Source organism: Lissotriton helveticus, chromosome 3_1 (assembly GCF_964261635.1).
Source record: "Lissotriton helveticus chromosome 3_1, aLisHel1.1, whole genome shotgun sequence".
NCBI lineage: Eukaryota > Metazoa > Chordata > Amphibia > Caudata > Salamandridae > Lissotriton > Lissotriton helveticus.
This window is the reverse complement of record NC_136061.1, coordinates 110714089-110786177: the sequence shown is the minus strand read 5'-3', so window position 1 is coordinate 110786177 and position 72089 is coordinate 110714089.

Genomic DNA, 72089 nt, shown 5'->3' with positions numbered 1-72089 from the left:
GGACAGCATAGGAACATCACCTTCCTTGTCCAAGCCTCCCCTCCAACTTCCGCCCTCCAGAACCCTCAACCCCCCCGTTCTAACACACATCATAGTGATGCCCTGAACATTCTAATGCTGGAGCGCAGCTACACCACAGGCTACAGAGACTACCTGCAGCGCGTTGTAACCACTGCTGTGAACGGCATTAGGCTATACACAGTGGGGCTTTTTTTGTCCACACACTTTTATTTAATGAGAAAACTTATTTTGGTTGTAGTTAGTACTGCTTCTCTTGTGATAAAGGTGCTGTGATGTTATTTTACCAGAATCTATTGAGCGCACATACACCAAGCGGATTCATGGCACTGCTGCTCAGAGGCACTAATCATACATCTTATCGGAATAACCAAGTTTTAAGAGATTGTCTAAATTTGATGTAACTTGAGGCTGTTCGAATTTAAAGGGGAAAGAAGTTCCAGGTATGGGGGTGAGGGGGGGGGGGAGGCAATGACTGAGAATCTGGGTCGTTCATTCGCTTTTGTTTTTAATTCAGGTGCCGACAAGAAATGTTGACACGATTCTCTTGGAGCTCTCTATCATAGGAATATCAGGGCCATGGAGAAGGTTTATGTCATTATAGCAATAGGGCTGTTAATCCCTCTGCGTGCATTATGAAAATAATGCTTACTTACTATTTTGATTATGCCAGTAGGGTTCAAGATGTGTAATATTTTCTGGTATAAGGTGACCGGCACTGATATTTGGGTCCTTCTTTTTACAAGACGGCACTCAATGACATATAATGATAATGACATGTATGTGGTAAATTTCTGAGGGAAATAATGGCTATTGTTTGGCATATATTGGCTACCCTGTCCAGTGATAGGCACCTCTGGCAATGGTAGGCATCCCTGGAATGAGATATCTCTGGTATTGGGTGGTCACAACTGACATATTTCTGGCATACCTGGAAGAACGGTGGTATTAGCCATCATATGTAGACTGTTCCTAGTGATTCGTAGCGCCACCTGAATGATGTGGCCATAAGTGCCAAAATGCGTCCATAAATGGAATTTAGTAAGTTCTCTGGAGACATTCCTGGCGTAAAGTACCTATCTCTGGTATGTGACTGCCTCCATTAAATGTATGCGCATATATCACAGGTGAGGATCATCTCTACAAGCATGAGGGTGAATCTGAGCACGCCTTTCTGGAACAGCAGTAAGTGAATAGTTAAGGAAAATATCAAGCTGATATTTGTGAACTATGTAAATGGATTCCGCCTATATAAGATGCCTAGATTTGTTTGCTTTTTGATCACTAGTTTTCGGAGTTTTTACTGTGGGTGAGTCTCACTATTTTTGTCTCACGACTCTAACCACATGGCAAGTGGACAGCACATGTTTACCACCAGTGCCTGCCTTTTAAGATAAGGCAGCTGCAAAGTAGCTAGTGTAAGAGGCACTTGGCTGGTAACACGTGAACAGGTGTGCACACATATGAGGCTACATATGTGAGACTATCATTGTGCGCACAGGTAGACTTGTGCTAGAGTGGACTCTGCAAGGTTAGATGTTGACCTGGGCTAGACCTTATAACATTGTATGGTATTTAGGTATGATTAGTAGGGTTGACAGGTTTATCGTTTAGTGGATGAAAATCTGCCCTAAAGTGCAGTGTTGTTTCTCGTGTGGTTATAAAGTTCAGTAAGGTATCACACTGGTGTGAAACATATGCACCAAGTTTGAAATAGTAGGTTCAAAGAACCAACATGTACATCTTATTGGTTGTCCAGAATGATCATATTTCTCTTGCTCAGATCAGGGTTAGATTCCAGGCTTATTGTCACTGTGCCGGACAAAGTTAATTACTCTGCTGTCCAGCAGAGGGAACAAAGGCCTCGCCAAATAAAAGAAATAATTAACAGTAATTATGCATCTCCTGAGGATGAAGAGGTGGGGAAGAAAATCTGCATCTGTTAGTCAGCTGTGACAATGTACCAGGGATGGGCCAGTCCAAGCCCACTGAACACAGGAGGGTGCCTAGACATCTGGAGGCAACACAGACAATTATGTCCCTTTCACGTTTGGTGGGACAGACAATGACAGTGCTGTCAGAAACCTATTGCCCATTTTGGATTGTCCTAGCACGATGTGCAGGAGAGTTGGGAAAGGGGTGGAGGGGTGATGTCATATCCCAGGACTGGCCAGGAGTACTTGGCATCTAGAAAGTTCCAACCCCCCTTTAAAAACTCTTGCACAGGGAGGAGAGAAAGAGATTTCAACACTGGAATTGGAGAGCAGCAGTCCATGGATAGCTGGAATGACAAGCCCACTGATGCCTAATGGACTGAAGACTAAGTACTCTGCTCACTGGCGACCCCTGGACCAGTGGGGTCCTCCAAGGGCCAGTACTGCTGGCCCCCGTAACACCACCGTTAGGACCAGTTGAGAAAGTCTTGGACTCTACTGTGCCCCCAGAAGCCCTACAAGATAGCCAGGAGGCCATGGGATCTATGGAGGGCACAGCAGAGGAGAAGGCTGATGCAGGGCACCACTGAAACCAGCTTCCCGCAGAGTGTGTCCCTTTAGAGCCAGGAGGTCTTGTCTGTTTAAAAAAAAGTTTGTATTAGGCTTTGACCACAAAAATCACATTTTCCATGTTGTTTTATATTCTTAAATTTTTTTTCACAGTGGCAGAGTTTGCAGAGTTAATGTCACACCCCAGTTGAGGGAAGGGGTGGAGAGGTGTGGCGTAGCAGCCAGAGTGGCTGACTCCAGAGCACAGTCTCACTTTTCAAGCCCCAGCACCAGCAACAGCTCAGCTCAGCTCAGCATCATATGACTATAGGCAACAGCTCACTTAAGCAGCGGATTCAGCTATTCCGCTATTCAGCTAATCCACATAAGTCTCCAAAACACCTTTAAATCGTTCATCCAAATAGAAGGGAGCCGCATCACCAGAGATACATCTTGTGCCCTCACCACGCATTGCTAATTACCTCACATATTACATCATTCAAGACTTCTTTCATCACACCATTGATAATATCACTGCAACATTTGCAGTGAAATTATTGTTTAGAAAACTGTGCATAGTGGGGTTGTGAGTTTAGTTACTTTGGGGCACGAGTCCACGCTATTAGCCATGCAGCATAGCCTGACCTCCGTTGATGGCAAGATAGACAGCTTAAATCTTAGCATGGATTACTTGATGACTAAATTGGAGAAACATAAAACTCACTTAAATGAGGCTGTACACCACATCTCCACCACAGAAGACGAGGTGCGCCCAATCGCCACTAGATGTCTCCAATGGAAAACTTGCTTGCTGTCATTCAAGCAAAGAACAAGGACCTGGAAGCATGCTCAGGGAGGAATAATATGTGCATTGTGGGGGTCCCTGAACCAACAAATAGAGGTAATATGGAATTGTATGTAGAGAAAATGATAAAAGAAATATTTGGAGTGGACACTGTTTTGTCTCTACTAGTGGTTGAATGGGCATACAGGGTACTAATGGCAAGGCCCCTCAGCCTTGACCATTTATTGTAAAGCTGCTCAATTACCATGATCGGGATGTGGTACTGCAAATGGCAAGGTACCATAGAGCATTAGCTATGAAGAAAATGCAATAGCTTTTCACCCGGAATTCACATGACGGCGCAAGCAACTCACAGGTAGTTCTTTTCAGCAAAGAAACAGCTTCAGCAGGCAGAGATTCCATATTCAATGCTCTACCCTGCCAGCCTCTGGATAAAACACAGTCGTGCGGCTAAGATCTTCACGAACCCCAAGGAGGTTAGGAACCATATTGAAAGACTCACACCTCGTAAGAGACTGCATGAGGGAGAAGAAGACACCGCCAGCAGCAATTAACCTTCGGAGATAATCAGCACCCCTTGGCAAGCTGTAAAAGACTGTTATGGCCACTCCATAACTTCTTGATAATCAGCCTGCAAGATGATGTGCTGAAGTAATGTGATGTGCTGGGAAACGCCGCAGACAGCTGTCTCCCTCCATCTCGGACAAAAAGGAACACCCACTGTCCCCCAGCCCCCTGGTTTAACGAGCTCCTAAAAGCCGAAAAATCAAAGTGCAAAGCCCTCGAAAAGACAGTGGCGGAAAGACTATGCACACGAATTTTTTTTTACATATCATAAAGCCAGAAATGAATACCACTCTGCATGCATTAAAGCTCGAGCCCTTTATGTAGCGAATACCATCAATACAGCACCTAATAGGGCAAGAACACTCTTTAACACGGTAAAAGAACTTGCAGGTGCGCAAACGACCTCAACTGCCTGCCCACTAAACAAAAAACAATGCCAAGATCTCGCCTCTTTCTTCACTGGAAAAACTGACAAAATCATCCACGATATTAATTCAAACACCACTGCAAACGGCCCACAAGAGGTTACGCCCCCCTGGTCAGCCGAAATAAACACCTTAGAACAATGGCCTCCTATAACCTTGGAAACACTTAGGTCCACCCTCAAGACCATCAAATCAGGCTCCCCCCGTGATCCATTACCCATTAGTGTCTTGAAACAAATTGACGCCCCATCCCTGACCATTATCGCCGATACTCTAAACTCTTCCCTTCGGCTCTCCACAGTCCCTACACTCTGGAAACACGCTATGGTCAGTCCACTTCAGAAAAAACCCATAGCCAACCCAGAAATACTAGCCAACTACCGACCCATATCTCTTCTCCAAGCCTTTTCAAAACTTCTGGAAAGACACCTTCACTCCGCCCTCACACTTTTCACTGAAGAAAATTCCCTCCTTCACCCGTCACAGTCCGGTTTTAGAGCTGGCTTCTCCACCGAAACCGCTCTACTGGGAGTAACCGAAACCATCAGGAAACTCCAAGATGAGGGTCAAACAGTCGCACTCATTCTGTTAGACCTGAGTGCGGCTTTTGACACCATCTCACACAACAAACTCCTGGCTACACTTGGTAGAAATGGTATCCGGGGTGCCGCACTACAATAGATCAAGTCTTTTCTGACACACAGGACGTTTCAGATCACATCCTCCATCCCCTGTTCTGATACGTTCAGTGCCCCACATGGAGTACCACAGGGTCCATCCTGAGCCCACTGTTCTTTAACCTCTACCTCAGACCCCTGGCTGATTTAGTAGACAGGTCAGGACTCACCCTCATGACCTATGCAGATGACTCTCAGATCATCTTCTCACTGTCAGAGTCCAACCCCTCAGCTCCATCCCTTCTCAGACAGGGGCTCCAAAATATCTTCAGCTGGATGTCCACCAACCAGCTGAAGTTAAATGGGACCAAAACTGAGATCCTTCTTCTGGGGAAAAATAAAGACCTGTGGAACTCCTCCCACCGGCCCTCCGAGTTAGGTAACCTCCCTACACCTGCCACCCATGTAAGAAACCTAGGGGTTACCATCGACAACGCCCTATCCATGAAACAACAGGCCAACAAAGTGGTAGGCCTCTGTTTCACCATTATGAAGTGGCTAATAAAAATCCTATGGATGCTGCCCCCTGCAACCCAAAATACCGTAGTCAATGCACTCATAACATCTTGTCTTGACTACGGCAACATTCTTTACCTGGGCTCAAATCAGGCTGTCATTAAACGGCTGCAACTTGTCCAAAATTCAGCTGCAAGACTCTTATGCAAAATCACGAAAACTGCCAGTGTGTCGAAGCACTTGAAGGACCTGCATTGGCTCAGGGTGGAAAACCGTATTAGGTTCAAAGCCCTGAGCTATATGTTCAGGATAAAAACCGGTATAGCACCGAAGTACCTGCAAGCACTAGCTACTCCCTACATCCCGGGAAGGAAGCTGTGCTCCCAAACCGCAGCAAACTTTGTGGCTCCCAGGTTCAGACTGGCGAGAATGGGAGGGAGATCCTTCTCTGTCCTAGGGCCCACTCTCTGGAATACACTCCCCCCTCACATTCGTAAAGAAGAAAACTATGCCAGGTTTAGGAAGAACATAAAGACCTGGCTTTTCCAGAAATAACCCTACTGACCAAGCTCATCCCATACCCCTGTTCAATGACATGTCGTCGGCGCCGGGAAACCCTTTTTGTGTAGCTGCGTGCCATATAAGTGTAAAAATAAATAAATAAAATAAGTGAAAGGCATGCATCTTTGTCATTACCAATTACCGTTCTAGAGACATCTGTGATGTCTCATTGAAATAGGAGCCCCATGATATGAACAGGGACTGTAAACTCCTGCAGGTAATATGTACTGTTCCTGGTGCTCTTTGCATATAGGGTATTTCACTGCCCAATTCGATGTGGACTAGTATGGCAGCAATTGCCTGATTTATCATATGATTCTTCTTTTAGGCAGAGGACAAACAATACTAGCCACCTCTGTTCTTTTGGAGGTTCACTGGGACTCTAGGCACCCCACTATGGGGAGTACCCCAATAGGTTCTTTAAATGTTATCTCACATTGAAATGTGCCTTGTTTTGTTGTTTACTTTGTGGATTTATGCAAGAATGGGATATCCTCAGCATGACTAGTATGTTGAAGTTGGCGGGGGTATAATTTTGAGGGTCATTTTAACTAATGTTATAGCAAAAGTCAACACTGCAGTCCTCTTGATGCACATTGTTCTGTATTTTATGGAACATTAATTTTGGCAGGACATGACACAGACGCATAGACATTTGTCCCTCATCACATGGAATGTCAGGAGCCTTAACAATCCCCGGAAAATTCATCAGGTCATAGCCTATCTGGACATAATAACAAGGTAGATCTGTTGCTGGAGACACATTACATTCAGCACACGGAACACAGTATTAGAAAACAGGTGGGAATCCTACGAGATAATCAGCAAGAATTACTGAAGCTAGAGCTGGAAATAAGGGAACTAAAACGGGATCACGAGCAGACCCTAGATCCAGTGCTTCTTGCGTCTATCTGGGGGAAAGTGACAGAGCGCAAGGTTAAATATCTCTTGCGCCTCTATGTGGTGCGAAGGCAAGGTGAAGGTGGCTAGCCTGGCCATGTACTTTCCAATAAGTTGAAAACACCATGGGAGCTCACTCAAGTTGTGACGATCATGGACGCCCATGGAAGGGAATTTTATGACACACCAGCTATATTACACACATTTGCTGAATATTATTCAGAACTCTATTCCATGTGAGCGACAGTCTCCAATAGCGAGATAGAGGAATACTTAAGGGACGCAGCTGTTAACGCGGGATTTCTGGTCTATAGTTATAGATCTAGATCCCAACTCAGGTCGACTGAACCGTTGGTACCTGTCATTGAGTAAAAGGCAATCTACCACTAGGTTAATCAGTTAACGACTTACTCCACTCTAAAGAACCACTGAAGCTTAAAAGTTTTAAAAGTTTATTACAAAGCCAAACTTAACTGGAGATACAAACATCTCAAAATAAGATTCAAAAGATATACGGGCATCACTACAAACATGAATTTTCTAAATGCTCTTAGTCGGCAGAAGAATATCACCAAAAGAAATTCTAGAATTATCAAAGTTACGAGGATAAACACAAGCTGTAGCTTATGAGTCATTTACAGAAAGGAAAGAAATCAGATTAGACTGTCCCTACACTAGACTAAGTGACATCCCTACTTAGCAAGATCTTAACCTAAAAAGGTGTCAGCAGTGGTGACTTCCAAAGAAGATCACACACTTCCCTTAGTCTTTGTTTCAAAGTCGATGTCTCGCAGTTCCCTATCTGCCTACCCATCCGCTCTCTTAGGTTCCTCAGATCATCTGCCTTGCCTCCACCCAGGGGTGCTGTCCCTAATACAAAATCACATTTACATTAGAAACGCCCCCAGAGACGCCCCTCACGTGGTGTTGGTTCTGGCGGCAACTTCCATGCTGGTACTCCTTCTAGGCCCATCGTTAGCGTTGACCTTGCATCCCAGGCTCCTCTCCGGCAAGACGGTACCCCCAGGAAATTCCTGAAGACTCCTCCAGGCCTGTGCCAGGCTCTCTTGAACAAAAGTCTATTCATCACTTTCCTGATTAAACCCCCTCGCACCTGCAAAAGACACTTTTTCTGTGGGCCCCAAATTCCGGCCTCCACCATATCTTTAAGTCGTAAACCATGTAACAGGCTCTGCGTCCTGCGCCTAACACGACCTTTCTCTAACGAGCACATGCAGATCAAAAGAAATGACTTTATCTATTCAGGCCTGTTAGGATTCCATGAAACGGGCCTATGCACTTCTGCAAAACATGTAACTTCTTTAGTTTAAACGATATTCTAACTTATTACACACAATGATTATATAAACGTCTAAAACATATATATCAGTCTTAGGTTCAGTAATACGTGAATCATAATAACATTAAAATCCAGATTATGTGGAAATACATCAGCTTCTTGTACTCTTTGTGAACTGCCATGTGGCCTACACATTTCTTCGTTTAGCAGAATTACATTTTCCCTTACAACAGCCACATAACATGAGATTTCAACATCATTCTAACATCTCTAAAAACATCTACATTTAGCATTTCACACTCTATATAAGTATTCTATTCTAATTGAACACTAATATGTACTTTCACTCGATAATTTTGACACTCTTATATAATGTTTACTAAACTAATACAACGTGCTTGTAAATATGGTGCACTTCTACAGTTTTTCTTAACTTGCGCTCTCTCAATCCCCCCTTTGATGACTTTCAGTAGTCATCACCCTCAAAACACCATCCCTGAGGTATGGACTGAGTCAAACTGAAGTCGTTTCAGTTCCCCCTTGTTTCATCGTCTCTAGAGCCTTTAGACTCCGGTACTGATTATCCTGCATTGCAGTCAATCTCCTCTCTTGCCTTCTCATGGTTCGTTGCAACTTGTTTGATCTATACCATTGATACAGCCGCACCAATCGCCACAAAGTGATTATACAAATCACTATTATGATAATAGGTTTCAGTATGTACCAAATGATATTCTTTCCTAGGTTGGCAAACCAACCTCCAATTTTACCCATTCCTTGACCTACTTTTTCCCACACTGTTACCTTCGTCAAATCCTCTATTTCATGGTGTATTTCAGTAATGTTTCGAATGTACTTCTCTAACGGTTTTGAATTGTCTGGAATGTAAGTGCAACATTCCTGGACCTTCAAAGCCTTACAGACTCCTCCCTCTTTAGCTAACAGAACATCTAGAGCAAGTCGGTTCTGAAGAACCATTGCCCTTATCGATTGCATTTCTCCTTCCACCAGCATTAATGATCTAGCAGTACTGGCGGACAACCTATCTACAACTGTTGCCAGCCTTCTTATCTTAACATCATTTAGTGCTATCCCTAAAATAGGAAACATAGCACCAAATACGTCTCCAACTACCTCCTCAGTGCTTACATCCCTTCTTCCTCTAGCTGGTGTTTCTCCCTCTATAATTTTCAAATCCTCAGCATGGTATATTTTGGGAAAGACAATTGCCAAATAGCATGATCCATACCAATTATCTGGTAGTTTCACGTATGCATTTCTCCCACAGACAAAATACACATTTGGGATCACCTGCATTTCCTTCAAGAAATCTTTAGAATAGTACTCTAATTGGAAAGCATGTTCACAACTTACTTTTCCCACAAACACATTCTCGTAATAAGTTTCACTTCTGTGTATGCACAGTTTCCCCCTTTTCTCTCTATCTAGAGCTATTGGACCATTGCTACCCTTTCTTTGATGTGCCCTTTCTTCCTCGGTCCAATCTGTTTTCCATTGACCTGAAGATTTTAAAATCTTTTGTCTCCTGTATCGATCATCCACCTGCCCTACAAACTTTTTCTCAATTTCTGACACTTTACAAGTCAAATTATTTCTTCGGGCATGTGAAGTATCTAATGTTTTCCAGGGAAGGAAACATTTCTGTAATCTGTCTTCACTCTTATAATAATCCCATTTATTTAAATGTTTGTAGTTTGGCACTTCTGGTAACACTGAATCAAAGTTCGAAAAATAGTATTCGAACCCATCCCGTTCATAAAATATGCTCAGCAACAAACTACATGTGATTCCATAAGTCAATGGAAGATGATGGTATCTGATACCTTCGTCTACAGAGGCTAGCAGTTTCATGCAGACATAACAATTTTTAGCCTCCATAACATCAACATATTCGTATAGCAATTTAGCATATGCATTCGATTTAAAGTTCCCCTGTGATTCATCTACATGTAACCTACGAGTCTCAGCTGCTAGTAAAGCTTTGTCTTTCTCTGTATTGTCCCCCTTTTTACCAGCAATTATAGGTTTCTGTGTCGATGTAATCTTTCCTTTTGTTGTTGCTTTCTCTTCGTTTTCATGTCCCACTACATATGATATTGTAACCACTAAAGCTATAAGAAAAATCACTCCCACTAAAAGTGTGCCTATTATACATTTGGCCCTGCGGTTCGGGTTGCCAACCTCCATGACCTCAAACAGTGTAGTTCCAAGTTTCTTTCACAGCACAATGTCTTTTGTCGAACCACACCTGGAAGCTGACAATCTTCTCCGCAAGATCAGTCTTTGTGTTCTATAGCAACAGACAACCCTAGCCCTTCTCCCTCCACTAATTGGAAGTCCCTAGTTTCTTCTTCCACTCGGCGCTAGGTTATCTCTTCATTAATTTATTTACAAAAGTCTTTAGCAATCTGGAATTATGCGTGTTCCCACGACTCTCATCACACCTTCTAATATTTCTAAACGAAGAAGGAGCTCCTCGAGTATTGGACTCCTTGAACAACAAACCGGAAATTCTACTGTATTTAAGACCAAGTCTCTTATTCCACTCAGGAGAGGAGGATAGACAATATTGAGAGTAAGCAATCCTTCGACCTCCAATCCTGGTATCAGCAACTCTATTTCCACTGTTATGATGGGGTCAACTCTGGTCAGGGTCACTTGCCTCACCCTCCCAGTTCTGCGTGCTTCTGACATCTGCAGCGAGGTAGGTCCACTCAGGAGTAGAGTATCTTCTGCAAGGCACTCGCACCCTCCTTGATCTCCTTGGACCCTCCTGTTCCTGCTCTTGTACACCTTCGTCCAGATCCGAGTCTTCGGATATAGGAGCAAGAGTTTCCTCTCGAGCTGGCTTCTAGCTTGACCTCTTTTTTCTTTCAGGCCAAGTAGCTGCTCCACGCCTTGTCCTCCTATTTCTTGTCCTTTCACTCTGTTCTGGATCACTCTGGACTTGATCTGTGTCTGAGTTGTTTTCACAGCAGCTTTCTCCTTCAGTGGCAACTTCAGTTTCACTGCCGTTCTGTCTTTCTTCTTCTGGATCTGTAGCACTCCCAACTTCTTCAGACACCCCCACAGCTTGACTAATCCCCTCTAGTGGCTCACCGTCCACAACTGAATCTTCATCCGCGAGAGGAGCTGTTTCTTCTAGGGGTGCTGGAACTCTTCGAGTATGGGAAGCATGGATCCAATTTGGCAACCCTCCACACTTCACAGCGGTATTCGTGGTAAGAATAACCTGGTAGGGCCCCTTCCAGCGCACGTCTAGGCAGTTCTTCCGGACATGTTTTTTCAGTAAAACCCAATCCCCTGGGCACAGATCATGACACAAGTCTCTGGAAGATGGAACCTCAGCAGCCTGCACCTGGAAGGACACAGAATGAATGGCGTCAGACAGTCCCTTGCAGTAATCCAGGATTAGGTCATATGTAATGTTCAACAAAGCAGTGGTTGGGACAGTTGGAAGTCTCATTGCCCTCCCCATTAGGATCTCATGCGGAGAGAGACCTGTCCTCCTGTCTGGTGTGCTACGCATACTCATGAGTACCAAAGGCAGAGCATCAGGACAACTCAAGGAAGTCGATGAACATACTTTGGCTATTCGGGACTTCAGCGTGCCGTTGATCTGCTCCACGATACCTGAAGCCTCTGGTCGATAGCTACAGTGCAACTTCTGATCAATGTTCAATGCAGAGCAAAGCATTTTCACAACTTCACTGTTAAAATGAGTTCCTCGATCTGATTCCAGGGAGTTTGGCACCCCGTAGCGCGGGATCAACTCTCTAAGCAACAACTTTGCTACTGTGAGTGTATCGCACCTGCGTGTAGGGTATGCTTCGACCCATCTGGAAAATATGCACACAACCACCAGAACATACCTGAGGTGGTTGCTTTTTGGCATCTCAATGAAATCTAATTGCATTCTGTTGAAAGGCCCCCCAGACCTCCCAAAGTGGCTCATGGTAACTGGTGTTCTTTTCCCTACGTTCAGTTGCTGACATGTGACACATCTCCTACACACTGCTTCTGCTGCAATCCTAAACTTAGGGCAATACCAAGTCTGCCTGAATACCCTCAGCATGGCATCCCGTCCTAAGTGTAGTGGACCATGTATCTGTCGTGCCATTGGACTCACTAATTCCTCAGGTAACACTGCTCTTCCATCTGCTGAAACCCAGAAATCCATTTCACTTCTCACACAACCTGCTGTTTCCCATGCCTTTTTCTCAGAATCAGGTGCATTTTCTTGCATGTTTTTCAAGTCCTCCCAAGTATCTACTGTTTCTAACATCATGTTTAATTCGGTCTTTTCCTGAACCCCACCTACTTCCACCTCCGTGAAAGAATATCCTTGTTCCGCACAATAGCGGGCAACTTCATCTGCATATCTATTACCTTGTGACACAAAATCGGTATTCTTGGTGTGGGCTACACATTTGACTATTGCGATTTCAGCTGGACCTTGTAATGCTTCTAACAGTAATCGCACAAATTCTCCATTTCGAATAGGCGAACCAGAGGAGGTCATGTAACCTCTCTGAGACCACAACTGCCCAAAATCATGAACTACACCGAAACCATATTGGCTATCGGTATAAATGGTGACTCTAATTTTGTTTCCTGCTATACAGGCACGTGTCAATGCAATGATTTCTGCTACCTGAGCGGAGTGTACTCCTTCCAGGCAAGCGGCTTCCACAACTCTTGTAATGGTGCAAACAGCAAAAGCTGCTCTCAACCGACCAGTATCGTCTCTTAAACATGAGCCATCAACAAAGAAAATCTCATCGGGGTCGATCAATGGCTCATCCACGATATCTGGTCTTGGTTTCGTGCATAGTTCAGTCACATCAAGGCAATCGTGATCTTCACATTCTTCGCCTTCTATATCATTAGGAAGTGGCATCAGAGTAGCAGGATTCAAAACAGAGCACCTCTTAAGGGTCACGTTCTCTGCAGCAAGAATAATTTGCTCGTAGCGCGTGAGCCTACTGTTGGTCATGTGCTGTGTCTTGGTCCTGGTCATCAACAATTCTACAGAATGCGGTACATACACCACTAACTGGTGTCCCATGACAATATTTTCACACTGTTCAATGCTGACACCCATTGCAGCAACGGATTTGAGACATCCGGGCAACGCTGCGGCTACTGAATCTAAGGTAGCCGAAAAGTAAGCAACTGGTCTACGGGCATTTCCATGAATTTGCACTAAAACTGACAAAGCACAACCCTCCCTCTCACAGCAGAAAAGTGCAAATGGTTTCTCATAATCTGGCAATCCCAAAGCCGGAGCACGACACAAGTCTTCTCTCAGCTGGAGGAACGCCATCAAACAATCATTGTCCCATGGTACCGGATCACTCACCTCCTTGTGCGTCAGTTTTTGTAAGGGTTTTGCTTTCAGTGAAAAGTTAGCTATCCACTGTCGGCAATAACCAACCATTCCTAGGAACATCCTGACTTCTCTCTGTGTCGTAGGCGCATTCATTTTCATTATCGCCTCTATCCTATCTGGTGACACCTTGCGCTTTCCTTTTTCTATCCGATGACCTAAGTACTGTACTTCTGTCAGACAGTACTGCAATTTGCTCGGAGATATCTTGTGTCCATTTTCAGCTAAATGGTTCAGCAAGGCAATGGTATCTGTCTTACAGGCCTCTTCTGTTTCTGACGCAACAAGTAGGTCGTCTATGTACTGGACCAGAACCGAGTTCTGGGGCAGTACCAGACTTTCAAGATTTTTCTTCAACAGCTGATTGAATATTGATGGGCTATCTGTAAACCCTTGGGGGATTCGACACCATGTTAAAACGCAATTTTCCATTTTAAATGCGAAAAGGTACTGGCTCTCTTCATCCAATGGGATTGAAAAGAAAGCCTGACAAAGATCTATCACTGTGAACCGCTCAGCTTGGAATGGTATCTGAAACAATATCACTGATGGATTCGGTACCACTGGACAACATGAAACAACTATGTTGTTAATTTTTCGAAGATCTTGCACTATTCTAAATTTCCCACTAGGTTTCTGCAAACCCATAATCGGGGAGTTGCATGGACTTCCCACGATTTCCTTCAGTATTCCCTGTTGAATCATAGAGTCGATTACGGGTTTTATTCCTGCAATCGTCTCTGGGGTCAGTTTGTATTGGGGCGTTCTTGGATATTCAGCATTTGGTTTAACCATAATCTTCACAGGTTCTACTCCTTTGATCAGTCCTATCTCTTCCCCAGTAAAATCCCATACCTCGGATGACACTGCACTTCGTAAATCCCATGGGAGCTCCTCCACTGTCAGTGTAGGATACAGCTCTATGCATGTTCTCGAATTTACAACTTTGAAGGTAGCGTCATCGTCTGTAGTCTGTACCTCTACTCCCTGAGGTGTACAGTACATCGTGCAGTTCAGTTTGCACAATAAGTCCCTTCCTAACAGACACACAGGACTAGAATCACATACCACAAACTGATGTTCATCCGAGTAGTTTCCTATTTTCACTGACACTGGTTCCGTCAAAGGGCTATTCATTCTCTTATTTGCAACTCCTACCACCTGAATCGTTTCCCCCGACATTGGTAGATCTGGAACCACTGCCGATCTCAGAGTTGATCGAGTAGCTCCAGTATCCACCAAGAATGTTGTAGGACACCCTGCCACTTCTGCCTCAACGAACGGTCCTCTTTGATCTACTTCTAGAACTGCCCCGAGGGTGCAGTCCTCCTCTCTACTTACACGTCGTCCCGTCAATGGATCAACGTAGTAACACTCTTCTTTACCTGTGAACAAAGGGATTTGTCTATAGACCTTTCCTCCTGTCGTAATCTTTGGTGGCTGAGGGAACTGAGCTCGTGGAGCCGAAGTCCCCCCTTTGGCCACATTACTTCTTGACACCGTCATCCTTTGAACTGGAACCTCCTGAATTTCCTCCTCTACTTCTATTTCTCCATTTTCAGGGTTATAGGGACACTCGCCTCTCCAATGTTCCACCTGGTGACACTGGTGGCACTTTGTCGTTTTTTTCAATGTAGCAAGATCTATCCTAGGTCTAGGGTTTTCCTCGTTGTCCCTATTCTGACTGTTTGATTTCCGTCCCATAGTCCCTGTTCCCTGTTGCTGCTGTCCTCCCTTTGCAGCTGACTGCATCTGCACCACCATCAATTTTTCCTTTAATTTCTTTGCTTTGGACTCTATCTCATCACTACAGTATCTTGCGTATCGCAAAATCTCCTCCAATGGTTTGTTTTGCCAACAAATTAAATGCTGCTGAATCATCAGACAAATATCAGGTCTCAACCCCAAAACAAACTTTGATACAAACTGTCCTATATCCTTGGGGTCCATTACATCTAGTCCACTGTATTGTTTGAATGCTTTCAGCAATCGCTCATAATACTCATGGACTGTCTCCTTTGGTTCCTGTCTTGTTCGGTCTATTTTTACCCAATCTATGTCTTGTGGTGGCACCTTTTCCTTCAGCCATGCCATTACCCTATCGTATTTTAACATTACTGTTTCTGACGGTCCATTAGTACGAGGATTCCTTTCTGGTTCTGCATTTGGCCACTCGACACTAACCTTGCATGTCATCCACAAGTCTCCTGAGACCACAATGTCAAACAAGGTGTTCAAATCAATCCACAATACTTTCGAGATCTTCACAAACCTCTCTCCCTGCTTGTACCACTCGACCGGGTTCTCCCTTAATTTCGGAAATGAGTTGGTAAATGCAGCCAAATCTCCCCTACTCCAGGGCACATGTACATAATTCCCATTTGATATTTCCCGCAAAGGGAATGCCTCCATCTGCATTAGCCTTCCCTCTGGAGACATCACATTCGCACTCCGCCTAACAGTTCCCTTCTTGGACCACCTCTCCTCCCATTTGTCCAGATCTCTACATGCTCTTATTCCTGTGATCAGTTCCCTTATGTGTGTCTTTAATCCAGTTGTCTTCCTCTCATCTAAGTCCTGATCTGAATACTGCAACCTGTGGTTACCCTGTAATGCCTTGGTTCTGGACAAATCTACCATATACTTGTCTGCCAATTCAGACAGTTTCTCATGAGTTGCTCTGGCCTTTCGTGTGATGTCCTTTGCTATAAACAGTAGCTCATCTTGTTCGTACATGTCAATCCTTTCTATCGGCACTGTACCATCTATGATCACGTCCAGATCAGATTTTAAGCTGGTCACATCGAGTCTTTTGGCTTTTATCACAGCTTTCAATATGCCATCTCTAGAGAATCCATTCACATCTCTCCCATCACAGCTCTGAGTCCTACGTCTGGGCTCAGGCGAATTATGGGGAGTCCTCCCATGCTCCCATCTCTCCAGGTCCCATGCAGTTCCATCTTCTCTAGGTGGGTAGTGAAACACCTTCCCATTTCTCATAGTCCCACAATTCCCATCCTGCATGGTTTCCCTAGATGCATTGTAAGACATTCCGTTATTCCCCATTTCTTCAGCATTCGCCGGTGGTCTCGGATCTCTCGACCCATGGCAAGATCCTTCACTGTTCCCTATGCTCCCACGACTCCAGTGCTGTACATTATCCCTGGGTGCATGGTGAGTGCACCTAAACCTATCTCTGTACTCTTGGGTCCTTTGGTCTCCCTCATTTTGAATGAAATGAGATGTTTCCCCACACTCCGTACTTCTGCCTCTTTGCTCCTGCTCATTTCCTCTATTCGTATGACGTATAACTCCTCTACTCTCCTGACTTTTTCCATCCCACTCCTGACTGCTTGCGCTAGCCCCGCAGTGAGACAAAGTTCCCTTGCCTCGACTTCCCCATTCTGCTTCTACTCTTGGCCTGTTGCTCTGTGCTTCTGTCGACGCATCCCATTCTCTCAGGTCAGCCCTCAGCTCTTTGTAAGATTTCGGCCGTGGTCCCCTCAGATCCATCGGTCCTCTCTGACCCCCCTGTTCTACTACGGGGCCCACTGCTGAATCCAATGGGGTGCTCCACGTTATTGGTCCTGGCAATTGCCTCCAGGCATTGGTCGTGTTATTCCTTCCTTCCATCTCAACTCTTTCTCTGTCTAGCTGTACCTGTTTTTCCTCTGTCATTTTCTCTGGGTTATAAATCGACCGTATAGGACCTATGGTAACAGGTACTTGAAGAGCCTCTGGCAATCCATGAGACTCAGCCCTCTCTGTTGCTGGCGTCTTCTGCACCACAAACCTTCCGACTACTCTCTGTACAGGACTATGTTGAAGTGTCCCTTCATCTTTGGTAGGTACCCAATCCGCTATAGGGAGTGGCCTATACCCTTCTATGCCAACCCTGTCTTCCTTTGGGAGCCCCGTACCTTCTGTCTCCCTATTGTCCGGAGGTGGTCTATCTATCAACAACCTATTTATGAGGCCGTCCTCCGACTCGCTCTCATCATCCTCTTCCATGGGTTTCTTTCCACCTGTGACCTCTCTCAAGGGGTACAACTTGTCTACTTCAATCGTCCGTACCCTCCATTTCTTGGCTTCCTCATCCCATTTAGCATCTTGCACTGCCCTTACTGATCGCCTTACCCTTTCTTGGTGTCTGTTCTGATTCCTGTCGTGCGCCGCCCTAATCCACGCATTAAGGGCCTCAAACTGTGTTGGTCTAGGCAAAGGTCTCAGTGAGGACATGACGGCTTTCAGCTGATGTAACACTTCTAGTCTAAAAGTTCCGTATTTCGGAAAGGTCAATTCCTCATTCCCTTCTGTAATCTTACTCCAAGTATCGAGCCACAGTATAGTATGCAACCCAACATTTGCTGCCATATAGTAAGCTGGTGTACCCTCTGGCGGTGCCTCTTCCCCGGAATAAGATTCCCTTCTTTTTCTCTTAAAAATCCCTCTCAAACATTTAAAACACTTCATGTTCAAAATCTACGAAGTTCTATTTTCTCCGCGTTCGTTTACTTCCTGATGACAGTCCACCAATCTCAGCGCGGTTCTCGCTAACTGGCCTATCACAGCGCGGCTCTTCGCTGACGTCACACCAACCGTCCTATCACAGCGCGGCTTTAGCCGACGTCACCCCAACCGCCCTATCACAGCGCGGCTCTCGCTGACGTCTCTTGTCCCAGCGCGGCTTCACACTGACCGACCTATCTCAGCGCGGCTCTCGCTGACGTCACTCCTCCCCCTTTTGCAGCAGTTCCCCTCCTTTCTCCGCTCGTCTCCCGGTCATGCATGCGTCCCATTGATACTCTGAAAAATGATTACTTCCGACCAAGCGATCACTTTTCTCTGACTGTACGTCCACAGTCTAACTGTAATTGTCACCTTAACTGACGAAATGTCTTTCCGTGTACGTCCAGACAATCGCCTTCTCTGATAGGTTACTTGCACATGGTAACTTTCGACCTGCGTCCGTTACCCACACACTCACTCTTGCATTCCCCCTATCTCGGTCCTGCGGCGGTCAATGGTACCTCATGACCTCCTTACTCTGGTCGACAACTACTCTGGATGTTCGATACACCCGAACCACTTAAGCTCTACCCCGAACTTAAGATTTTACCAGGTTGCGCGCGCTCACAACCTTCTCACAATCACACTACAGGCATTCAACTCCGCATGACATTACAATACAAATACAACACAAAACACCACAATCTATCCACGCATGACCCTTGTTATACTCACTCTCTTCCGATTCTGCTGCTTTTCTCTCGCGCCGTCAGCACCTTCTTCGGCAGGCCACCTCTCGATCTCTAGGGACCTTGGGGTAAACTTAACCTAGTCTAGATCACCTTCCTCAAGAAGGTAACCATCCTTACTCTGCTACCAACTGTTAACGCGGGATTTCTGGTCTATAGTTATAGATCTAGATCCCAACTCAGGTCGACTGAACCGTTGGTACCTGTCATTGAGTAAAAGGCAATCTACCACTGGGTTAATCAGTTAACGACTTACTCCACTCTAAAGAACCACTGAAGCTTAAAAGTTTTAAAAGTTTATTACAAAGCCAAACTTAACTGGAGATACAAACATCTCAAAATAAGATCAAAAGATATACGGGCATCAATACAAACATTAATTTTCTAAATGCTCTTAGTCGGCAGAAGAATATCACCAAAACAAATTCTAGAATTATCAAAGTTACGAGGATAAACACAAGCTGTAGCTTATGAGTCATTTACAGAAAGGAAAGAAATCAGATTAGACTGTCCCTACACTAGACTAAGTGACATCCCTACTTAGCAAGATCTTAACCTAAAAAGGTGTCAGCAGTGGTGACTTCCAAAGAAGATCACACACTTCCCTTAGTCTTTGTTTCAAAGTCGATGTCTAGCAGTTCCCTATCTGCCTACCCATCCGCTCTCTTAGGTTCCTCAGATCATCTGCCTTGCCTCCACCCAGGGGTGCTGTCCCTAATACAAAATCACATTTACATTAGAAACGCCCCCAGAGACGCCCCTCACGTGGTGTTGGTTCTGGCGGCAACTTCCATGCTGGTACTCCTTCTAGGCCCATCGTTAGCGTTGACCTTGCTTCCCAGGCTCCTCTCCGGCAAGACGGTACCCCCAGGAAATTCCTGAAGACTCCTCCAGGCCTGTGCCAGGCTCTCTTGAACAAAAGTCTATTCATCACTTTCCTGATTAAACCCCCTCGCACCTGCAAAAGACACTTTCTCTGTGGGTGTCAGGACTAGGGTGGCTTGCGGTCTAGGGCCCGCCCCACTCCACGAACCGTCCACCTTGTGTGTGTGGTAAATAAATAAATAATACCTCTATTTTTGACTGGATATATAATAACAGATAGCTCAATAAATAGGAGTCAAGATTCGAGGTAGCTAGAGTTTGCAGGTTTAATACAGCATAAAGGACAGCAACAGGACAACCTGCACGGGAATAGGATGGCAGGGCCTGGCAGAGGGGGCCCGACAGCTGCCGGGGAGGATCTGGGATGAGCGCGCTAGCTTTTAATAACAATGTACAACATATATATACTAAAACAATTGCATTGCAGTAAGTACAGTAGGCGTAGCAGTGGGAGGGGTTCGTAGCAGTCGCGAAAGATAAGGCTGAAAGTAGGTGTAACAAGAGGCGTGTACATAGACATGTGATGCAAACGTAACAGAATATGTCATAAATGGGGCGGAAACATGGAGGGGGCTACCTAAGGAGCCGGGACCTCTGACCTAGAGGTGCGCGCAAGCTGGCAGTGACGTGTTACTAGGAGAAGCTGGGGGCAATGACTTCTGCGCTAGAAGAGGAGACGAAAGTCTGGAGAGTCAGAGCGACATGTACCTAAACACTATCTAGTATCTGATGTTTAGAGAACATGTTGATAGAATCCAAAAGTTATCAGGGCAAAGGCTAACAGACACTAAGACTGGTGCATGCATTATTCTACATGTAGTGCGTGTTGAGGAATATTAAATGACCATTAATACAGTATTTCTCTTACATGGAGACGTAAAGGCTAGACGATGACTGAAACTATTGATGCGATTCAGTAGAGAGAGGAATGCAGAGAAGGAGAGCTGGACTGATAACTAGAATCATAACATACTCTTGGCAGACTGGCAGGCAGAGCCAGTCCGAGCCGGGCACTGTGAGGCAGGAAGTAAGTGAAGGGTCAGGGATACAGGTGGGGGCTGTATCGCTCCTCAGCGAGGGTTCAGGAGACAGGAGCTGAATCTGGTGTCCGGGCCCTTTTGAGGCCTAGAAACGGGGACTTTTACTGAATTAACGTGCACACTGTGAAACGTGGCAACATAGCTTTACATAGGCCTAATACTCGTAGCTTTCACGAGAACTGGAAACTGGCATACTAGAGTTGGACACAACTGTAATTGCGTCTTTAATCGATCATAAGGGAATACATATGCATATTAATCATGCACATATAACATAAGATGGGGAACACGTAGGGACACAGAACATGGTAAAATTTACTTTTCCACATTCCCTCCTTGTCACTACGTTTCCATCAGGAAACATCAATATTCATGATACCATCTATCATTTCATACAGTATCATTTGCTCGTCTCGAATTGTCTTGGAACGGGATCTAGAGCGGGGCTTAAAACTAGGACTTAGACTAGGAATACAGGATGTAGCACAAATGCCGCAAATCGCAGGGCCACATTGTAAACAGAGGCAGCAACTGAAAATGATCATTACTGCTATACCTAGGAATGACAATACTTTCCATCCCCAGGCAGAAATTATACTCCAGAGCCAACCGGACCATGTCCAGGTGCCTGGATTCTGGTGTAACTGATGGGCAATTTTATGAAGTCTGGTTATAGCTGAATAAACAGACGGCGCGTTATTAGGAATGAAAATGCAGCAACTAGATCCGATGACTCTACATGCCCCGCCCCTATCGGCCAGTATGACGTCAAGGACGAGACGATTTTGCAAAACTACAAATCTCATAGCAGATTGCTCTTCGGTTAAGTTACCTAGAGCAGAAGTAGTCTCATTCACTACTGCTTCAAGGGTTCTGGTTAACCTACGGATTAGCTTACTATTCTGGACAGGACCTAAAAAGAAGAAGAATCCTTTATTAAAATCTTGATACTGTTCTAGAGTAGTTTCAGTCTGGTCGACAATCGGGGACTCGATCTCCCTTCTATGTCTAATATGTACTAGATGTGTGTTTCTATGATAATCGGATGGGGCTAGGAAAACTGGTGGCAGTAGGAAGGCAATGTAACAGGTTCCATCCCAATCGAGGGGCAGACGAACATATGCGGTCTGACCACAAACAAAATATGAATGACGTGAGGCTTTGAAAATAGATTCCCTACTGTCACTATACTTGACAATAGTAGTACAATCACTATGTCCTACATGTGCGGAACCATTCTTTCTGACACATAATTCGCCTTTGACTGGTAGTACTGAAATTGCAGGTAAGTCTGGAGTGGTATCAGACTGAACATTCAGGACCATAAAATTCGAAGAATAATTACCTAAATTATAAACTTCATTCTCTAGATCTAACCCGGTTCTATGGGAAAGACCTTGCTTGTCTGGAAAACATGTACTGTTTAGAAGGGACATATCAGTTGAGGATGACGTTAACGTGGACCATGCTCCACACGAACCATTATGTGAAAATGGATAAGGAAAGAGTGGCAGAACTCCCTTCGGTGTCTGGAAAGGGGGGAGTCGACCACACACCCAACAATTAGTGGCATTGCTGGTCTGGTGTGAATAGTGCAACATTCTTATAAATGTATTGTTACGCATAGCAAGACGATAGGATAACTCGTGAGGAGGCAGATCACTAAATGTGTGCTCTACTGTAGCATTAGAAGACTTATTTACATGAGAAATTGGAAAACATAAATGCAATGCATAACTTATACAGGTAACCATCAAACTCAAAAATAAAAGAAAACATAAAATAATGATACATCTGATAGAGTTTTGACTAACTCTCTCACTATGGGGGTCTATCTTATACATGTCAGAAACCTGTCTAACCGTTTCACCTAGGGGAGGACTTAGACAATTAAACTGGCTGACTTATTTTACTAGACCGGAGCTTACGTTTATACTCCTGTTGCGGAGTTTCCTCTAACAGGGAGGGCTTGGTATCAATGTCTTTAGCGGGACAGTCCTTAAGAATAGTATTTTGGCAGTCTTTAGGTAAAATGCAGTCCTTGGCAAAAGTTTTAGGTTTGATTCCATGGAACTTCTTGACGTGAGACAGATGGACCCACCCCTTCCTGCCTTCCAACTTGACGGCAGTACGGGTGGTCAAGAGGACTTGCTTTGGTTCCTTCCAACGAGGTTCCAGCGGACTTGAACGATCGAAATTCCTCACGAGGACCAGACTTCCGGGAACGATTTCATGCGGTTTCACCTCGGTATTGTCTGGAAATGCGGCGGCAACCTGTGAACGACAAGAGTGTAGGGCAGACATCAAGGAAGCTAGGTAATCTGTCAGCATATTACTGGAAACATCTGTAATACTTCGGGGTCTAGGTGTACCCCACATATTAGGGGGGCGGCCGAATACGACCTCGTACGGGGACAGACCTGATCTGGAATGTGCGACCATGCGCATATAGAATAGGGCGACTGGCAGAGCTACTAGCCAGTCTACACCTTTCTCTTTACAGACTTTTGCAATGCGGATTTTCAGGGTCTGATTATGTCTCTCTACGAGACCTGCTGCTTCAGGATGGCGTACACAATGAAACTTCCACTGGTATCCTAGCAGAAGGGAAACGTGCTTCATGAGTTCAGATGAGAATGGCTGGCCGTTGTCTGAATACACGACCCTAGGGAGTCCATAGCGGGGGAAGAATTCACGAACCAGCTGCTTGGCAGTGGTCGCGGCTGTGTAATCTGGAACTGGATATGCCTCTGTCCACCTGGACAAAGCGCATACAACTACAAGGACATACTTGAAACCTCGACATCGCTCCATCTGAATGTAATCCATTTGGAGGACTTCAAAAGGGTGGTCAGGAGGCTGGAATCCCCCTTGTTCCACCGGAACACTTTTACCTGGATTGAACTGACAACATATCATACAGGTACGGACTTTCTGCTTGGCTGCAGCTCGTAAATGCTTGTTGAACCAAATGTTCTGGATACTGTCTAACATGGCTTTTTCTCCTAAATGTGCAGGACTATGTGCGGTATTAATAATGACTTGAACCATTGAGTCGGGGAGAAACCATGTGGCTTTTCCTTTCGTCAACCATCCTTGATCTGTCTGGACCCCTCCTTGTTCGGACCATTTCTTGATTTCATCGGGAGTAGCATGTGACTGGATATCTATGACATCTTGAGTGGGGTCCTTAACTGTCATACATGTAGTCTGATCTGGAGTGTGTGTCAGTGTCATGTTAACTGGAATGTCTGGAGTCTGGGCTGTAAGCTTGGCTGTCTGATCTGCTAGATCATTACCTTGGGAAATAGTGTCTGTAACTTTCGTATGTGCTTTGCACTTCATGATAGCGATAGCTGTCGGTAAATGTATTGCTTCTAACAGAGCTTGAATAAGGAGACCATGCTGAATCTTGGTTCCATGAGAAGTCATAAAACCTCTCTCCTGCCAGAGCACTCCAAAGTCGTGTACGACTCCAAATGCGTAACGTGAATCTGTGTAAATGTTAACTTTCAGGTTCTTGGCACGTATGCAGGCTTGGGTCAGAGCGACTAGCTCTGCTGCTTGAGCGGACAGAGTGTCAATACGGTGTGTCTCTATAACTTCAGTGTCAGTAGTCACTGCATACGCGGCTACTAGATCTCCTGTACTTGTTCTCATACATGAACCATCCACATAAAGTGTCAGGTCGGGATCTGGTAATGGAATATCTGTCAGGTCTTGTCTTGGCTTTGTCATAGTGTTAACTACTTCCACACAGTCATGCGTGGCAGGATTTGAAGTAACTGTCGGTAACAGTGTAGCGGGATTTAGAACGTTGCAGCGTCTGATTTCTATGTGTGGCTGGAACAGTGTCAATTCATAACCTGTTAAACGTGCAATTGTCAAGTGCTGAGTCTGTGTTCAGTTTAAAAGAACTTCCACGGAGTGTGGAACTTGTACTGTCAGGGAATGTCCTAACACTATGGAATCACTTTGTCTAATAGCTAGTGCTGTGGCTGCAACTGACTTGAGGCACGCAGGCAGAGCCTGGGCTACTGGATCTAGTGTGCTCGAAAAATAAGCACAAGGCTTGTATTGTCCTGCTTGATCTTGTGTGAGAACAGATAATGCTGTACCTTCACGTTCTGTGACGAAAAGTGTAAAAGGCTTACTGTAGTTCGGTGTTGCTAGAACAGGAGCTTGACATAAGGCTTTCTTTAATTCATTAAAAGCAAGTGTATGTTCAGATGTCCAAGGGAGAACAGTCGATACGGCTGCCTCCTGTGTCGTTAACTGTATCAATGGCTTGGCTAGAAATGCATACTGGGGAATCCATTGTCTGCAATAAGAAGTGAGGCCGATAAAAGCACGTACCTCCTTCTGGGTCTTGGGCTGGGGAAGACTCGCTATTAACTGGATACGATCAGGTGTCAACTGCCTACCCCTCTTGGACAGTAAGTGGCCTAAATAGATCACTTGCTGGACACAGAATTGAAGCTTCGAAGGGGACACCTTGTGCCCCATCTCGGCTAAGAAATACAGAACTGTAAGTGACGCTCGCTCGCAGTCACGTTCAGAACGGGCTGTGATCAGCAGATCATCGACATACTGGAGTAGGGCAGTGTCAGTTGGCATGTGAATATTGTCTAGTTGTCTTTTAAGTGCTTGACTGTAAATGCTAGGACTTTCTGTGAAACCTTGAGGAGCTCGTGTGAATTTATAGCTCCTTCCATTTAAACAGAATCCGAAAAGGAACTGGCTGTCTGGATGAATGGGGACACTGAAAAATGCATTTTTAAGGTCTATGACTGTGAAAAATGTGGCTTCAGAATCAATGGCTGTCAATAGGGAAGAGATATCTGGAACAACTGGGTACTGGGGAATGATACATTTATTAAGTTCTCGGAGATCAATCACTAATCGATATACTGGAGGTGCATTTGAATCAGTACGTTTCATGACTGGAATGATAGGAGAATTACATACATTGGAGTCAGTTTATACAACCACTCCTTGAGCAATGAGCTCGTCAATAATTTTGGATAAGGCTGCTACAGCCTCAGGTGGCAATCTGTACTGTCTGATTCGTGGTAACACTACACCTGGCTTAAGAGTCACACGATGGGGTGTGATTTGCATAAAACCAACATCAGTTGGACCTTGTGCCCATAGATGCTGTGGAACATTTAACAATCTTGGATCAAAATCAGGTAATACATAGTGACCCTTGAAGTCACGCAAAAACAAACGTATTCCCCCTGGGGAACAACAAATAACTGCACCTAATTCTTTCAGTGTCTTAATACCTAACAAATTTTCTGGACATGACTTCGTAAGTAACAGGTCAGTAGTACGGGACAATGGACCTACTTCTAGAGTAACTGGTTTAGAAATCTCGTTTACAATAGGCTTTCCTGAAAATCCAAGGGAAACATTTCTTGAGCCTGAGAGTGGAGCCCCTGGAACCTCGTCGTGACTTATGGTAGTCCTACTTGCCCCTGTATCAATCAGAAACTTTCTGTCTTTCCCTAATACTTGACTGTGAACATAGGGACCCTCTTGATCTACAGGTATCTCGATGAGAGGCAAGCCTACCTCCCTCTCTAGGCTGTTTCATGAATACTGCTGGTACTCTGGGTACTCGGACTGTGCATACTGGTACATCTGCTGTGTAACATGCTGTGTTGCAGCGATAGGCTGCGGTACTGTAACTGTCTGTGGTGCATTCTGTGGTAACTGAGAAGTCTGTGAAACTTGTTCTTGTCTAGGCGGACGTGGTCTTTCTTTAGTCTTACCGGTAGCTATGTTGTGTTGCAGAACTGCACACTCGTTTATAAAATGACCTGGTTGTTTACAATAGTTGCAGGTCCCTTTAACAGGAACTGCAGGATGACTGGCTTGATTCGTACCCCTCTTCTGACTGTCTTGAGGAACAGATTGTGCAACTAATACTTTCATTTTCGTGTCTTTCATACGTTTCCTTTCATGATCTTGTTCTTCTCTGATTCTATTCTGGTGATACTGAAGCATCTGTAACATTTGAGACGGAGTATTAGCTTGCCAGGTACTTTCGACTTTCAAAACTCGATTTTTAACTTGTGGACTTGAATTCTCGACTAGTTTAGTAACAAAAAGATGAGGGTATGACTCACTACTCGTCTTGAGACCACTGTTAATGCTAAAGCATTTCTCAAACCTAGAATAAAAATCACTAGTATCTTCGTCTGGTTTCTGTTTACAGGCTGAGATTGCATCCCAGTCTTCCTTTTTCGTGGCTAGTAATCTTGGCAAAACTTGTATTAACAGTTCGGGTAATTCTTTACATTTGTCTCCTAGACCGGTACCTGGTACACGTGTATTTTCTTCAGCTTCTAGAGCTGCCCAATCTATCTTTTTCTCTCCCACCTCCCATTCTTTTTCCTTGAGTTTTTCATATACCCCTGCGGGCAACAGGACCTTTAACATTTTAATTATATCTGGATACGTGTATTCTCCCATACGGAGCATGTCTTTTAATTCTCGGTGGAACCCTGCTGGATCTTTATCGTGACAGGGAATTAACTTCTTCATCTCTAAGAGTTCCATCTTTGTAATCGGGGTGTAAACAAATACTCGTTGCATTTCACCGGCTGGTGTCCTGACTGGGTGTACTTCTCGTAACGGATGCTGTCTGTCTATGTAAAACGGTTTATTTTCTGGGGGTGAGGCGTGAACAAAATGCGGATTCAGAAACGTTCTATATTTGTGGCGCTGTTCTAGAATGACACTAATTAAATCGGTACCTAGACCTTTCCATCTATACTGAAGTAACTCGTTCAGGACATCGTGTAACGGACCTGGATCAGAATGCTGACCCTCATACAGAGTAATGAGGTGCTGGATCATATACATACCCACCAGTCGCTGCTCGGCTGGGGGCAGATTCAGAAACATTTGTGCCACTATTTCGTCTGGAAAAGTGGTAGAATCAGTAGCCCATCGGATTGCTGATCGGGCTAGTTCTTGTTCATGCATAGTACTAACTTCACTATAACCGATTCGTGATTTCAGAATGTGATCGGTAGCTTGAAATACTTGCTCTAGAGAACCTTGTTCTGGTGCTGGAAGAGGAACAGTTTTCTTGTAGTCTAGACGTGAATGTCGGTCGGAAAGTCTAGTTCTACCTACATACGCTATTCTGGAAGGATTCTCGTCGTCTACCTCTTCAGTAGAAGAGTCATTTTCTTTCTCGCTGACTAGTGCTTCTTTGCGTTGTTCGTGTAACCTTATTATTTCTTTACGAATTTTCTTGTACATACTCTCTATACTACTGATGGTTCTGTGCTTACCCTCGGCTATATTATCACTCCACCTTGTCAGAACTTTCATTTCGGTCTGATCTTTAGTCGGAGAATCTTGTTCCCTTATTAAACAATTAATCAGAAACTTTAATAGCATGAGCTGAATCTCAGCTTTCCTTTGAGATATGGCTTCGCCAATACTTTCTGGATCTGTTCCTGTACGAATGAAACGATACATTCTGTCTAGATCTTCTTTCATATTCGGTAGGGTGACCAAATACTCGGACACCTGCCTTATACGTACGGAATATATAACCATACTATCCTCGCCTGGGACTGGATCATAACAGCATTCAGTAAGAGCTCGCCTGATTTCTTCAATGGACTGATATTTGGGCGTACGCTGTAACGCACGTTCATGTAACTCGACTGACGTTACACGTTTGTGTGGCGGCGGGGTTCCCGGGGGACCTCCTCCCGCGGCCCCTAAACTGGAATCGTCGACTGATACTCTTCGTGCTGGCATAGTGACTGATGTAGCGGTACTTGTAATGTAGGCTGGACCGGGGGTACCGTAACAGGTACTGTAACAGGTGCCCCGGTGACTGGAGGAGCAGGAATTGTGTTATTTACAGGAGCTGGCGGAACAGGATTTGCATATTCTGGGACTGTGTCGTCCAAGTAGGACGAGAGAAAAATATCAGCTGCGGTCGGTTTGTGACGTAGCTTGGTCGGAACTAATGGTGGCGGAAAATTACTGGATGCCTCCGGGGTTGCTTTTGGCAAGCCCTCGACAAGAAGAGGGTACATACCCTTGATAAGGGCATTCCTCTGTCTGTCTGACTGTTCGGTTTTAACTCGTTCACCTATTTCGATTAATTCCCTTTCTTGGGCTCTTTCTGAGGATTCTCTACTTAATTCTGACTTTCTGATTTCTTTTTCTGTTCTTTTATGAGATTCCTTGCGCCATAACTCGATGGCATCTTTCTGTGACTGTCTGGCTTTCTTTTTCCATAATACTTCTTCTACTCGCATGATGCACTCGGCATCCCATGTGCCTGATACAGGCCATCTATATTTCTCTTCTAATTCCTTGGTGTACTCGACCCATAAATCTAGATATATTATGGCACTTATGCCATGTTTGTGATACATAAAATGACCTGGACTGTCCCTAGGCGGGACAGGAACTGCTTCTTCGAGCAGACCTTTTCTAGTTTTTAACTGACGTCATTTCGAGAACAGAGGCATGATTTCTAGAATCTAGACACAATACAATACACAATGAACACGTTGAATACTTGAGGAACGCCACTTTCATACCACGACATTGAAAAAAACATGAAATAACATTTAAAATAACTGTTCGGACAAGATACTACCTGGAATACTGAGAACAGAACACATGAATTTTCTCGAGAACAGAACTGACTAGAATTACTAGATAAAGAGACACGTCAGGACCCGCACCCACCTAAGTGGACACTTCGTGTTGGATCTGTGTACCCAAACCCACCGACCAGAGACAATTACATTGACCCTGTCTAGATACTACCCCAGCAACGGTACTCACCGGGCAGCAAGAACGGAAGGCCTCGGACTGGACTGGACTGCTACGACAACGGACTACGAACTTCGGACTTCAGTTACGGGTGGGCCTCCGGATACCTCGGACCTTGGACTCTCGGCTTGGGCTCTGGTCGGGACTCGCCGCGTTCCTCCACCGCCTCGTCTGGATGCTGGACCGCAACCTCCGTCTCCTCCGTGGGCCTGAGGGATACTCGAAGCAGAAATATCTGCACGTGCACGGTATGGTTCCGTCACGGCTGCAGAGGATCAGGGGGCTGGCGTGGCTTCTCCGGCGCGTGGGGAAAGGGCAAGTTCCTATTCGGGCGCCATTATGTGGTAAATAAATAAATAATACCTCTATTTTTGACTGGATATATAATAACAGATAGCTCAATAAATAAGAGTCAAGATTCGAGGTAGCTAGAGTTTGCAGGTTTAATACAGCATAAAGGACAGCAACAGGACAACCTGCACGGGAATAGGATGGCAGGGCCTGGCAGAGGGGGCCCGACAGCTGCCGGGGAGGATCTGGGATGAGCGCGCTAGCTTTTAATAACAATGTACAACATATATATACTAAAACAATTGCATTGCAGTAAGTACAGTAGGCGTAGCAGTGGGAGGGGTTCGTAGCAGTCGCGAAAGATAAGGCTGAAAGTAGGTGTAACAAGAGGCGTGTACATAGACATGTGATGCAAACGTAACAGAATATGTCATAAATGGGGCGGAAACATGGAGGGGGCTACCTAAGGAGCCGGGACCTCTGACCTAGAGGTGCGCGCAAGCTGGCAGTGACGTGTTACTAGGAGAAGCTGGGGGCTATGACTTCTGCGCTAGAAGAGGAGACGAAAGTCTGGAGAGTCAGAGCGACATGTACCTAAACACTATCTAGTATCTGATGTTTAGAGAACATGTTGATAGAATCCAAAAGTTATCAGGGCAAAGGCTAACAGACACTAAGACTGGTGCATGCATTATTCTACATGTAGTGCGTGTTGAGGAATATTAAATGACCATTAATACAGTATTTCTCTTACATGGAGACGTAAAGGCTAGACGATGACTGAAACTATTGATGCGATTCAGTAGAGAGAGGAATGCAGAGAAGGAGAGCTGGACTGATAACTAGAATCATAACATACTCTTGGCAGACTGGCAGGCAGAGCCAGTCCGAGCCGGGCACTGTGAAGCAGGAAGTAAGTGAAGGGTCAGGGATACAGGTGGGGGCTGTATCGCTCCTCAGCGAGGGTTCAGGAGACAGGAGCTGAATCTGGTGTCCGGGCCCTTTTGAGGCCTAGAAACGGGGACTTTTACTGAATTAACGTGCACACTGTGAAACGTGGCAACATAGCTTTACATAGGCCTAATACTCGTAGCTTTCACGAGAACTGGAAACTGGCATACTAGAGTTGGACACAACTGTAATTGCGTCTTTAATCGATCATAAGGGAATACATATGCATATTAATCATGCACATATAACATAAGATGGGGAACACGTAGGGACACAGAACATGGTAAAATTTACTTTTCCACATGTGGAAAGATGCACCGTTTTCCGTTGGGAGGACGTTGGTGGTTTAAATGTGCCAAGGGATCTTGTTTGCCAACCTGATTATGTGTGCTAACTGAATGGCATTCTGTTCCCAACACTTGTACTATGTTAAAACTGTGCTCTGTGGCATTCCGCCTAATGCGTGAGGTTTGGCACCCGAAGAGCGTCCGCCAGATGCGTGAGCTTTGGGTTACTGGTCGCATGCGTGAGATTTGGCTTGGGCGTTGTCGCGTTTATATACGCGACCGCGCCCAGCCTTCCCTGCTCACTATTCTTTAGCGCGTTTGAGAGGAGGCAGGTGTTTTCTTGGTTCTCCGCCTTTTTGCAGATTCTGGGCTTGTTCCCTGCTTTGGACAAGAGGCCTTCGGTGGACCAGTTGTGTGGGCGTGGCGACTTCGTGTCTGGACCTACGCCAAGAGTTCCTGATTCACCGTTCTGGGGAGAAGGTCTTCCTGATTCCGGAGGTCTTCCTGCAAGACATCTTGTTTCTCCTAATTTGTAGAGTAGGTCGTACTCTGCAGGTAGGGGAAGAATTTTGCGCTGATATTTGAGAATACTGTTTAGTTTAATTAATAATAAAGGAAAAGTATGATTCAAAGACTCTAATGCATTTGGTTATAAATGTAATTGTTAAGGCTATTCTTCAGTAATCTTTTCCTGCACCAGTCGCTATTTTTGGAGGACTAAATGAAGTAACAGCAATGTTAATTCTATTTTCATTTTGACGCAATTCAGTGCAGAGTTGATTTCGTCGCTATTCACAACAGAATTACAACAGAATTATAAGTAGGTTAATGTTTGATAAAGATGTTTCTTTACTGAGTTCTGACGCTATTTACAACTGAAGTACAAGTAGACAAATATTTGTTAAAGATGTTTATTTACTGAATTTTGACGCAATTCACAACTGAATAATAAGTAAGCAAAAATTTAGTAAAGAAGTTCATTTACTGAATCCTGGTGCTATTCATAACTGAATTATAAGTGAGCAAATATTTGGTAAAGGTGTTCATTTACTGAATCCTGACGCTATTCCCAACTGAATAAAAAAGGAAAACTAAGAACTTAGAATTTGATTCGTCTGATTGTAAATTAGAAAAAACATGTTTATGGTCAAAAGTTGATGACTTTATTTTAGAATATTGATTTGAAGAAAACTCAGATTGTATTTTATAATTTGTTAAGCAAGAATTAGACGTAGGAATACTTGCTGCAATAACTTTTCCTTTTCAGGTCTCCTTCCCAGCTGTTCCCTTCCTAAACCCCTTTTCCCCCCCCGCTTGATCACTTCAAAATTCTGTGTAATAATTACAATCAGAATTGGAGGTATCGAGAGGTGGGTCCTTATAACTTCACAACAGACCCTGAGGAAGACGTCGTCTGACAGAATAGTGAGCCCACAAATTATTTTCCTCCCGGTCTGTTTGCGAAGTCATAATGGCCACCTTGAATGATTTGATGTCAGCTATAGTTCGGATGCAGGCTGATTTAAAGGAAACTATGAATGCAACAGCATTATTGGCTGCAAAGGTTGATAACATGCAACTCCAGAATACTCCCCTTCCCGAAGATGTCCAAGACATAGGTACTAGAGCAGCTACAAACATTGCAGTCACTGTTCCTCCTCAGATCCCTTTAGCAGCGCCAGAGCGTTTTTCAGGGGATTCTTCTAAGGTCCACATTTTTTTGACTCAAATTGAATTACATTTTTCTTGTAGACCAGCAGCTTTTCCTACCCCTCAGTCCAAAATAGCATTTTTGATTTCTTATCTAACTGGTGACGCAGCAAATTGGGCTGTTCCTTTGGTCAGGCAAGACGACACCTTATTATATAATTGGCGACGCTTTGTTGAGGAATTTGAAAAGGTTTTTGATAGACGTACAGTAACTTTATCTGCAGATCGAGAACTACTACAGCTGAAACAAGGAAACAGAGATTTAGTTACTTACTTATCACATTTTAACCGATTAATCGCAGAAACGTCTTGGCCAGAAGAAAAAAGAGCAGCTCTCTTTTATCAAGGACTAAAAGATGATCTGAAAGATGTCTTGGCGCAAATTGATCCACAACCAACTGTGTGTTCAGATTTGATTAATCTGACATTACGTTTAGATCACACACATTCAGAACGAAAATCAGATAAGAAAAGAATCGATAAGCCTAATTGGAAAACAGAAAATAAATCTAGAACTCATTTTACCAACTCTGAATCAGGTTCTGAGCCAATGGAGATTGGAACACTTAGACAACCGTTGTCAAAAGAGGAGAAGGACACTAGACGAAAGAACGGTCAATGTCTCTATTGTGGTCGCAAAGGACATTTCGTAAAAGACTGTTTGATGAAACCGAAAGGAAAGTTTCCCACTGGGAGCAAGGCAGCAGTAATAGAAAAAACTGATCAGAAGTCGGAAAACTACTATGCCCAAGATGTTTTAAGGGAGATCTCTTGGGAACCATGGCCTTCCCTTCTGTGAATTCTTGTGTATCCAATTACAAAGCACATTTCAGATTAGCAGTCCAAATTCGGTTAACTCACGAAACTTGCCAGATGGAAGTCTTAATCGACTCAGGAGCTACAGGAAATTTTGTAGATTTAGAGACTGCTCAACGATTAAGTATAATTTGTGAAAAGAAAGAAACTCCAGAAATAGTTCAAGCAGTTGACGGGAAAATTTTAGCTGGGGGTCCAGTAACCATGCAAACTTCTAAAGTCATTATGTTCTGCGAAGATTCTAAACAACAATTACATAGGGAAGAAGTTCAATTTGATGTAATCCAGGCACCCCAGTATGGTTTTATTCTTGGAATGCCTTGGCTCTGCTTGCACAATCCTTCTATAGATTGGCAGAAAAGAGAATTGTTTTTTCTATCAGACTTTTGCCATTCAACTTGCTTGAGAACCCAAAAATCAACAATTAGTCAAATAGCCACTGCAGAAGAGAAAGAAACTGTTTTGCCAAAAACTTACGAAAAGTACAAAGAAGTTTTCAGTGAAGTCAAAGCAGCCCTTCTTCCCCCTCATCGAAGTTACGATTGCCAAATCGATCTTATACCTGGGTCCAGTGTGCCTAGCTGCAGAATCTATGCATTATCAGAGAAAGAAAATCAACATTTGAGACAATATCTGGATCAGTACTTAGAAAACGGTTTTATACGCCCCTCCAAGTCGCCGGCCGCATCCCCTTCGTTTTTCATTCCAAAAGCAAATGGAGAATTAAGAACATGCATCGACTATAGGGCGTTGAATAAAATAACAATTAAGAACAAGTATCCTTTGCCGCTGATTCCAGTTCTTTTGGACCAATGCAAAAAAGCCGTAATTTACTCAAAACTGGATCTTAGGGGAGCTTACCATTTGGTGCGTATTAGACAAGGAGATGAATGGAAAACAGCGTTCAAAACTCGATATGGCCTGTTTGAATATTTGGTAATGCCCTTTGGTCTGTGCAATGCGCCAGCGGCTTTTCAGTTCTTTTTAAATGATGCTTTACGAGAATTTTTAGATCTTTTTGTTATCGTCTACATCGACGATATTTTGATTTACTCCAATTCTGTAGCAGAACATGAAGGACATGTCAAGAGGGTTTTGAGTACGCTACAATCACACAATTTGTACTGCAAATTATCCAAATGTGACTTTCATGTTTTCGAAGTGGAGTTTCTTGGAGTTTTGCTCACACCAACTGGCATGAAGATGACGGAAAGAAAAATCAAAGCAGTTACTGAGTGGCCTACGCCAACTTCAGTACGAGATATACAATGTTTTTTGGGATTTGCACATTTTTATCGCCGCTTTATTGATCACTTCTCAGCAGTGGTAACTCCTATTACACGATTATTGAGGAAGAAAGTAAAATTCGAATGGACGTCTGAAGCCGACAATGCATTCCAACAGTTGAAGAAAGCTTTTACTGAAGCACCGATTTTGATGCATCCAGATGTGGAAAAACCTTTCATAATTGAAGCTGATGCATCAGATGTAGCAATTGCAGCCATCCTTTCCCAAAGACACCACAACACAGGACAAATGCACCCGGATGCCTATATGTCCCGAAAATTGAATCCAGCAGAACAAAACTACATCATTGCTGAAAAAGAGTTATTGGCCATACTTGAAGCCTTCAAAGAATGGAGACATTATATAATGGGAGCAAAGTTTACCGTGACTGTTTATACAGATCATAGAAATTTGCAGTTCATGAGTTCAGCCAGAATGTTAACACCTCGACAATTAATATGATTTTGTGTTAACTTACCGCCCAGGTCAAGACAACAAAAAGGCAGACGTTCTTTCCAGAAAGGACTCTTCTTTACAAAGATTTGAAGGAGCGCCTCAAGCCATAATCGATCCAGATAAAGTTATCTGTTTGTTGACTGCGGAACAATTCTTGGAAAGAATTCATGAAAACTTTCCTCCTTCCCAGTGGAAGCAATGGTTAAACACAAAAAGTAATCAAACTGTCAAAGAAGGACTACCTTTTCATGGAAAACAAATATATTTACCTACCAAAGACTTACAAGAAACAGTGTTCAATTGGTTACATTCTCATCCTATGGCAGGACACCCAGGTCCAAAAAAAACTGTGGAAAAAGTACAAAAGATGTTTTGGTGGCCAACCCTGCAGAAAGACGTATTTGCCATGGCTCAGAATTGTGAAACCTGTGCAAGATTTAAAGCTGATCACAGTAAACCAAAAGGTTTATTACAAGTATTGCCAACACCAACTGAACCATGGAAACATATTTCTTTAGATTTCATTACTGATTTGCCATCAGTCAATCAACATTCGGTCATTTTAGTAGTTGTGGACAGCTTAACGAAATATGCACATTTCATTGCTTGTAAAGGATTGCCGACTGCAGGACAATTAGCACAACTATTCCTGCAAAATGTGGTGCGATTACATGGATTGCCTTCAGTGTTACTTTCGGACCGCGGTTCTCAATTCTCCTCCAAATTTTGGCAACAATGGTGTCGGAGTTTGCAAATGACTTCTAATATGTCCACCAGTTATCATCCACAAACTGATGGTCAAACTGAGAGATTGAATCAAACTTTGAAACAGTACCTAAGATGTTATGTTGCAGATTCTCAAAAGTCTTGGTTAGATCTGCTTTGGATAGCTGAATTAGCGTACAATACTTCGTCTCATTCTTCCACGGGATCTTCCCCTTTTGAGGCCTTATATGGTTATGTACCTAATACTATTCCTTTAACTTTGCCCAAAGATATTAGTGATGCACCAGCAGTACAAGACACCGTGCAGCGCATGCAAACTGTTCATCGGCAAATTCACAAGCGACTACTACAAAGCAAGGAAAGGTATAAGGAACAGTATGATAAACGACATCGTTCAGGTCCTACATATGTCCCTGGAGATAAAGTATGGTTGTCCACCAAGAACTTGAACTTTAAGTACAAGAGCATGTTTCAGCCCAAGTTCATAGGTCCGTACCCAATACTTCGTCAAATCAACCCTGTTACATTCAAATTGTTGTTGCCCAAAACACTACGCATACATCCTGTGTTTCATGCTTCTCTTTTAAAACCTGCTAGTCAAACCTTGGCTCCCCAGCCGGCTCCAGTTCTGGTTCATGGCAATTGGGAATATGAAGTGCAGAACATATTGGATTCCAAACGTAGAGGCTCAAAATTGTGGTATCTTGTTTCATGGAAAGGTTATGGCTCTGAAAATGATTCCTGGGAGCCAGCTGGGAACGTTCATGCCTCTCGTTTGTTACGGCGTTTCCACCTCCTTCATCCTTCGAAGCCGGGCCCTAGACCGCTCCGGGGAGGGGAGAATACTGTCAGGACTAGGGTGGCTTGCGGTCTAGGGCCCGCCCCACTCCACGAACCGTCCACCTTGTGTGGAAAGATGCACCGTTTTCCGTTGGGAGGACGTTGGTGGTTTAAATGTGCCAAGGGATCTTGTTTGCCAACCTGATTATGTGTGCTAACTGAATGGCATTCTTTTCCCAACACTTGTACTATGTTAAAACTGTGCTCTGTGGCATTCCGCCTAATGCGCGAGGTTTGGCACCCGAAGAGCGTCCGCCAGATGCGTGAGCTTTGGGTTACTGGTCGCATGCGTGAGACTTGGCTTGGGCGTTGTCGCGTTTATATACGCGACCGCGCCCAGCCTTCCCTGCTCACTATTCTTTAGCGCGTTTGAGAGGAGGCAGGTGTTTTCTTGGTTCTCCGCCTTTTTGCAGATTCTGGGCTTGTTTCCTGCTTTGGACCAGAGGCCTTCGGTGGACCAGTTGTGTGGGCGTGGCGACTTCGTGTCTGGACCTACGCCAAGAGTTCCTGATTCACCGTTCTGGGGAGAAGGTCTTCCTGATTCCGGAGGTCTTCCTGCAAGACATCTTGTTTCTCCTAATTTGTAGAGTAGGTCGTACTCTGCAGGTAGGGGAAGAATTTTGCACTGATATTTGAGAATACTGTTTAGTTTAATTAATAATAAAGGAAAAGTATGATTCAAAGACTCTAATGCATTTGATTATAAATGTAATTGTTAAGGCTATTCTTCAGTAATCTTTTCCTGCACCAGTCGCTATTTTTGGAGGACTAAATGAAGTAACAGCAATGTTAATTCTATTTTCATTTTGACGCAATTCAGTGCAGAGTTGATTTCGTCGCTATTCACAACAGAATTACAACAGAATTATAAGTAGGTTAATGTTTGATAAAGATGTTTCTTTACTGAGTTCTGACGCTATTTACAACTGAAGTACAAGTAGACAAATATTTGTTAAAGATGTTTATTTACTGAATTTTGACGCAATTCACAACTGAATAATAAGTAAGCAAAAATTTAGTAAAGAAGTTCATTTACTGAATCCTGGTGCTATTCATAACTGAATTATAAGTGAGCAAATATTTGGTAAAGGTGTTCATTTACTGAATCCTGACGCTATTCCCAACTGAATAAAAAAGGAAAACTAAGAACTTAGAATTTGATTCGTCTGAATGTAAATTAGAAAAAACATGTTTATGGTCAAAAGTTGATGACTTTATTTTAGAATATTGATTTGAAGAAAACTCAGATTGTATTTTATAATTTGTTAAGCAAGAATTAGACGTAGGAATACTTGCTGCAATAACTTTTCCTTTTCAGGTCTCCTTCCCAGCTGTTCCCTTCCTAAACCCCTTTTCCCCCCCCCGCTTGATCACTTCAAAATTCTGTGTAATAATTACAATCAGAATTGGAGGTATCGAGAGGTGGGTCCTTATAACTTCACAACAGACCCTGAGGAAGACGTCGTCTGACAGTGGGCCCCAAAATCCGGCCTCCACCATATCTTTAAGTTGTAAACCATGTAACAGGCTCTGCGTCCTGCGCCTAACACGACCTTTCTCTAACGAGCACATGCAGATCAAAAGAAATGACTTTATCTATTCAGGCCTGTTAGGATTCCATGAAACGGGCCTATGCACTTCTGCAAAACATGTAACTTCTTTAGTTTAAACGATATTCTAACTTATTACACACAATGATTATATAAACGTCTAAAACATATATATCAGTCTTAGGTTCAGTAATACGTGAATCATAATAACATTAAAATCCAGATTATGTGGAAATACATCAGCTTCTTGTACTCTTTGTGAACTGCCATGTGGCCTACACATTTCTACGTTTAGCAGAATTACATTTTCCCTTACAACAGCCACATAACATGAGATTTCAACATCATTCTAACATCTCTAAAAACATCTACATTTAGCATTTCACACTCTATATAAGTATTCTATTCTAATTGAACACTATTGTGTACTTTCACTCAATAATTTTGACACTCTTATATAATGTTTACTAAACTAATACAACGTGCTTGTAAATTTGGTGCACTTCTACAGTTTTTCTTAACTTGCGCTCTCTCACAGCCATAGCAGGGGCTAACAATAGAGCAACAAGGGTACCTGGCACAGCCTATTACGGAAGAAGAAATCCCTGAGGGGATTCAGTCACTACCCAATGGAAAGACACCCAGGATAGATGGACTAACTGGAGAATTTTATAAGAATTTGATCAGCTCTTTATGCAACATCTGCTTGACATATATGTGGAGGATCAAAAGGCTAGCATACTCCTCAATCCTTGAGGGAAGCTTTACTTATCACACAGCTTAAGCCGGATGGTCAGCTAGAATATTGTGAGTCCTATAGAACACGTTCACTAATTAGCACTAATGGTAAAATTCTAGACAAAATACTTGCTTCTAGACTACAGCCACTGTTGCAAAATCTGGTACTACCAGGTCAGTCAGGTTTCATCCCCACCCACTCTACAACACATAACCTGCAAACGATTTTTAATATTTTAATTAACTAGATCCAAACATACAGGCAGCAGCGGCATTAGTAGATGCTGCTAAAACTTTTGATTCTATAGATTGGGCATTTATGTTGTCTATTTTACAAAGGTTGGGAATGCCTAAATCCTTTGCTTGGTGGATCCGTCTCCTGTACACTACACCGGCTGTGAGACTACGAATCAATGGTAACACAGCGGAGCTAAGGTTTATGCAAAAAGGAATGCAATAGGGTTTCCCACTGTCCTCGCTGTTATTCACCATTGCCCTTGAGCCTTTAGCATGTAAAATACATCAACATCATTCAGATTCACTACTCCGTTTTAGATTGCGACCCATTACCAAAATCCCTGTAAGCAGACAATATTGTCCTTTATGTACGAAACCCTATGGACCATTTAGCACAGTTAATCAGAGAATATCTAAGTTTTGAGTGGTGTGCTGGCTTAAGTATTAATTGGTCCAAATCAGTTGTTATTCCTTTAACGCTGCACATGCAGCAGGTCCCACTGGAATTACTGCTCGACTGGCATGCAGATCTAGGAAAATATCTGGGAATTTGGGTTCGTAGGGACCACGAGGTGGTAATCCTGGAAAATTATGGGAGGGCAGTCTTCAAGCTGGAATATCAAATGGCATGATGGTTTTAGCTACCGTTATCACCAGCAAATTGTATGGTGGTCCTGAAAACGATTGTCCTCCCACACTTCCTGTATGTATTCAGTAACATGCCCATCATACTGCCTCTCAACTTCTTCAAAACAGAACTCTCCCACATGCTCACTTTGACTAGGACTGGTAAGCATCCAAGGATTATCTGGGAAGTGCTTTCGTTATCGTACACCGAGGGGGGATTTGGAGCTCCAGACCTCCATTTACATTACTTTTGTGCTCAAGCACACTTTGCATATTACTGGCACCACCCTCATGAATTTATACCCACATTGATATAGAATCTAATGATGCATATCCCCTCCCACTATCTGCTCTTATACCACAGAGAACAACCACCATTCCCCATTCCGAAATTAACTTTGTTACATGCACTATTAACGCATGGTGAACCTTGCGGACATAGGCCCTTAAATCCCCACTATATGCCCTGGCCCTTCCTTTGGCACACCACCCTGACATATCAGTCACGCAGGAACCAAAGGCTCTGGAAGTGCTGTCGAGAGCTGGCTTATGAGCAATGGCCGATATGATCCCAGAAGGTTCATTAATTTTTTTACAGACTCTCTCCTCTGACACGCCACAAACTCCACTTTTAATTTTCACTTACCTGCAGCTGACCGTTCTGACCACGAAGGACTGGATTTTCTGTTGCATGCTCACAGGTATGCTAAGCTCGAACTGCAATTTACGTATTATTCACTTCAAGTTTCTACACCAAATGTACTATATGCATGTTTGGTTGCACAAATATGGACTGCATATGGATGCAAACTGCAAACGATGTGAGTTTATGTGGGCTGATTTCTGTCATGTGGCCTAGGGGTGTCCATTTGTAAACCATTTTGGGGATGAGATGACAGATGCCCTAGAATCATCATCCCAGAATCTATTTCCAATACCCCCAGCTGTGTTGACTTGGTCAGGTGAAATTGTTGCAGCCACCCAGTTGTAGATTTGTAGTGATAGAATAACTGCTTGCTAAGAGAAGAGTGGCCATGAAGTGGGGGCAAAAAGGAGCCCCTAAATTACAACACTGGATAGACGACATGCTGTACTGTAAAGAACGATACATGTGGAGAAGATGCCTGTGTCTTTCCCCCTGAAGATACTGTGGTATACACTTAAATTCTAGGGTGATCATTTATAAAATTCATGGAGATCATGTGCCAGGGTTGAGGTGAAAGGCGTAATGGGTGAAGAAGCCCATGTATAGGACATTCATTCTAAGCAAAAATCAAGCAATTGCATACATGTGCATGTCTTTGTTTCGAGTGTTAAATCAAAATTTCCAATGTAGAAGCTGGAAGGTCTTATCTTTTCCATGATGAACTGCTAATGATGAAGAGTGATGCCTTTGAGTCGCTTGCGCTCTCGGGGCCTCATTTATGAGAAATGACGCATCGCTGCGTGAAAGCAGCGATGCGTCACTTCTCAGTGCGCACTCCTTGCGACATGATTGATGCGTCATATTTACAGTATGACGCATCATGTCGCAAGGAGTTACAGATATGTCAGTATTTCTGACGTATCTGTAAGCGCAAAAGTCACGCATTGCTGGGGTGTGTCACAAAAGTGACGCAACTCCAGCAATGCGTCCTTTCACATGGGGAAAGCCCCATGTGAAAGGGCTTGCGTCAGTCTTACGCCTGCTGTGAGGCAGGCGCAAGATTTTGACGCCACAGAGTCCTAAAAGTGACGCAGTGAAATCTCATAGATTTCACTGCGTCACTATTACGAGGCTTTTTTGCGGGGGAACGCCCCCTCTGCATACATTATACCTGACGCAGGTATAATGTAGCGCAGGGGTTTACAAAGTGACGCATCTGCTTAGATGCGTCACTTTGTAAATAGTGCGCAACAGGAGGCATGTTTTACGCCGCCGATGCGTCACAAAAAGTGACGCATCGGAAGCGCAAAACTGACGCAAGGCCTCATAAATGAGGCCCCCAATGCTTAGTTTGGAAAATGCAATCCCACATTCCTAAAGAAAGGACATTGGCAATTGACAGGGTATGATTATGTATCCACTGGACTGGATCTTCTTTCTGAATTTCTTCTAACATTGGCAGAGGAAAAAAAATTGAATTCACTAATCCTATTACTGAACCTACTTGATGAATATTTAAAGGTCCTGGTGGACTATTTTCAGATGCTTCTGGAATACTTAATCATAAGGCATTTGCCCTGTAATGTTTTGTGCCTGTGCAAAACATGATCACAAAATGATTACACAGTGGTAATCTTCACTCTGTCGTTATGAAAGAATTTCCATAGGACGAGAATTTTTTATTTGCTTAACAACAGTGATCAGTTTGATGACCCTGCACAGAAATTTCTGAAAAAAGTTCTCCCATCTTGGCTCCTTCATGGAAAGTTTTGCACCAATTTGTTAAGCAAGGGCTACAAATGGGGGGATCCACAGAAAAAGGTAATTGGCCATGCTAATTCCTATAGGAATCGCTGAGACAGAAAAAAGAGCGAAAAACTTACACCAAAGTAAAAAGTGTGCATTTTTTGATTTGGTTTAAATACCTCAGCCTCCTTTGAGAAATTATGTTTAAAAAGGAGCTTGGGTTGGGCATGAAGGGTAGGGCTCTGAATAAAAAGGTATAGCTGAATAGTTGGTACTGTGGGGGTCCCGCGTGACCCCTGCGGTACCAATAATTAAAGTAAATATGGAGCTTTTTTGCTGTCAGTCATTTCTTTACCACTATAACAGTGCTGGTTCCCCAATACACAATGATCTGATTGGCTGGCTGCAACAATGAAAAAAATGTTTCAGCCGCTATTGCAAGTTTCGGTCCCCATAATTTGGTCTTAACCTGCACATAGCACTTTTCTCCGGGACACATCTCAAGCCTTCCAACAATAGAGATAACCTTATCGCACACCCATATACACAACAAACTGCTTATATGTGTACCAATAAACTGCATGTTTCCCTCACTGCCTTCCACACTCCTATATATGCCGTGGAAAGGAAATTACATAAGGAACTGCAAAAGTGCACTAGCCAAATCTCAAACCTACACCTAACAGCCTGACAAAATCCTCACACTCACCCGCCAGGGGCACATTCCTTCTGTACACACATTTATTTTATTTTTATTTATTTACAAAGGATGGAAGGAAGGACATAAATGCAATATCGACATAACGTGAGAATAAAAAAAGCAGAGACACGTATGATTACGAGACAAATGACACATCTACAAACATAATCAGACTCCGGTCGCTGATGGCTGAACCACTGAATGAGATTCTAGTTTCCGAAGGCTACCCCTGAATCCTGTGGAAAGGCCCAGAAATGTCTTTGTCAGTGAGCTATTCACAGCCACACAACAACAGCAATACTTTATGCGAAAGGAGTGGAGATTTTAACACACAAGGGGCCATATTATCAAGGAACAGCTATAACATTATTGCCGTTTTAGCGGCAGGAAACTCGCGCTAAAGCGGCAATAATGGGCTTGATAATATGCCCTTGTGAATTCCCATAGAAGCCCAGGTTCACACCAGGACCTGGGCTTCTACGGGAATTCTCATGGGCATATTATCAAGCCCCTTATCGCCGCTTTAGCAGCAGTTTCCTGCCGCTAAAGTGGCGATAATGTTATCGCCGTTCCTTGATAATATGGCCCCACCTTTCATGTTAGTAACAGGGGGGCATATTATCAAGAGCGGCGTTAAAAATATCGCTGCTTTAGCGGCAGTAAATCAAAAGCTAAAGCGGCGATAATGGGCTTGATAATATTCCCTTGTGAATTCCCATAGGAGCCCCGGTTCACACCAGAACCTGGGCTCCTATGGGAATTCACAAGGGCATACTATCAAGCCCATTATCGCCGCTTTAGCGGCAGTTTCCTGTTGAAAATGGCAATGTATATGCACATAAGTGGCGTTCATTTGTGTTCACTGTACCCCTTGATGTAAGCAGAACGGATATCGCGAAACACTGACTGTGTTATCCCGCCAGCATAGACCCATGCACACACGTACACGACAGCCATTTTAGGCACCATGGCCTCTCTGCCCGTTTGTTAAACCCCCGGCACCCCTCCCCGCGCACACTGCTCATGCATCAGCCATAAAACCCTCTCCCTCTGCGTGACCCTGCTCTAGAAGTAACACTCCTGCTTGACCCACACCCCCCCATTTCCTCCCAAGAACACCCTTCCCCTCTGCTGACGAGCCCCCCCCCAGCTGCACTTGGCCTTTCGACCCGGTCCCAAGTCCTAAGACCAAGCCTAGTGGATGTACACCCCCCCCCCTTTTCCTGCCCAGCATAACAAAACCGTGATACACCAACCGAAGTGCCCAATCTTATCGCCTGCCCAACCTTTGATCTGATCATCCCCTCCTGCCCTCGTGTCCTGTAGGAATGTCCGGCTGAGAGATCACAATCTCTTGTTACATTCAGGAGGGGAGGATGACATCTGAGCGACTGGTATGGGAATAGGCCTGAAGCTGGGATTCCAAGCATGCTTTTTCCTACTTCAAAGCGTCTTTATTGCAATAAGGAATGTTTGTGCATCATAAACATGTGTATAAAAGACGAAGCCTCAGAGAAACTTGTTAGAGCACCTCCTGAAGACACTATGCGAGTGTCCGACATGACAGGCTCTCCTCATGAGAAATAAAACTCTGTTCTTGTTTTCCTGTTTCCAGCGCCCGTCTCTTTATTTGGTAATTGTTCAAGATGGGAACTAAGAGGCGTCTTGCGCCAGCAGCCTGGGCATCAGGTGCGTTATGGGCTGACTTTTCCACATTCCTTCCGCCAAAGCGGTGATATTTTTAACGCCATTCTTGATAATATTCCCCAAAATGCGATTTTTGTCGCAATGGGCATTAACAACAGTGTGCTGGTTCGTTATTTTGCTATGGATTTTGTGAGAGACACTCTTTCTCTACTCCAACAGAAAAAGGTCAAACATTAAAATCGCGATAAAAATGAGCTATATACTTCTATGCGCTTGCTGGAAGATGAAAATGTCAACCGGGGCATCGGGCGTGAAACCTGTAAACGTGTTTATGTTATTATACATTTTAGTTTACAGTAGACATTCACTTTTTTGGGTTCCTTTCTTGTTGCTGGCAAGTTCTCCCACATTGTGCTGTTCCTGAGAGTTCTCCGAACATAAATAAAAGCGATGATAACTTTCATTTGAAGATTGTTTTTTATGAGAAGTGGCGAGCTATCTTTCATTGCAATGAATGCTGAAAATCTATGCTTGGATACACTTTATGTCTAATTGCACATTACTCGGCCTCTCAATACTTGCATTTTATGCCGTCGTGTAATGGCTTTTCGGTTACTCTTGCATTGTGATTCCCTTGCCGTTTCCCAAAAATGTTCCACGCACAATAATGATAATCTTTGGTCCATTGGAGTGCATAATGCGAGATAATTGCATCTTGTTTATTGGCGGCGCTTCAAACCACTGTAATAACAGTGTTGGGAGCTTCATCCAAACCATGAAAAAATATCTGAAGCTACAGGAGCGAGCAGCCCAGAGAGGAAAGGAGGATTTAGGGATAAGTCTGGGCAGGTGGCAGTTTAGGGGAACCCAAGGATATGAAATTATGTTTAACCCCTTCCGTGCGGGGCTGTTTCCCCCGCTGTGCTGGGGGGCGCGTACAGCGCCCCGGTGCTCATGACGAGGTCAGCTCGTCATGAGCTACGGCGCTCCGGTGCTCATGACGAGTTGAGCTCGTCATGGCCACACCCGTTCCAATGGAACGCGCAGCACTGCAGGGGAATCAGCCCAGCATGCCAGCGTTCCACGGAACGGGCGCGGTCATGACGAGCTCAGCTCATCATGAGCACCGGAGCACCGTTGCTCATGACGAGCTGACCTTGTCATGAGCATTCAAGGGGTTAAAAAGTCCTTTCTAGTACACTTAACAAAGCCAGCCAGGCTTACTCTCTAGGAGAAGGTGATCCTATATTTTAAATATATAGAAATGGAAAGTTACCATTATATGGAATTATGTACTCTGATTCATGTTCTTTCCCCAGAAAGAACATACCTCGGCCCCTCAACAAGTCACTTTCAGAAGTCCATGAACTTGAAAGATGGTCATCACTGTGGTGGGGTGTTGGCAATTTAATCCATTTGACTCGTGTCATATCATTATTTTTGCTACTCTAGTTCCAAACAGGTTTTTTTTCTGGTTAATATAGTTCTTTTTTTTATTGCTAGTTAAGGATACAAACTGAAGAGAGCCAGAAGATTTGCACACGCAATTCTGATCTGCCTGCTTCCTCCCTCCGGTGTGCAATTTTGAATGTCATGGGAGCTAGTATGTTATACGGATTAGGCGTGCAATGGTACGTGAAAATGGGTGTGTCAATAGTGTCAGAAGTCATGCGGAGCCTATGGTCATGGGTTTATTTTTTTTTTGTGGACGTCCTCCAATACCCATAGTCGCTGCCCTTTCCTCCACACAAAGTTGTGAAAGTGGTTGCAGGTTATTGTTTTGTTCCTCTGATTCTTCTAACTTGTGGTATCAGTCTCGGTCACCCTACGGGCTGTTGCTATTTCTTTCTGGACACCACATATTTTAATTCGTCCCACCTCTCAGTTTCATCACTGCTATATTTCATCCGCCTTTTGAATCTCCATTGTCCTTCTCTGCAATCTCGAAATCAAATCCCTACAGCAGTACACACTCAGAAGCTGTGGTTTTATGCATTTCCAGAAACCTCACCTTTTTGTGTTGAACGATGCAAAGAGAAGTGTCATTTTATATCATTTCAATTCTACATGTAAGCTAATGTTAAGAAAAAGTCTCATCATAGTTTCACTTTGGGCTTTATCCCCATTTTGGGATATTGCAAGGACTGACAAAGCCTGATAGTCCAGAAAAGACTTTGGGGCTTATTTACCAGCCCCATGGGTCTCCGGTGCGTCAGTGTCGTAAAGAAACATGAGGGGGCTCCCTGCAAAGAACATGGACAGGGCTCCCCCCCCCCATGGCCCAGACCCTGTGAGGAGCTTTCAGGCCAGGGACCCGCCGCCTGTACACAGTGCATGCTGCCTACATGGAGAAAACAGGGAGTGTGCATGACTGGTTTGGTTGAAACTGTGGCCGACCAAACAGTCAGCACCCACAACAGTGGGCAAGCCACTCCTCCCGTGCCTGGAGCAGGACCTACAGCCCCAACTAAACCCTTCTGCTTTCTCGCAGTGCGAGAAGCAGAAACATAAAATAGTATTCATGTTACCATTTTATGTTTCTGCTTCTCACACTGCGAGGAAGCAGTGAGGTGACGCTCCTCCGCCTGCATTGAGGAGCCACCCCTGGCAGAACTATATCATGTATACAAGCTTTTTTTTTCCAGCCTGGTGATTTTGAACAATTATTTCTGTTTTGGCACAAGTTAAAGCTATGGAGAATGAAGTACAAGTGCTAATGGATTTTTCCCACAATTCCCGCCAGCCTCAACCATGGCCTCCGATTCAGCAAGCCCCTCCCATCATAGCTCTGAGACACATGGTAATCGTGAACCCAACTCTATGTTTTCTGGCCAGCCACATCCTTCCATCGTACCCAATACGGTTTAATCCTCTAATCACCCAAAATCCGTTTAAGAATATAGTTCTATGCAATTTCATCAGTCTCCTAGTGGCAAGGGTAATGCAGCGATGAACAGAGGTCAAGTGGGCCATTTACATTTACCTACTGAGTGCATGCCATTCATTATTGTATTGGGAGGTGTTCCCCCTGTGAGCCGGGGCACACATGAAGACTGGCAGAGCTTAAAAATAAAGTTGCTCTTTTTGTCCATCAATTGATTCACCAAAATTCTGTTACTCCCTTCCCTGAATTACAATTGAGCTATCATTTACCTGACACATTTCTTCAGGAATATATTTTAATTTCAACAGCATTGCAATCCCACTTAGCCTCTCATAATTTCCCAAATGTCTCCCCCTCACTCATTCCACCTACACCCTTATATAGTATTTCTCAAGAACACAAACCTAAAGCTACTCACATTTATAAGTTACTGTTATTGCATGTTACTGAAAGACCTAAATCTCCTACAGAACTAGCTTGGGGAACAGATTTATTATTTTCACTTCCTGTCTCTTTTTGGGATAAATTATGGTCTAAGTTATTCAAAATTTCTGCTGCTGCTCGTATAACTCAATCTCTCTATTTTATTTACAATAGAGCAGTTATTACTCCTGTTTGTATATCCAAGTTTTCCCCTACGTCTTCACCTTTGTGCTGGTCTTGTTCTGAATACACTGGCACTTGAAGACATCAACTTTATGAATGTTCTAAGGTATTGACTTTTTGGCAATCTATTTAGTCTAAATGCTTGAAAATCTTTAACTGTGATATTACGTTATCATGGCAAAATGTTTTTCTAGGTTCATCTTATTTGTGATGAACACAGAATTGCTGATGTTTCAGCTTCAATTCTCTCTCAGAAAAGTAAATCTGATCTTCTCTGGTTACCTTTTACATCTTATCTTTCTACACATGCACCTGTGTTTTAAATTACTTTATCTGCTTACTCTCATATTTGATTCTATGCATTTATATCTTTTTCTTATTTCTCTTTTATGTTTATTTTCCCTCCCCCTCTTTTACCTTTTCTTTCTCTCTCCTTTATTGTTTTCTCACCCTACAGTTATATATTGATTGTTTATATATTATTTGCATTATGTGCATTGCGTTGATAATGTGTTTTTTTTTCTTTTTGTTCCTGTTTATCCTTGAAAATTCAATAAAATTCTTAAACAAAAAAAAATAAAGTTGCTCACTGGTGTAAATCAAATTCAGGATGGACTACCAATGTAGGCAACAAACTTCTCATGATTCCAATGGTGGGTTGGCTCAGTTATTTCCCTAAAAGGGCAATTGTGTAGTGGTAAGTTGTAGAGACCCACGTCTGGTGAGATTACAGTTACACAGACTGGATTATTCAGTGAACAACTTGGGCAAGGTTTGTGCACTTCCTTCGGGCTTTTGCTATTGGCTGCCAATTTCACAATCTACAGCTTAAATAAGCCTAGATCTGGCTCTAAGCAGGTCTCTCAATCTACTGCCGTGTTAGTACATGAAAATCATTTTGCAGCACTTTCAAGATTGTCAGATACAGAAGGGATGGATGCTTCTCTGCACCCATGCACTTTCTTCTCACTCTCTCCTCCTCCAGTGGCTGGGCCGAACATCTGTAGGGGAGAGACGCTGAATATAGTTATCACCCAATGGTACCAGGGCTGATTCCTTCCACTTTCTGTGTGTGGATTATAGCAGGGGTTCGCAATAAACTGGAAAATGAGGTCAGGCTGCAAATAGATAAACACTGTGTTCTGCCAAAAGACCTGGGCCCTTGAAATCTTTCATGTCAATGGATTTTACTCATTCTGTGTAGCATCAGGCCGTCTAACTGAAGGGGGGTGCAGGGGTACTTATCTTCCTAAGAAATAGAAACTTAGAACTGTTTACTACTCCCTGTTGCCAAATTTTACGTTTGTCATTTTCAGTTTTTTTAGATATGCTGTTGATTAATTTGTGTTTTATTTCTTTACTAAGCATCCTGTCGTGCTAATTGTTGATTTGGATCATTTTATTACAGAATATTATGAGAGATATCCGGATAGGCATGCTGTTATTTGGTTGGGCGATTTTAACATTCCAAGCTGCCCTTTCAGGGGAGATCTTGTTTGTGGGATCACTGATTGCAAGGGGATACTTTAACACATTGTATGGAAACCACTTATGGAGAGGCACTGAATCAGATTATTATCAAACAAAATCTACTTTTTAATTCAGATTTCTTGAAAGAGGGGGGGGTCTTATTCATCATCCTTCATAGGTAAAGGCAAAGGCTCCACAATTGATTTTATTTTGCTATCATTGCTCTTAGTGCCTTATAGAGGACTTTTATATTCTCTCCTCCAGCATCAGTGATCACAACCCTAATTGTAGGCTTAAAGATCACCCGGAGAGACCGCGTCAACCAGACTGGAGGAGGCATCGCCATCGTACACAAGAGCACCATCCGCATCACGACCGACTCCAACGACACCTTCGCCGCCGCCAAGCACCTCCACTTCCAGATACACACCGACCCAAAGACGACCCTCAGAGGCACCCTCGTCTACAGACCCCGGGGACCACGTACACAATTCTGCGAAGACATCACGGACTTCATCAGCCCGCACGCCCTCGGCTCCACTGACTACATCCTCCTAGGGGACCTCAACTTCCACCTGGAGAACAACAAGGACCGCAACACCTCTGCCCTGCTGGACAAACTCGCGAACCTCGGACTCAAGCAACTGGTCAACACCCCCACCCACTACGCCGGCCACACGCTTGATCCAGTCTTCTCCAGTGGAGTGGTGTGGCTCACTGGTTAGAGGCGGCAGACCTGTGAGCAGAGAACGGCCCGGGACCAGGGTTCAATTCCCGACGCGCCAGGGTCTTGGACCAGGGTCAACGGACTCGATAATTCTCGCCTCAGTGCCTACTCTAACCAGGGAACACACTCGGCAACTCTGGGCATTAAGCTTGCCTCCTCTCTACAACGGCCCCCCACAGACGCCGGGGATGCCTGGTTTCACCCTGGAGATACCCAGAAAGGGACCATCTCACAGGGAAAACCAGGACGGGTTCCCCAGCGGTCTACAGCGCCAGGACACTCGGGTAGAGTAACAGTGCGCTTTACAAGAATCCCACATTTACATTTACATTTACATTCTCATCCAGAAAGCACATCACCTTCAGCCACTCCACAGGACTACACTGGACCGACCACAGCTGCGTCCAATTCAGCTTCAGAAGAACCACGGCCCACCACCACCCGCAACAGGTTCCTCACAGGAGCTGGAGCAAGATCACCGCCGAGCAACTCACCACCTCCCTCAGTCAGAACCCACCCGCCAGCACAACGGACCCCACCAAAGCAGCACGCAACTTCACGAAGTGGCTGACCGACTGCGCTGACGACCTCGCGCCACTAAAGAACCCTACCAGCAGACCCAGAAGCAAGAAAGCCTCCTGGTTCACCGACGAACTCAAGGACTCCAAGAACAACTGCCGCACCCTCGAGAAACCCTGGCTCCTCGACCAGACCACAGACAACATGACCGCCCTCAAACACGCCACCCGCAAGCACCACCAGCTCATCCGCACTACCAAGAAGAAATCACTGAAGGAACGACTGGACAACAACGCCCACGACAGCAAGGAACTCTTCAGCATCATCAAGGAATTCTCCAACCCCAGCACCGGCAACAACGACATCACTCCTTCACAAGACCTCTGCGACTCTCTCGCCTCGTTCTTCCACCGCAAGATCACCGACATCCACAACAGCTTCAGCACACCATCAACGCACCCAACCGTCGAACCAACGCCCTCTACCGCCACCCTCCGCACCTGGACCACGGTAACCACCGAAGACACAGCCCGCACAATGAACACCATCCACTCCGGATCTCCGACCGACCCCTGCCCCCACCACGTCTTCAACAAGGCCGACTCCATCATCGCACCCCAACTCTGGGACGTCATCAACACCTCCCTCAACACCGCCACCTTCCCGGAGAGCTGGAAACATGCCGAGCTCAACGCCCTACTGAAGAAACCAACAGCTGACCCCACTGACCTCAAGAACTTCCGCCCCATCTCGCTCCTCCCTTTTCCTGCCAAAGTCATCGAGAAGACTGTCAACAGACAGCTTGCAGCCTTCCTCGAAACGAACGGATCCCTCGACCCCTCACAGTCTGGTTTTCAAGCCAACCACAGCACCGAGACCGCCCTCACCGCAGCCACCGACGACATCAGAACCCTGCTCGACAACGGGGAAACAGCGACCCCCAACTGATCCTCTCCCTCACCAAAGACCCCGCCACCGCCAGAACCAGCCTACATGAAGAAATGAAAGACGTCGCCGAGTGGATGAAGAACAGCCGCCTTAAACTGAACTCAGACAAGACGGAAGTCCTCGTCCTGGGACCATCGCCCTCCGCCTGGGACGACTCCTGGTGGCCCCCCGCCCCGGCGCCACTCCCAAGCCAACAGACCACGCACGCAACCTGGGCTTCATCCTGGACTCCTCCCTCTCGATGACCAGACAAGTCAACGCCGTCTCCTCATCATGCTTCAACACCCTACGCATGCTCCGCAAGATCTTCCGATGGATCCCGACCGAAACCAGGAAGACGGTCACCCAGGCACTCGTCACCAGCCGACTGGACTACGGAAACACCCTCCACGCTGGAACCACAGCCAAGCTACAGAAAAGACTCCAACGCATCCAGAACGCCTCAGCCCGACTCATCCTGAACATCCCCCGACGCAGCCACATCTCCGGCCACCTGAAGGACCTACACTGGCTCCCCGTCAGCAAGAGGATCACGTTCAGGCTCCTCACCCACGCACACAAATCTCTGCATGACCTAGGCCCCAAGTACCTCAACGACCGCCTGACCTTCTACACGCCCACCCTCCAGCTACGTTCGACAAGCCTCGCCCTCACTGCCGTACCACGCATCCGAAGAGCCACTGCTGGTGGCAGATCCTTCTCCTACCTGGCGGCCAAGACATGGAACTCCCTCCCCATCCATCTTCGGCTGACCCAGGACCACCTCGCCTTCAGGAGACAACTCAAGACCTGGCTGTTCGAGCAATAGCGGACCCCCTCCCCCAAGCGCCTTGAGACCCTGCCAGGTGAGTAGTGCGCTATACAAGTGTTATGATTGATTGATTGAAAATATCCCTTGATGAAATCACAAATGTCCAGCTCTTCCCTTGATTTTCAGTCCTACCCAAACATATAAGATGGGGAAATATAGACCACATTATGTTTTTGAGAACTTAATTATAACAAAGTAAGATGAAGTTATGTACTGTTTATAGGAAGAGACTCAAGCTCATGATGTTTTAAAAAGCTTCGAGGGCCTCTGTACAAAGGTCTCCAGTTTGTTGGTCATGAGGAAAACGCAAAAGAACAACCCCCCTTATAAATGTTTTAATACAGCCTTTACTGCCATTTTGAAGCATTAAAAAGTAGTTACTAAGGCATCACTCTGCAGTATTGAGGATATTAGGCAGGCTGGGGCCATTTATAAGACAAGCCTACAGTAGATACAACAAGAAATATGGAGAAAGGCATGGGAAGACTTGCAAGTTGCTACAGAAGTATGGAACTCCGGGGTTTTCTGGAATGCCATAAGCCAGCTTTTTTTCTCAGAAGATGAACAACTCAGAATAGAATGCAGTGGCTTTGTAATTTTTCCAAGCTCCTCAGCCAGGACCAATTACCTCAAGTAGCTGTGTAGACACTGAGGGGCATATTACCAAAGGCCTTTTTGCTGCTTTAGCAGGAATTTTTCCTGCTAACGCAGCGATAATTTTATCGCCCTATTACCTAGCTGTCGCTAACACCAGTTAGCGACAGCTAGTAGGAGATAGCGATCATCTTGGGGCCCACATTGCATGTCAGCGATATTTATCGCTAATGACATGCAAAGTGGGCGTGCCAAGATGTTAGCGACTGTAAACAGTCGCTAACATCGCTATCTCCTATTACCTACAAAGCTAAGCGCGAATATCTCCAAAAGCTAACGCCTGCCCAGAGCAGTTCTTAGCCATGTTATCCAATGGTAGGTGGATATCATGGCTAAGAGCATTAGCTCGGTAATGCATGAATATCGCTGACTTTTCAGAGATATTCGTGCATTTCGGCCGATTTTTATCGCTTTTGAGATAAACCTTGATAATAGCAAGGTTTATCTGCGATAAAAATCGGCGGAGCTCGGAGATAATAATATTGCCGCTAACCGTGTTAAGCGATAATTATCGCTTAATCTTGGTAATATGCCCCTGAGTTTTCACCCGACCGTTTGATATTTCTAAGTAACACTATCGATATAAGTGCAGCGGTTAGTCCCATTGTAAAGTCTCCTACTAGTAAGGTGTCGGGCCCAGAATAAGTACCCATAGATGTTTTCAGACAGAATCTTACACTACGTCCACCACTGTTTAGAAATGTTTTCCGGACAGCAATTAGAGGAGAAATTCCAAATTCATGGAGAGAGTCTGCCATCTTACCAATTTTTAAAAGGGGACCCATCTCCCTTTCGGACTCAACTGCAAAAAGCTTAGGGAGGGTAGTCCTTCACAAATTGTAAGACAAGGCAGAGGAAAAATAATTCCTTCTGAGGTGCATTATGGGTTTCGCCCGGGAGTTGGTTACAGTGAAGCAAACCCTGAACTTGCTCTGAATAACATGGAAATGCATTGAAGTGAGGGGAGGCACTCTTCACATGGCATTTATGGACCGCTCCAGTGCATTCGACCTGGTTGACAGGGTAAGTTATGGGACATGGTGGGCAAGACAGGGGTTGAAGAATCTTTGATAAATCTTTTGAAGCGTCTGCATTGGGGAGCAACTGCACAGGTCCGTTATGCCCAGGTGGAAAATGCACCCGTCCTTTTAGGTCTAGTAGAGAAGTCAGACAGGGTTGCGCCATAGGTCTTTTTTTTTGTTCCTTTGCTATATTAGTTCTCTTGATTTAGTTGTGGCAATAAAAGGAAAGGCTCTCCCATTGGTTGGGAGTACGCCAGTGTCTGTCTTACTCTACCCGTATGACACAATCTAAATTGCCTGCACTGCCAAAGGTTTACAGGTGCTACTAGATTCGTTTATCAAATTTATGGGAGAGCTTAAATTAAGAGTTACGCTCTGTTAGACCTGTCTGCCTTTGGGTAGTCCCTCCTATTAATTATTTATTTTGTCCCCTTTTTGCCCCTCAAATCCCTTAATTTTTATGTCCACCGAATTTTTGCGGTGTTAGCTAGGAGTTAGATGCTCTTTGACCCTCGTAGTCCTTTTCCCTGAGGCCTAGGTGCCTCTTCTGACTAGATTTGTAAGACCCACAAAATGGTCGCCATAAACTGCCATAACTGTCACCTCTAGATAAGGGACCATAGGGTTACACTAGGAAGGTACTAGAACCTTCTGGAGGGTTCTGATGGCCAGGGCTAGCCTATATAAGGCCAGAACCAGAGCGGCCATTTTGGGGAGTGCTGGGCAGTGAAAGCGTGAAGTGGGACTGGTCAGGAGCAAGGCGACTCAGTGAGGAGGAGCACGCACAGAGAGGGGAGAGATCGACCTTTGGGCAGGCTGCCCTTCTATGCTGACGTGCCCCCTCGTCTGTCTACCGAACCCTGCTTCCATGGTGAACACTCTTGCCCCAGCTTATAATCCTGCCTGCTCCGGAATGCCCATCGAGGAGTGAAGAGTGGGGTACAGCTGACCCTGGCGTGTCACCGCCTCAGAGTGCTAAATTGGACCTCTCTGCTAACTGCGAGATCGGCCCCCACCCCTGCTGAGGCGCTGTGAAGAAAAGCTTACCACACAGCTGTTTTGCCCTGCGCTCAAACCATCCCTCGGTGAGGTCCGCGGAAGAGGACGGTTGCCGGAAGACCCTGATGCCGGGTGAGGAGGCGTGAGCACACCGGAAGAGGTCGGGTGAAGGCGGAGCCCCGTGGGAGGAGTTGGTGAGGAGGCATGAGCGTGCGGAAGAGGACGGCTGCCGGAAGACCCTGATGCCGGGTGAGGAGGCGTGAGCACACCGGAAGAGGTCGGGTGAAGGCGGAGCCCCGTGGGAACAGTCGGTGAGGAGAAGAGCGAGGAGGTTAGCCAGACGCGTTGCTACGGGGCGCCTGCTCGACTGCCGGGGAAGTGGTGAGGGCTGCTGAGTATCGCACCAGTAGGGACGCCTGCTCTCCTGACAGCGGAGAGGGCAGGGAACCCCTATTGACAGCGAAAGCGGCCCTTGGAGGGGAAAGGGTCGGACGGAGTCTGACCTCGTGAGCTACACGGCCAAGTAAGCCGGGAAGGAGGGGGGAGCAGCCGGACTAGCCCACAGGTTCTAATAGAACGGAAGGACTGGGCAGCATTATATTTAGGCATAATAAGAAGGTTTACCTCTGTACAACCCAGGCTGGTTCCAGGAATATTCAGGCATTAATGTCTGCGGTGAAAGGGAGCCATAACGAGCCACCTGACTCATTTTAGAGACTGATGTAGATATTGATGGTAGGGAGGGAGAGCTAAAAGTGGAGAATTTTCAGGGCAGGGCTGCACATGAGTAAGACATAGACTCCTCTTTGGTTAAGGGGATTTGACATGACAAAAGCCAATGTGATTCAACTTGCCTGTTCTCCTCCCGCTACAGTTGTGTGTAACCTTCTTTATCCATAACAGGAGTAAGGGTTCTCTAACCGGTGGGATTTCCTAGTAAATTGTTAATTCCATCTGGGGAACAGTTTATGCTAGCTTGCTCTTCTTGAAATGAAAATACGTGGTGGTATGGTTTAATTGTATGATAAAATCTGAACTCAAGGAGGAGGTATAAAAGTAATTTCTGGAGAACTTTACTGTTGCACAAAACCTGTTGAAAGATATAAATGATTAGCTTGTCAATGTAGAAAAGAAATGGAATTGTGAAAACTTAATTACATTGAACTGTGGAACAGTTATAGACGAAGATCTAAGAGAACTTTTATAAAACAGCTCGTATTTTTCCACAATTGGTGTAGTGTCCTTATTTTTGAGTGGATGGATGTTATGTTACTGAAGGGTGTGACGCAAACTTAGCACATGTTCCTTGGAGTTAGGCCTTCCCACTTAGTGCCAAGCTACCTTATGTGACTTGGAGGTCCCAGGTCCAACATAATTGGTGTCCAGCGGTGGGATGTAAACTGTGTTTGCGTCTACTCTGAAGTAACAAAGCATACCCCACAGGCCTACACCTGGAGTTTTCTCCTGGCGGCCTTCCTAATTTTTACTTTTGCTTTTTCCAAATGTATTCCTGGTGGTGGGGTGGAGGTAGCTTCAGGTTGCCCTTGCATAAAAAGCGGGAGTTCTCTAAAGGTCCCCAAAACAGTTTCCAGGGAAAGGGAACAGGTTTCACCCCTAAGGCTAACCCGCCCAGAAACCCTCATCCTGGCCAAAGCCAGCAGCCAAGGGTTGTCCACTGTTTCGAATGTGGTGGTGTTGGACATTATAAGGGAGATGTCAGATGCCCAAAGAGACCACCCCCTCCCACCGGAGGCAAAGCCCCGGGAGTAGCTAGTGTAGCGCTCTGGGAGGAGTTGCCCTTAGATAAGGGGGGTGAGTGGGCGGGTGTCACCTTAGTGTCCCTGGGAGAACGGGAGATGGTTCCTAAGATTCAGGTGCCCCCAAATACTACTAAGTATGGGCAATGGATCACCATCAATGGCCAGAGAGGGGAAGCTCTGAGAGACACAGGAGCCAGTATGACTATGGTAAGGAGTCAACTGGTGTCTCCAGAGCAGGTGATTCCACATGTACTCCACCCTGCCGCGATGGCTGACGGTAGAATGGGCCACTACCCGGTGGCCGAGGTTCCCTTTGAGTGGGAAGGGGTTGCAGGTTCACTTCGAGTTGCCGTAAGCCCTGCCGTGCCAGTCAATTGCTTGCTGAGGAATGACATGGAGCACAATGCTTGGAGAGAGGTGGAATACCGGACGCATTCAGCGATGCTAGGTACACCTGACTGGGCCTGTGTAAGCACAAGGTCTGCGACTGCCCGGAGAGGGAGTTCGCCTGGGTTGGAGCCTGGAACAATGGCCCAACCCGCTGCCAAAAAGGGACAGACCCGAAGACAGGAGAAGCCTGCTTCGGCTTCCACACCCCATGTGACAGATCGGCCACCTGCGGTGGTGGACCAGGAGTCCGTGGGGGGGGGGAGTAGTTTCTCTGGAGGACCTGCCCATCCCTGCTGAGTGGCATGTGGAGGGAGGGCCTACCAGAGAAGAGTTCTGTAAGGGCCAGAAGGAGTGCCCTACCCTTGAGGGACTGAGGCGACAGGCTGAAGCCCAGGCAGCAGGGGACGTTGCGGGACACTACCACATTTACTGGGAGGATGGACTCCCCTACAGTGAACCCAAGGTACCCTTACCTGGTTCATCAAGGGCCTTGGTAGTCCCGCAACGGTACTGAGCCTTTCTGCTGGAATTGGCTCATGAAATTCCCTTGGCAGGACACTTAGGTCAGGACAAGACCTTTGCTCGGCTTGTCCCCCACTTTTACTGGCCTCAGATGAAAGTGGCGTCTAACACCTACTGTAGGACGTGTGTAACCTGCCAAACCAGTGGGAAAACAGGGGTGAAGCTGAAATCTCCCCTGGAACCACTTCCTGTCGTTAGCACCCCCTTTGAAAGGGTGGGCATCGACATTGTAGGGCCATTGGATCCACCAACAACAGCTGGTCACAGGTTCATCCTGGTTCTGGTGGATCATGCCACACGGTACCCAGAGGCAATTCCTCTGAGGACTGTCACTGCACCTGTGGTGGCTAGGGCCCTGATGGGGATCTTTACCTGAGTGGGTTTTCCCAAGGAAGTTGTGTCCGACAGGGGGACCAACTTTATGTCAGCGTACATGCGGGCAATGTGGAAGGAGTGTGGAGTGACCTACCGGTTCACCACTCCCTATCACCCCCAGTCCAATGGACTGGTGGAAAGGTTCAACAAGACCTTGAAGGGCATGATCAGAAGTCTGCCTGAAAGCCTGCGGAGGAAATGGGACGTCCCCCTACCCTGTTTGCTATTCGCCTACAGGGAAGTGCCACAGAAGGGAGTGGGCTTCAGCCCCTTTGAGCTTCTGTATGGGCACCCTGTACGCGGTCCTCTCAGCCTGGTGAAGGATGGATGGGAAAAGTCTCCCAGGAAACCCCCCCAGGATGTGGTGAGCTACATGCTGGCCTTCAGGAGCCAAATGGCGAAGTTGTGGAAGCAAGCTTCTGACAACTTGGAGGCCAGCCAGGCAGTAATGAAGGAGTGGTATGACCACAACGCTCACCCGGTGGAGTTGGAGCCTGGCCAGAAAGTGTGGGTGATGGAGCCTGGAGAGCTAAGTGCCCTCCAGGATCGCTGGTCAGGCCCCTTTGAGGTGTTAGAAAAGAAGGGTAAGGCCACATACCTGGTGGACCTTAAGACCCCTCGACAGCCCCTACGGGTGCTACATGCTAACCGACTCAAACCCCACCATGAGAGGCCCGAGGTCATCTTAATGATGGTGACTGATGGAGGAGAGGAAGCGGAAAGCGAACCTCTCCCAGACTTGTTCTCGTCTCAGGAAAAGGATGGGTCGGTGGAGGGAGTGATTCTCTCCCCATCCCTAACTCCTGAACAGCGGGAGGACTGCCGCCAGATACTGGAGCAGTACTCTACGTTGTTCTCCCTTGTCCCGGGAAGGACTCACCTGTGTACCCATGATGTGGACACAGGGGACAGCCCACCAGTGAAGTCAAAGACCTACCGGCTGTCCGACAAGGTGAAGGCTAGCATCCATGGTGAGGTTACCAAGATGCTAGAGCTAGGAGTTATAGAACCTTTCAGCAGCCCCTGGTCCAGTCCGGTGGTTCTAGTGCCAAACGCCGCTCCACTAGGCACCACTCCAGAAATGAGGTTCTGTGTGGATTACCGGGGACTGAACTCAGTTACCAAAACTGATGCTCATCCGATCCCTAGGGCGGATGAATTAATTGACCGGCTAGGAGCTGCCCAATATCTCAGTACCTTTGACCTCACTTCAGGGTACTGGCAGATCTCCTTGACAGATGGAGCAAAGGAAAGGTCAGCCTTCTCCACGCCTGAGGGACACTTCCAATTTTGTGTGATGCCCTTTGGGCTCAAGAATGCCCCTGCTACATTTCAGCGGCTGGTGAACCAGGTCCTCTGCGGAATGGAGGGTTTCTCCGCTGCCTACCTGGATGACATTGCTGTCTTCAGCAGCAGTTGGGAGGACCATTTGCAACATTTGCAAGCAGTTCTCCAGGCCCTGAAACAAGCTGGTTTGACAATCAAGGCCAGCAAATGTCAGATTGGGCAGGGGTCGGTTGTGTACCTAGGCCACTTGGTGGGTAGGGGAACAGTGCAGCCCCTCCAGGCAAAGATTGAGGCAATCATGGCCTGGGACCCCCCAAGACCCAGACTGAGGTCCGAGCTTTCCTGGGCCTCACAGGTTATTACCGTCGCTTTGTGAAGGGGTATGGCACTATTGTAGCGCCCCTCACAGAGCTTACCTCAAAGAAACAACCTCAATGGGTAGTTTGGACAGAGGCTTGTCAGCAAGCCTTTGAAAAGTTGAAGCAGGCAATGTGTGCGGCACCGGTCCTGAGGGCCCCAGACTTCTCCAAGGAGTTCATTGTCCAGACAGATGCATCAGAACATGGCATTGGGGCAGTGTTATCGCAACTAAATGAAGAGGGTCTGGATCAGCCTGTAGTTTTCCTATCCAGGAGACTGCTTCCCGGGGAACAGAGGTGGAGTGCAATTGAAAGGGAAGCTTTTGCGGTGGTGTGGGCTCTGAAGAAGCTGCGGCCATACCTGTTTGGCTCGCACTTCCTGGTTCAGACTGACCACCGCCCCCTTCGTTGGCTGATGCAGATGAAGGGGGAAAATCCCAAGCTGTTGAGATGGTCCATCTCCCTACAGGGAATGGACTTCCGGGTGGAACACCGGCCTGGAGTGGACCACGCCAATGCAGACGGTCTCTCCAGGTATTTCCGCCTTAGTGATGAGGACTCCCAAGGGGTTGGGTAGCTCTCCCCACTTTCAGCTGGGGGGGACGCGTGTTAGACCTGTCTGCCTTTGGGTAGTCCCTCCTAATAATTATTTATTTTGTCCCCTTTTTGCCCCTCAAATCCCTTAATTTTTATGTCCACCGAATTTTTGCGGTGTTAGCTAGGGGTTAGATGCTCTTTGACCCTCGTAGTCCTTTTCCCTGAGGCCTAGGTGCCTCTTCTGACTAGATTTTTAAGACCCACAAAATGGTCGCCATAAACTGCCATAACTGTCATAACTGTCACCTCTAGATAAGGGACCATAGGGTTACACTAGGAAGGTACTAGAACCTTCTGGAGGGTTCTGATGGCCAGGGCTAGCCTATATAAGGCCAGAACCAGAGCGGCCATTTTGGGGGGTGCTGGGCAGTGAAAGCGTGAAGTGGGACTGGTCAGGAGCAAGGCGACTCAGTGAGGAGGAGCACGCACAGAGAGGGGAGAGATCGACCTTTGGGCAGGCTGCCCTTCTATGCTGACGTGCCCCCTCGTCTGTCTACCGAACCCTGCTTCCATGGTGAACACTCTTGCCCCAGCTTATAATCCTGCCTGCTCCGGAATGCCCATCGAGGAGTGAAGAGTGGGGTACAGCTGACCCTGGCATGTCACCGCCTCAGAGTGCTAAATTGGACCTCTCTGCTAACTGCGAGATCGGCCCCCACCGCTGCTGAGGCGCTGTGAAGAAAAGCTTACCACACAGCTGTTTTGCCCTGCGCTCAAACCATCCCTCGGTGAGGTCCGCGGAAGAGGACGGTTGCCGGAAGACCCTGATGCCGGGTGAGGAGGCGTGAGCACACCGGAAGAGGTCGGGTGAAGGTGGAGCCCCGTGGGAGGAGTTGGTGAGGAGGCGTGAGCGCGCGGAAGAGGACGGCTGCCGGAAGACCCTGATGCCGGGTGAGGAGGCGTGAGCACACCGGAAGAGGTCGGTGAAGGCGGAGCCCCGTGGGAACAGTCGGTGAGGAGAAGAGCGAGGAGGTTAGCCAGACGCGTTGCTACGGGGCGCCTGCTCGACTGCCGGGGAAGTGGTGAGGGCTGCCGAGTATCGCACCAGTAGGGACGCCTGCTCTCCTGACAGCGGAGAGGGCAGGGAACCCCTATTGACAGCGAAAGCGGCCCTTGGAGGCGAAAGGGTCGGACGGAGTCTGACCTCGTGAGCTACATGGCCAAGTAAGCCGGGAAGGTGGGGGGAGCAGCCGGACTAGCCCACAGGTTCTAATAGAACGGAAGGACTGGGCAGCATTATATTTAGGCATAACAAGAAGGTTCCCCTCTGTACAACCCAGGCTGGTTCCAGGAATATTCAGGCATTAAGGTCTGCGGTGAAAGGGAGCAATAACGAGCCACCTGACTCATTTTAGAGACTGATGTAGATACTAATGGTAGGGAGGGAGAGCTAAAAGTAGAGAATTTTCAGGGCAGGGCTGCACATGAGTAAGACATAGACTCCTCTTTGGTTAAGGGGATTTGACATGACAAAAGCCAATGTGATTCAACTTGCCTGTTCTCCTCCCGCTACAGTTGTGTGTAACCTTCTTTATCCATAACAGGAGTAAGGGTTCTCTAACCTGTGGGATTTCCTAGTAAATTGTTAATTCCATCTGGGGAACAGTTTATGCTAGCTTGCTCTTCTTGAAATGAAAATACGTGGTGGTATGGTTTAATTGTATGATAAATTCTGAACTCAAGGAGGAGGTATAAAAGTAATTTCTGGAGAACTTTACTGTTGCACAAAACCTGTTGAAAGATATAAATGATTAGCTTGTCAATGTAGAAAAGAAATGGAATTGTGAAAACTTAATTACATTGAACTGTGGAACAGTTATAGACGAAGATCTAAGAGAACTTTTATAAAACAGCTCGTATTTTTCCACAATTGGTGTAGTGTCCTTATTTTTGAGTGGATGGATGTTATGTTACTGAAGGGTGTGACGCAAACTTAGCACATGTTCCTTGGAGTTAGGCCTTCCCACTTAGTGCCAAGCTACCTTATGTGACTTGGAGGTCCCAGGTCCAAAACGCTCCAAAAGTCATATATTATGATAGGCGGGCCCCCCAAAAAACCACATGTTTGCACAAACACATTATAGGTAAAACCCTAATTGCCAAGCTGTAATTTTAATTATCTTAGTATTTTGTTGGAGGAAATTTCGAGTTGGGATAAGTTCCTCGTTCAGAGAGCCTGTACATTTTCATGGGCAATCGACACAATCTTCAGATTTTCAAGGAAATTCAGCCACAAGCCTATATTGATTGAATTTCACTGTACAAATTCAAATGTTTAAGATACGAATGAGCATCTTAATTTTTCCATTATGACATCACGCACAGAGTAGCCGCCGTATCTTACCTTTTTACAAAAATCCGGAGGCAATACTTGGGTGTGGTTGAGTTTTGCTGCCTAAAATGGAAGGTAACATTCGAAAACAATGTCATTGCCTATTTCTGCACCTTGTTTCCACAGTGATTCCTCTAGTCTGTTGCTGGTGGCAATGAAACACTCAGGTTCCATGTTGTATTGGATAATGTCCTATCATGATGCTCTACTTACTGCATCAAAAATGCAGTTTTACTATCTGTCTCTAAGTCTGTGGTAACAGGAAAAATAGTACCACATCAGAGTGGCACTCTAAAATGAGCCTGTGAGAGCGTTTAACCCTTCGACTTAGCAATGTTTATCCATCCTATGGAATGCAGAGACTAACGCTTGGCTTAGATCCAAGAGGATACCGACATTCCAGGCCTCTTTTTATTGTTGAAAGCACCATTGTTCACCCAAGTGTAGACACTCCCCCAAGTTAAGCCAGATTCAAATTCAGATCTAGGACCAGCAAGCCATAGCATCTGCTTGTCATTCAACTCAATACCACCTATGAGAATAAAGGGTAAATATCACAACGAGTGGACCTTATTGATGTTTGTACTGCAGAAGGGAGGTGAGCCAAAAGCCCTTCATTTCATTTACTTTCATAATGGGTACCCAAACAGCCTTGTAGGAAAGGGGAAATTAGGTACCACCAAGAGACCAACAGCTGCGTATTAGGGGGATTTACCTTAGCTGCCCTTGTCAGTTAATTTTAATTGAGATTTCCTTTAATAAATTAGCATTGGATGAATACTGTGTTCAGTTTGTCAAGTGGCAACACAGAGGATGAAAGAAGTGCCCAAATCTCCACTTTGGAATGGGGCCCACATTACCTCTGTTCATGAGAGTGTGATGACTGCACCACCACAGTTCTCATGGTGAAGAGAGTATTGATGTATTTAACTGAACTGTCTATGGACTGAGGGTGCCTGCTTCATAGCCCCCAAAACAATGGTTGAAGATGCAACTACCGCGTTTAATCAGCAAGTATGGTGGGCAAACCATGCAACCATCACATATTATACCATCCCTGACCTGTGGTGTCCTAGTATGATTAACAGTTACAGCAACCACTATGGACAACATAGAAACCCATATTTGAATAAAGCTCACTGGTCTGCAGCATATTACACCTTTTGAAGTCATTAGATCTGAAGACTCAGATTTACAAAGATTTTGCATCAGGTCACTTTTTGAAGCTACACAAAGTCCATGTTGGTATTTGCAAAGCAACGCAAATGTTGATATGTGCTGCTTAGTAAAAATAAAATGAACAATATAGCAACGACATGCAATACCATGCCTTGCTTTACTTTGCACCGTGGTGCATGGGCGTTCCTGTGCATCCACCCATGGATTTTGAGGCAAACCCTTATTTACAAGTAGTTGTAGTGATTGGTTTGTACCATGATGGTGTGCCTGCCTGAGGCTGGCATAACAAAGAGCTCTGTCAAAACGTCCTTGAATACTGGCTCCATGTATTATGGTGTTGTTTACCTCTGTACAAATGTAGATTTTATATATTTAAATTAATGCAGCACGTTTGGAATGTTCTAGTAATTTCAGTGATTGTTTTAATAGGTTGATTTACTTAATAAGGGTAAAGAAATAATGAGAGTTAATATGGTTCATTTAACCAGTGGCAGTATACAACTTATAGAGGACACTTGGGAGTTCCATCTATAAAGGTCAGTTTCCTAGATGGCAAAGAACATTTGCTTGCCATGTGGTATTCCCCTGGCTGGACACAAAAGTGTTCTCTGATGCGCTACACTTTAAACAAACATATGATGATGTACATATACGCTGGCACCCACATATGACATTTAACGTGTACATCACTAGTGCTTTTCCTGCACAAACATTATCCAACCGCCCCCTCCCCTAAATGACTGTTAACACATGTAGTGCACCGTTCCCTGTCCAATGAACCTCAGCTCTGCCACTGGAAGTTTTGAAAATACAATCTTTAAAATTGCATAAAATTGGAATGTACAAAGTTGGTGAGCTCCCATTGTGCAAAAAAATTAACGTGCAATCGCATATGCTAGAGAAGGAATTGTACAGCTGTTTTTCCTTATTGAGAGATGCTCTGATTCACAGAGATATATAGCTATAAAATGAAGAAAGCAGTGAATGCTGATCCTAGCGCCTTGCTGAGGGAGCATTTTGCTGCTGGTTATGCTGTCACATGGATCAAAATTTAACTCCTAATGCTAGGCCTTCTGGGGCATATTATCAAGGACCAGTGTTAAAATTATCGCTGTTTTAGCGGCAGGAAACTGCCGATAAAACGGCGATAATGGGCTTGATAATACGCCCTTGTTAATTTCCATAGAAGCCCATGTTTTGGTGTTAACATGGGCTTCTATAGGAATTAACAAAGGCGTATTATCAAGCCCATTATTGCCGCTTTATCGGCAGTTTCCTGCCGTTAAAACAGCAATAACTTTAACACCGGTCCTTGATAATATGCCCCTCTGTTCTTTTGCCTGGCGAATTACTCACACATGCAGGTAAATCATTCCTGGAGAAAAGGATTATATGGCATTTAACAATTTAATACAAATGGCATTATAGTGCTCTACCCTTTAAAACAAGAGCCATTAGTTCAGGTTCAACACTGAGCCGCACTCTTTTGTGTATATCTGCGGAGCTGATGGCAGCTGTTGCTACAGTCTGTCTACAGAAATCACTCTAAGTCACACAAACACCTTCAGCTGAGTGAACACAGCAGTGGCAGAATGGCCTGTGCCTTTTAAAAGGGAAGGGTAGCGGGAGGGAAAGTGTCTCAATGTCCAAAAACTTCTGGCCGCTTCCTTGTAAAGATCACACTATTGGCTGTGATGCTGCAGCATGCAGTGCTTGGACCTGCCATACATAATTTCAAACTGTTCAGGCATGAAGTGCATGCTCATACCTTTTTTATATGTTCTTTTTATGAAGCATATTGAAACCAATACAACAAAACTAAACCAACATTTTCACCCCTCCCTGGGTGCCACGGTTTGTGTGGATACAGAATAACAGTCCCAGGTACTAGACGGTGAGTTACATGATAAGAAGTCAATTCTGTCCCTCCCATCAATGCCTGTGGGCCCTCTCCATCCCCGTCCTAGAGACTAACCTGGTCCCCTACAGGGCATAGTCTCCAAAAGCACAACAGAGTTTGGGTCACATGACCCCCTCTTTGGGAAACGGCCACTACAACGAGGCCGTTTCAACGAAAACCTTAACCACGCATGCATTACAACGCATGCGTGGTTACAACGACAGCCTTTACCACGCATACTTTTACTACAAGGTACGTAGTAAAGGCATGTGCGGTAACGGGTACATATAAAAAAGGGGGATTGGGGGGGGCTTCCCCCCCCAAAAAACACTCACCTTTAGACGAGATGTGCAGGCAATCGTCATCACAGAGGAAGGAAACGGACGTTTTTTTTCTCCTACGTATGACGTCACCACGCAAAAATACGTGGAGAAAGAAAGGCGTGTAAATAGTATTCCGTAGTAACGCATGCGTGGTAAAGGCATGCGTTACAACGGAGTTCGTTGAAAAAACATACAACCCCCTCTTTGATTCTACGGAATATTCCTGCCATTACCCCCATATTTTTAAGTTTCTGAGGACAGCCCCTCGCCCACTATATGGGATTCATTTATATTTATTTTATTTAGAAGATTGTAAAGTGCACAGATACCCCCAACAGGGGTGTCCCGGTGCTGGGGCAGACGGCAGATGGCAGGCACGGGGAAGAGAGCTAGAGATTGGAAAACAACCAGGTTTTCAGGGCACTACGAAAGATAGGTTCTGACTCAGATGAGCATAGGGAGAGAGGCAGAGCATTCCAAAGTTTGGAGGTCATGACCGCAAAGGACCTGCCACCCATTCTAGACATACGAAAACGGGGGTTGGCCAAGAGACGGTGGTGGTTATATCTGTGGTTACGGTTGTGATGATAGTGCTTAAGTGTGGCTCTCAGGTATGCTGGCCTTTGTCCCCTAAAGGCTCTGAATGCCAGAGTGAGGGCCTTGAATTCAGTGTGTTTAATCACTGGTAACCAAAGTAAATTCCTCAAATGGGGGGGTAATTGTATGGCGGAAAGGAATTTTACAAATCACTCTGGGCGCAGTGTTTTCTATTATCTGCAGACGCCTAGGCAAATAGGCTGCGGCCCCCAGGTAGAGGCTATTGAAAAAAAGAACACTCACAATGTTGGGTGTCAAAATGGAAGTACACTATTTATATAGAGGGGCAGAATGATTGTCACACAGTCAGACATATTGGTTAATTAGCTGCCTATACTCTCCTTGAGGTCAGGCACAATGGCTGACTCATGTGTTCTTTAGACGTTATACGCATCAGGCATATCAGGAGACGCTGTATCAGCACTCTTTTTGTCAGGAACAATGGCCGCTGTAGACCGGACGATCATGTGACCTCCAGACGTCATGTTCATTCAAAGCGTCACGCTCAGAATTGCTTTCTCAACTTCCTCTTTACCTTTTCAATAATACTTTTCACAAATGTCGGACTGCCGAAAAGTGAAAACTTAACACTTGCATCTGTTGCAAGCACGGAGTTAGGACGCTTCATCAATTCATAGCAATGAAGTACGTTTTACCGCCACAGAAGAATATGGCTCCAGATCGACGGTCGAAAACGGATTGTCGAAACTCCCGCTTGTCACCAATTTGGAAAGAAAGAAGTCGTAACCAAAGGTCCATTTTTCTACTTGTTTTGTAGAAATGTAGATAGACCACCAACACCTCACTGCACACCAACGCCTATCACCTTCTCAACTGCTGCGCTCAGCTTACCGATTAGAATCCACATTCCACCCACAACCAAAGACATAAAGAAATAGAGCGCCACACAGAGTTAAGCATTTTTAAAATTATCGATAAAAATAGCACCAAAAAGCACAAAGTGGGAATAGCTGATATCTAGTTGCACTGGACCAGGATCATAAGTTCAGACCCACTAAGATGGAGCGCAGGTCAGATACAGGGACCAGTTTCATCTTTCTGTTAAGTTTACGTTCTAAAGTCCAAGTCCATGTCTGGAGGTTTAGGTGAAGATCCATGTTGGCAGTGGTTGTAAGAACATCGTTGTTGGCGCGAGGTGCAAGTTGGGCATCATGAATGGTTGCTGTTGTGGCGCGAAGAGCCATTCATCCCTGGACCTTCATGCTGGTGGTCAACACGGACTGTTGCTGCAGACGCGGACTTTCATAGCAGATGAGAAGAGCAGTTGTTGCTGGAGATTTGTGACTGCGGTTATCTCAGCTGGTTGTTGTTGCAGTTGAGGACTCTGTTTGTGGTCGTGAACAGCCGCAAATGTTTACATTTCTCCCGGGAGTTCAGGAGGAGTGCACTCGTTTTGCCAGCCAAACGTCCAGGTCCTGGTGTCACGGATCACACCTCTAACAAAAATATCGAGTATGGTGTATGCATATCACCATGGCTTGTCTAATAACGTTGGTTTAATAATTTTGCAATACATGTTTTGTTGTGTGTAATCATGCTTTGAGTTGAGTGCCATGCAGTCAAAAGCTTATGGTTCTCATCTATCTGTGCCCCTGGCAACAATGCAGAACTCATGAACTGCCGTCATAGCTCAGAAAGGTAGTGCGGCTGAGTGTGCACCGTCATTTACCAGTATTTCCCCAGTAATGCCTAAATCTTGAGGGAACTGAAGATCCTGTCAGCCATTTTGGGTATGGTCTTGGGCGTGGCCAATTTAAACCACGCCCGACTGGCGACACGCGCTTAATGTTGAGAAAGTTATCCAGTACGCACCTACCTGCTCCTACTCTGTGTCCAGGCATCAAAGCTCCCAAATACTCAGACGCAATCAGGGGTCTTTCCAGCGCATCCCGAACACCTGAAAGACAAAAAAGAGAGTGCTTACAAAGACAAACAAGGTAAAAAAGAACCAAACATTGTGAAGCAAAACAAGTATTCCTGCTACCTACAGGTAGAACAGTAATTGTTGGATTACAGATGCGTGCAACAGACAATAAAAACTTACCATAATAAAAGTAACCAATTATTTAGAGTTCTAACTTCTACATGTTGACGGACTTGATATGGTGGCATGGTTGACAACCCAAAAGTTTATTTGATACCACACTCTTCTTGCAATACAACAAATCAAGAACTTTGCTATAAAGCAAAACAAACTGGAAGAAGACTTTTTGTGTGATTCACTAAGGATGATAATGCACACCACGCAATGGAATTATTTGGCAGCAGTGACGCAACTTCTATAGGACAATCATGCATAACAAACCCTGAGTTCATGCTCATGATTACATAGTGTAATGGTACAAATATCACAGTATGTGTATGTGATTGTGATCTGTGTATCTTTCAGTAATCTCCTTAGCTGCACTTCAGCAATTCTCAGCCAGAGAAGGCCCATGAACATCGAAATCCTCAACAAATGGTCTTCCAGTTGATCACATGTACCATATTATAGAGTATTAGATTACAGTTCATAATGGGTGGATGAGGGGGAAGTTCACACATAGAGCCTTCAACTAACTTCCCCTATATTTTAAAGGTTGACAACAGGAGGAAATGGCTTGGTCAACAACATCTTGGAAGGCTCTTCTCCCTGAGACTTGCCTGTAATTTCCAAAATAAGCTATTATTCCAGAACAAAAGGTAGGACACTAGGAGGTGGTTCCTATCGTCTATGCAATGCTGTGGTTAAAGCGAACAGGTAAGGTGGCATCACTGTAGCCTGTCACCTGGGGGACACTCTTGGGGACTAGGACTCACTCCAGCAGAGGGAAGCAGCAAGGTTCAGGCAGGCTCAGTTGATGCTGATCAACTGAGCAATTGGAGAGATGCTTCTGGAAGCATGCTGTGTCTCTGCAGTTCAAACAAGAGGTCACCTCAGGAGTCACTCCTGGGGAGTCTGCGTTCAAGACAAGTCAGTGCAGTTTTCCTTCTTTAGACAGCAAGGTAGCCCTTCTGCTGAATCTTCCACAGGTCCAGGAGTGTTCTGATGAGAGGGTCAGAAAGTGCCACATTTATACCCATTGACAGCCTTTCTGAGGGATACAATTCCTGACCTACTCTACAACTAGACCTGGTCAGTTTTTTCCCTTCACCTGGGTTTGGCTCCAACCTGTTTAGGGCGACAGAGGAAGGCAAGGGCAGGTCTATTGTCAGGTTCATTTGTGTGTACTGCAGTTAGGGTTCTTTGAAGTGTAATCAGGGCAGGGCAAAATGCCTCCACTGCCATCCTGTCAGAGTCCCCGAAGTCCATAAGTTCATCAAAATATGGGAGGTGAAGACAAAATGTCTGGGGGAACACACACCTAGGACACCTGAAGAGGTGTGTCACAGCAGCCAGGGCAGTTGACTACATAGCGCAGGGCTTACGATTCAATCACCCGCAACAGCTCAGCTCAGCATCATGTGACTCTGGGCAGTAGCTCACTTCATCTCCCTTTGGCCCCCAGCACCTTGAGACCCTTAGGGGTGAGTAGTTTGTGCTATACAAATACCGGATTTAGATTTTGGATTTAGGATTTCAGGTCTAACATATACTTTACAATATATACTTATCTTCATAATTTTTGTTTGCCAATATTTTTGCTATGATATTCTTGTAGCACAATATCACTATAGTCGATAGTCTGACGTCCAGACTGTTCAGGACCAAATACTGAGCCTTTAGTGGGCTTGCGCCTGTTTAAACTGCTCAGTAATGCAGTTTTTCTTGGCAACCAGATTAGATGTTTATAGACTTACCTGATTATTCAGCTTCGCGCCATGGGTTGAGCAAGATCATTCTGCCATGTGTACTGCAGCTTTTTCAACTTAATCCTCTATAGTCTATGGTCATTCAGATTTATGCACCCATTTCATATGGAAATTTTCAAAGGAGCTAACTCTTTCAAAAGATCTGATAGTGACCTCTACCATGGATAGTTAGTAAGGACCTCGAGGGCAATGCTTACTTAAGAGTGACTTTATCTTGCGTACCTCCAAGCCAAAGATGGCAAATTAGTGGGAACCAACTATAAGTTAGGGGCAGCCACTTACTAGTGCACTTTCTACTACTGGAGAATTAGGAAGTCAATCGACGAGCAGAATGAACACAGATTCTGTCTTGAAAAAGCTCATTTCTGCAACCATGTTAACAAATAATCACTGAAAAAAGGAGTAAAATGTGGCCAGATGTGGACTTATTCTTTATCATAGCACAGGACTACATTTCTTGACTCAAAAGTATGGATTAGCTCAGTGGTTCCCAACCTGTGGTCCGGGACCTCCTGGGGGTCCCAGAAGCCTCCTCAGGGGTCCGTGACTACTTAGAAAATTCAATAATATTAACAGATTAACCCCTTCACTGCTCGCGGTATTTCCCCGCCGTGCTGGGGGGCGGGGGAGCACGTACAGCGCCCCCATGCTCATGACAAGGTCAGCTCGTCATGAGCCACGGCGCTCCAGTGCTCATGACGAGCTGAGCTCGTCATGACCGTGCCCGTTCCAATGGAACGTTCAGCACAGCGGGGGAATTAGCCCAGCGTGCGAGCGTTCCACGGAGCGCCGTCACTCATGACGAGCTGAGCTCGTCATGAGCATCCAAGGAGTTAATAAATTGTACATAAATAAAAAAGCTAAATGTACCATTGAAAGTGTTAAAACTTACTGTAAATGTATAGGAGCTTGAAATGGAGGCTAACAAATACATTAGTATCCTCAGATTGATCCTTGGGAGCAGTGCAGGTGCATCAAACAGAATATAGTATGGACGATGAATGGCCTCAATTGAATTTAGAAAAGCTCCTGACCTTGAAATAAAATGTAATTTTTTTAAAATTCATATCTGTTACAAATTAAATGAAATGTGTCATGATTTGTGTATTTGTTTGAAGGATGCTTTTATTCATTCTGTATTGCTTCGTGGTT